The sequence below is a fragment of the Rhinolophus hipposideros genome (assembly GCF_964194185.1).
Source record: "Rhinolophus hipposideros genome assembly, chromosome: 21".
NCBI lineage: Eukaryota > Metazoa > Chordata > Mammalia > Chiroptera > Rhinolophidae > Rhinolophus > Rhinolophus hipposideros.
Genome location: NC_138067.1, coordinates 46142348 through 46214436, shown reverse-complemented (window position 1 = coordinate 46214436; position 72089 = coordinate 46142348). Strand labels below are relative to the sequence as shown.

General features: G+C 39.6%; 2 protein-coding genes across 3 annotated transcripts; one reads left to right on the top strand and one right to left on the bottom strand.

The window, feature by feature from the left end:
• Positions 1-3756: 3756 nt before the first annotated feature.
• Positions 3757-4074, bottom strand: LOC308489564 (short transmembrane mitochondrial protein 1). The gene has a single exon (XM_081030893.1). It carries the CDS (start codon positions 4033-4035, stop codon positions 3892-3894), a length of 144 nt encoding a protein of 47 aa, XP_080887019.1. The 5' UTR covers positions 4036-4074; the 3' UTR covers positions 3757-3891.
• A 35524-nt stretch (positions 4075-39598) lies between these two features.
• LOC308489563 (uncharacterized protein) lies at positions 39599-55705 on the top strand. Of its 2 annotated transcripts, none has more exons than XM_081030892.1 (6): positions 39599-39717; positions 42630-42845; positions 45592-45718; positions 46087-46182; positions 53500-53573; positions 53964-55705. In XM_081030892.1, the coding sequence occupies exons 2-6, from the start codon at positions 42831-42833 to the stop codon at positions 54906-54908; spliced, it is 1257 nt and encodes a 418-aa protein (XP_080887018.1). In that variant the 5' UTR covers positions 39599-39717; positions 42630-42830; the 3' UTR covers positions 54909-55705. The 2 variants fall into 2 exon arrangements, with proteins under 2 accessions (XP_080887018.1, XP_080887017.1); XM_081030891.1 differs by having other exon boundaries at positions 39620-39842.
• The last annotated feature ends 16384 nt before the right edge of the window (positions 55706-72089 follow it).

Here is a 72089-nt window from a genome sequence, read left to right as displayed (position 1 = left end):
CGATTCTTCAATTTATAATTTTTCTGTAGATAATGTTATGATTTTAAGAAAAAGACGTGGTCTGTGGATTCCTGTCCAAGCCCCTAGGGTGTGGGAGGGCTCTCCCACCATTCATATTGTTCTTCAGTTGCTTCAAAAATTGTTCATAGAACCAAAAGATTTATTGGATTGTTAATTGCTGCTATTATGGGAATAATTGCTGTAACCACTGTTGCTGCTATCTCTGGTGTTGCTCTTCACCAAACTGTTCAAACCACTGAATTTGTACAAAAGTGGCATGAAAATGCTAGTAAAACTTAGAATCAACAAGTTAAGATAGATCAGGAGATTAATGTTAGATTAACTGATTTAGAAACAACTGTTGTTTTTCTTGGTGATCAATTGGAAAATTTGCGTACTATGATTACTCTTAAATGTGATTGGAATGTTTCCACTTATTGTGTAACCCCATTTGCTTATAATCAAACACGCACCACTTGGAAAGAAGTTCGAGCTCACCTTTTACGACATATGCCTAATCTCACCGTAGATATTGTTCAGTTACAACAGGAAGTTGATCAAATGTCTAGTGCTAAGCTTCAGCTTTTACCAGAAGAAGATATCCTGTCTGCTGCTGCAGAGGGACTCTCCACCCTAAACACTGTTAAATGGATAAAAAATTTGGGTGGTGGTGGGTTTATTGGTGCTATTGTAATACTGATTGCTGTATTTTGTTTATTTTGTTTAGTCCTCGGATGCGGACAAGCCTCCCTCCGAAGGGCGTTAAATAAAGGAACAGCACGGTCTGTGTATCTCGCACTACAAAAACAAGGGGGTGGTGTAGTCACACAGCAACCTAGCAGTCTGTCTTCCCCAGTCTTTCCTTAGTGGAAGATGACCCTGCGAGATTGTCCCTCATTGGGATTGAATTTATGTTACCCTAAGTCTCCATGTTTGGTCCTTGTAAGCAGGGTCTGCAGTCAAAGACGAGTAAGTTTCCTCATGGGAGGAACGACTTAAGCCAGACGGGACCCCCCTAGGACTCCCATGAGCTAATGTAAAGTTAGGAGGTAGCTGTGCCTCTCCTCTTCTGAGAAGCTGCTGACCCATGCCTCAACTATTGTCCTTTACCCTCTGGTGTAATGGACCCATTAGAACAATAGCATCTCGCTCCTCCTGTTTGGCTCATGGGATAATCTTATCTTGTGAGACTTATTCCCCCAGGGATGGCATGCACCACACCTTGGTCATTTAGGGGATGTTATGCATCGGTTGCTTTGGTACGATTATGGGATTTGGAATGAATGATTATTGTACGGTGCAAGAGTTTCGCAGACCCTGCCCCGAATCAGGTGATTTCTATTGTAAAAAATCAATAAATACCCACGGTGACCCGATTTGGGGCTCCAGTCTCTTAAGGCTGTGAGTCCCTTGGTCCTCTGTGGTTTAACTGTATTTGAGTCTTTGTCTCTTTATTATAGTTTAACCCTCGCCGCCTCCCTCGCCTTCCCACGGCTTGTGTTGTGCACGTCGCAACACATTTGAAGCTAAATGAGTGAGTCAGGGCTTCAAAATCGTAATGATTGGGAATGAACTGGGAAGTTCACAGACTTCAGTGACAAAGGGTGTTTTATTTCATCATCTATTTAAAAAGAAATCCACCATAATGTCTGACAGTTGCAGATTCTTCAGATCATTTTTCTCACATCCATTTCTCGAGGGTAGTAGCATTTTCACCCTGTGGATTGTATCCTTTGACACATGGAAGTTTCTATGTTTGATGCAGGTAAGTTTCCAGCTTCACTCTTTTGCATGTAGATATCCAGTTTTCCCCACACCATTAGTTGAAGGGACTGAGCTTTCTCCATTGGGTAGTCTTGGTGTCCTTGTGGAAAATCATTTGGCATCTCTGCAAGGGCTTATTTCAGGGCATTCCCCCTTCTTTTTTTTTTTTTTGGACTAAGATCTACTATTTATTGGGCAAATTTGCAAAGCACTGTGCAACACATCACATACATTATGTCAATTATTTCTCATGGGAGCCCTGTGAGGTAGGCATTGCGTCCAGCTCTTAGACAATAAAGCAGTTTCAGAAAAATAAGCCGTGTGCCTATGATCACACCGCTAGGGAGACGCCAAACCGTAACATGATGCTAAGTTGTCCCACACACCAGGATGAACTGACGGGGACAAAACTTCTCTCCATGTGTGAGAGATCCACGCTTTCAAAGAGAAGCAGAATCACTTCATTTTATAATCACATATAGTATCAGTGTCATCGCTGTCTGAAAAAAGGTGTCTCTAAATAATTCTTCCAGTTTACTGATTCTGCTCAAGTCTTCAGAAATGGCATTCTCAGTGAAGCTGCCCAAGCTCTCTGAAACAAAACATGCAATGAAATGGGACTTCCCCTATAATTAGTGCAAATTACACTTTGGAAACTAGTTTACAGCAATACCTTGAAGAGATACATCCAATAACATTAAGTTCAAGGATATCACTATAACAGCAGAAGACAGGAAACATCAGGAACTCATTAAGTAAATTACGGTGTATTCATTCAGTAGAATCTTATGCAGCCAAAAAAGGAAAAAGTTTCCTTGCTCCTTACATACCTTTTTCCATTAAAAAAAAAAAAAAAGGCCAGGGCAAACTCTGTATAATTTGTTATCGTTTGTGTAAAAACGCTTTGCACATGTTTGTTTAGGCACAGAATCTTTCTCAAAAGTCTACGGTAAACTGCTGACAGTGCCCGCTTCCAGAAAGATGAACTCAGAGCTAGGGATAGGAGAGGCCCTTTGTTCTAAATCACTTTTGTATCTTGACCCATGGGACAAGTGATGTATTCAAACATTTTTGTTTAATTTTAGAAAATGGAATACTGATTATGCATTTGACAAATTACAGCGGTAATTTCTAATTGCAGAAGAAAAACAAAATATTTTCTTTGGAGAACCCCTATAAAGTTATAAGGTACGTTTTTTCAACATAAAAAGGCATAAAATTTCATTTATAGACAATTTGTCATTTACCCATCATGTAATGTCAAATGTACCTGTAATCCCTTAAAATAAGTATGATTCTTTTCAGGTAAAAGCCACATCGAATACTACAGTATTAAGGAAACACAAGCATACTAGACTCTGAATTCTACAATTCAGCGTCAAAGGCCATTATTTTACATATTTAATTCTCCAGCTCCTGATGGGGTTCTCAGAATACAGTTTCTCAGTTAATGAGTAGCAAATTGATTTGCTGTTTAAACTGGCAACTATGGAGTTATATATGTCAGTTATACTGACAACAGTGTAAAATAAAACGATAATTCACCAAAAACTGGCTTCTAGATTTTAATTTTAATTACCTTGAAACAACATAATTTAGTACCAAATGTTTAAACACCCATTATAATTGCTAAACTGAAATTATTTATATCTGATCAGCTATACAAAACTCATCGATTTGTCTTTTGAAAAAAGGCAGCAGGGGCCGGCCCGGTGGCGCAGGCGGTTAGAGCTCCATGCTCCTAACTCCGAAGGCTGCCGGTTCGATTCCCACATGGGCCAGTGGGCTCTCAACAACAAAAAAAAAAAAAAAAAAAAAAAAAAAAAAAAGGCAGCAGAAATCCCAAAGAATAAGGGAGAGACGGCTAATTAAAGGTCATGTTTACTAATCTAGCACCATAATTCCAGTCTTAGGACCTCTCAAGCGGCTGGAAGGAGGAAGGGAGCAGGAGAGGATGTTAGAAAAGTCAGGATAGTTCTTAACTTGTGGCCGCATTTGCGCTCTAAGGCAACGAAGGGTCTGAGACTGGAAAGAAACACAAAAGCTTTTGGTTTGGATGGTAAAGGAGGCCCTCGAGAAGAGCAGACTCAGTGTGCGGGCATCCTGGAGGAAGTGCTGGAGGTGGCCTCATGAACTAGGGGGTTTCTTCTTCGCATCCAAATCCTTTTTAATGTCTTCAAGTTTTTTAGCCAGGTTTGGTATGTCATAATTCTGAGCCAGATACATTCCAACCAGGTTGCCAAAAGTAAATCCAAGCAGGAACTGGAGCATGATGTCTGGCGAGGGAGCGAAGCGCGGTGGACGCTCCTTGGGCCGTTCCTACCCAGCCTCCCCCGGCGCGAGGGGCCGAACCGGCCGTCGGCTTCCGGGTCACGCCCCGCCCTCCTCGTCTCGGCCGGAAGCCGCTAGCGGCGTCCCGGCTCCCCCTGGCGGAGCCAGGGCATTCTCTTTTGTTCCATTGGTTTATGTATCTGGATTAATGCCATTGTCATACCAACCTGATGATGTTTGCTTTGTAATATGTTTTTCAACGGAAAACAGTGTAGCCTCCAACTTCTTCTGTTTCAACAGTGGGTAGGCTCTCCTGGATCCCTTTTCCTTGATTTTTTAAATGAATTCTAGTGTGTTTCTTTCTATTTCCTTTGGAATTAGAAATTCCAAAATTGCCTTTGGAATTTTAATAGGGATTCTATCGAATCTGTAGAACACTTTGGGTAGCATGGGTCTTTGGACAATATTCAGTATTGCAATCCATGAGTTAGGGATGTTTTTCTATTTATTTGTATCTTTGATTTATTAGCATTGTTCTGTAGTTTTCAGGTATAAGTTTTCAAAGTTCTTGGCTGCTTTTATTCCTACATATTTTATCCTTTCCAATGCTGTGGTAAGTAGGATTGTTTTCTGTTGCGACCTGCACAACACAAGCCATGGGAAGGCGAGGGAGGCGGTGAGTGTTAAACTATAATAAAGACACAAAGAGTCAAACACAGTTAAACCACAGAAGACCAAGGGACTCACAGCCTTAAGAGACAGGAGCTCCGAATCGGGTCACCGTGGGTATATATTGATTTTTTACAATAGAAATCACCTGATTAGGGGCAGGGTCTGCGAAACTCTTGCACTGTACAATAATCATTCATTCCAAATCCCATAATCGTCCCAAAGCAACCGATGCATACCATCCCCCAAATGACCAAGGTGCGGTGTATACAATCCCTGGGGGAACAAGTCTCACAAGATAAGATTATCCCATGAGCCAAACAGGAGGGGCGAGATGCTATTATTCTAATGGGTCCATTACACCTGAGGGTAAAGGACAATAGTTGAGGCATGGGTCAGCAGCTTCTCAGAAGAGGAGGGGCACAGCTACCTCTTAACTTTACATTAGCTCATGGGGGTCCTAGGGGGGTCCTGTCTGGCTTAAGTCGTTCCTCCCATGAGGAAACTTACTCGTCTTTGACTGCAGACCCTGCTTACAAGGACCAAACATGGAGACTTAGAGTAGCATAAACTCAACCCCAATGAGGTACAATCCCGCAGGGTCACCTTTCCCTAAGGAAAGATTGGAGGGGACAGAATGCTAGGTTGCTGTGTGACTACAGTTTTCTGAAGTTTCTTTTTTGAATGTTTATTGCCACATTCCTAAAATAGTTCCCTAGTTATAACATATGTGTGTGCATATGTATGCATGTGTGTTTATGGTTTTCTACATGTAAGATGTTTTTATCTGTGAAAGAATATAATTTTACTCCTTTTCAATCTGGATGACGTTTCTTTTGCTTGTCTAATTGCTCTGGCTAGGACTGCCAGTACTCTGATGAATAGTTGTGCTGAGAGTATGCATCCTTGCCTTTCTATTCCTATTAGAACTAAAGCTTTTGCCATTCACTATTGAGTATGCGGGTAGCTGTGTACTTTTCAAATATGGCTTTTATTATGCTGAGGTAGTTTACTCTTAATAACTTCTTAAAAGATGGCTGAATTTTGTCAAATGCCTTTTCTGCATCCTTTTAAAACGTGTTATTTTTACTTTCTTCATTATCATAATGTGGTGGGTTACATTGACTGACTTTTGTATATTGAAACATTCTTGCTTTACAGTGAGAAATTCCCCTTGGTCGTGATATCTAATTGTCTTAATGTGCTATTGAATTTGGTTTACTAGTATTTTGTCTTTGCATCAGTACTCATCAGGGATATTAGTCTGTAGTTTCCTTTATTCTTGTGCCTTTCCTGGGTTTACTATCAGCATCATGCAGACTTTATAGTATGAATTAGCAAGTCTTCATTCTTAAATTTTTTGTAATATTTTTTGCAGAACTCTTGTTATTTATTCTGTCAGTATATGGTAGAATTTTGCAGCAAAGCCATCTGTTCTGGGTTTGTTTCTTTTTTTTCTTGTATATTTGATTACTATGTGAATTTCTCTAGTTATAATTTTGTTCACATTTTTTATTTTTTCACAATTGGTTCTGGTATGTCTTTAGGAATTTACCCATTGCCTTCAAGGTTATGTAATTTTTTTTCATATAATACCATTCATAGCACTCTCTTAAAATCCTGTAAAAAAAATTTCTTTGACATCAGTTGCAATGATCCCTGTTTCGTTTCTTATTTGAGTTATTTGAATCTTGTCTTTTTTCCTTAGTGGTGGTAAAGGTTTATAAATTTGTTAATCTGTTCATAAACCAACTCGTAGTTTGTTGATTGTTTAGTATTGTTTTCTTTTTACTTTACCTGTGCTCTAATACAAGTATTCCTTTTTTCTTTTTTTATTAAATTTATTGGGGTGACAATTGTTAGTAAATTTACATAGATTTCAGGTATACAATTCTGTATTACATCGTCTATAAATCCCATTGTGTGTTCACCACCCAGAATCAGTTCTCCTTCCATCACCATATATTTGATCCCCCTTACCCTCATCTCCCACCCAAGTATTTCTTACTTCCTTCTGTCCTCCTACTAAACTTTGTTTTAGTTCCTCCCTCTCCACCTCTTTCTCCTCCCACTTCCCCTCCTTCTGCTCCTCTTCCGCCTCCTCCTTTTTTTGGAGGTGTGAAAGTTATTATGATATCAAGTCTTCTTTATAATGACAATACTACTTAGCTCCTCCCTGTGCTGCTATCACTGCATCCCATGGATTTTAGTCTGTTGCATTTTCATCCAGATTTTTTAAAAATGCTCGTGATTTATTTTAATTACTGGTTGTTTGAGAATGGCTGATTTGCTTTCTATGTTTTGTGGATGTTTCTGTTTTCTTTCTGCTGTTTGTTTCTAATTTCATTTTATTGTGGTTGGAGTAGATGCTTTTTTGATTGGAATTTGTGAAAAAAATTCATATTTGGTTTGTGGGTAACATTGTAGAGAATGTTCCATATGTACTTGACAAGAATGTGTTTTCTGCTGGTGTTGGGTGGAATGTTGTGTATGTCTGTTAAGAGTCCTTCTGTCCATGGTGTTACTCAAGTGTTCCATTTCCTTATTGATCTTGTGTTTGTTGTTGTATCCATACCTAAAGCTAAAATAGTCAAATCTCATAGGATTACTGTGAGATTTGCAGGTATCTATTTCTACCTGCATTTCTGTCAACATTTACCTCAGATATTTGGGAGCTCTAAAGTTGTATGCATATATACTTATAATTGTTATATGCTCCTGGTGAATGGCCGCTTTACCATTATAATGTCATTTGCCTCTTGTCAGTTTTTGTCTATACTCAGTTTTGTCTTTTAGAATTTAGCAACTCTAGCTGTCTTTAGGAACAGGTTCGCATGGAATATTTTCTTTCCTCCGTTTGCCATTAGCCAATATCTATTTAGGTTTGTGAGTTTAAAGTTCCAGCTCTTTGTTTCATTCAGTCTATTTTGTCCTCCTTTTCCCTCTTCTATTGGTCTTTGTTTAGGCAGGCTCTCTGGTCAGCCCCATTTGTCCACTGATTTCAGAGGAAATGAATCCACTCTTTTCTGCTAATCAAAATGTTTGATGAAATGGTTCTGCTTCATGACTGGTTTTGGTCCAATTTCATTTTTCTCGTGCTGTTTAATTATCTAAGAATTTTCTCAAGTACCCATTAATGTGATAATATGTAACACTGATGATTTTAAAAACCTCAAATCATTGTTTTATGAGTGGACTATACCAATAAACTATTTGGTTTTTGTTAATGCCTATATATCTAAATGTAAATGGATAAAATTCTATTTATATGTTTCAATAAGTATCTTACAGAACTTGGAGTTAAAGTAGTCTACATTCTTTTCACTTTGTGTGATGTTCTAGCCTATGATACCATCTTAAAAAATCAAAGTGTAATAGATACAGAAAACATTTTGATAGTTGCCAGCTGAGGAGGGAGGTTGGGGGGGGGGGTGAAAAGGGGAACGGATTAAGAAGTACAAATTGGTAGTTACAAACTAGTTATGGAGATGTAAATTATAGCATAAGGAATAGAGTCAATAATATTGTAATAACTATGTATGGTTTCAGATGGGTACTAAATTTATTGGAGTGATCTCCTCATAAGTTATATAAATGTCTAACCACTGAGTTGTACACCTGAAACTAATATAATATGTCAACTGTAATTGAAAAATAAAACAATTGTTAAAAAAAAGAAAAAAATCAGTGTAGAATTGATACATTTTTATTATCCCAATGATGCTGAAATACACATAAATAAAAATGAAAATGAAAAAAATCATTGAAAAATGTGTGAAGAGACAATGCCTCTCATTTCAGTTAATTGTTTGGTTTATACGTGTGTACATGAGTGCATGGATCTGCAAGTCATGATTTTTATAAAAGACGCCATCATTACATAAATAAGTTTTATATTGTTTAGTAGTTGAAAGTGTATCATAAACATATTCCATGATCTTAATTTTTTTCTACACTATTATGTTAGTGATTTAAATAAAAGTAAAAATAGTAGCATGTTTGCAGGTGCGCAGATATAATGACTTTTCATGCACTTCAATGTCGTTGAACATGTTTCAAGTGTTTTCAGTCAGAGAATGCTTTGTTAGTGTACTTTTAATGCTGTGTCTGTTACTTATCTGTTTGACTGTTTAGATTCAACTCTAAACCCCAGCACCTGAGTTCTGTTGTTTGCTGAATCAAATTGCAGATTTTGACCCGAGCTGAGTTTCTTAGACTTCCTGTGACAAGTTTTCTTCTCTATCAGATGGGAACAGGTTTGTGTGTAGCGATCCATTATGTTGATAACAAGTTAAACTATGTAAAGCATTTAGACTGATGCTTAGTGTATAGGATGTGTTCAAAAACTTTTACTTATTGCTGTTGTTATCCTCACCACAACTGAAGGGTCTGAATTTTTTTAAGGACACTCTGGAGTTTGTCACCCTTGAAGATACTACTCATGCTCTAGCTCATCTACACATTGAATATCACTCAGTGTGTAGAACAGTATCTGATACTTCTGTGTAGACTGCCCTCTTTTGAATTTTAATTGTATATTTCATGTATTGTTTGCAAAAATGAGAAACCTTCCCTGATATATGAGTTAGCAATAGCTATTAAGGGAAAGTATAATAAGCCAACATTATGGACACATAACTGGCTCAACAATATCATATGGAGATCTGTCAGAACACTCCAACTGAATCGATTTTACACCTCTCTTCATTCTGTGTGAGGATAAGAACTGTCACCATTCCCCATGGTGAAATGTGTTTTTCATTTCAGTGATGGTTGACATTGCAGGATGTGATCATAGAATTCTCTCAGGAGGATTGGGAATGCCTGGACTCAGCTCAGAGGGCTTGTACAGGGACGTGAAGTCGGAGAACTACAGAAACCTGCGCTCCCTGGGTGAGGGTGAGGTCTCTCCAGAAGTCAGGATCTGCCCTTGTGTATCTTCATGTTCCCTTGTGTGCTTCTTGGGAGCTCCTGCCTTGTGTGACTGAGATTGAAGCTCTCCGTGCTCAGACATGAAAAGTCTTCGTAACGTGGCATCAGGACTTTGAACTTGCCCTTTCTTCAGTTGATCTGTCCTCTTTATAATCTCTCTGGGTTGCTCCAGGGCTTAAGTGTCTATAAACCCCTGCAGCAAACTCAAAAATATGTAATACCTTATTTTCTATTCCTGCTTATTGATTCAGGAGTTCTTGGAACAGGGCTTGGTATCTGCATATGACACTGGTCCCTATGCACAGAAGTAGACAAGCAGTGGGTGATTTTGTGAAATACTTTTCTCAACCCATCTGTAATATCCTCATACCTTAGTTGACCAGAGATTGGGGATTCTGGAAAAAGTACAGTTCTTCTTCCTCCTTTCTTCTTCTATGCAGGAATTTCTGTTTCTGATCTGAATATTTTCTCCATTTTTGAGCAAGGGTAAGCAGCCTGGACTTTGGAGAGTGAATTGAAAATAGCAAAAGAAGCAAATCAATGGGAATGAATAAAAGGTGTGGACACAGGTAAGAGCTCAGAAAGGAGAGAGGAAGCTGCAGTATTCGTAGTGTTTGCAAAGTTCTCCCCAAGTGAGAGAGATCTATGGGTAAACAAATTTATTTCTTGGGAACCCTCAATGGAAATTTTTCTTCTCTCCAAATTCTGCTCTATCCCTCCACTTGTAAAATTTACCTTTCAACTTCCAGGGGTGCCGCAGTTCCAACAGAGACATAGAGGATTTATTGTGGTCACAGCACTGTTACGTGGCCCCTGCGAAGTCCCTGAGGAGCATTGAGCGGGTTGTCCCGCATCGTCTCTTTCCTACTTTGTCTCTTCACCACCCTCCCATCTGGGACCCATCAAAATGCTATCTGTATCTCTGAGCTTGTTTCTTTTTTGTTTATTCCACTCTCCATTTTTAAATATCTTTCATTTTTGCCTCATGTGCATAGTATAATTCCCAGAGTTAAAAATGGGACAGTCTTATGCTACTTGCTGACTTAGTTCTTCTTTCTTACTAGGTCAGGATTTTAGTTGCCCTCCGACAGTTATACTCCCACAGTTACAGCAGCACAAGCTCTGTCCCCACATGCCCGTTACTCACTGTCCTCCACTCTTGCCTTCCCTACTTTTGATCTTTCCTCCCATGCAACCTTAAACAAGAAGTTATATACTGTTTTTTCCTAGCATGTTAACTCTACTCACCAAACTCCACCACATACACCTTCACCAGTTCTTTGCCCACCTGCGCTCCTCATGCTGTAAAAAAATGCCACCCATTCTTCCCCAAAACAACTTTGTCAGGACATGACCTAAATCAGTATGTGCATGGATGACGACTCAGAAACCATTTCTAGGACACATGGCCATGCAACACTATTTTAGTGATACAGCTCAGCTCTCATATCTCCATGGAAGTATTTCTTTGTAAGCTACTGGTATTTGTTGTAAGCTTTTTTGCTCTACTGCTTGGGCAGGCAGTTGTGCTTCAGAACATGTCGTCTGAGTGTATACGTCCAAGTTCAAATCCTGTGTCTCTTACATTCTCTGTAAATAGAGGTTATATATTATTCATAAACCCTGTAAGTCCACTTCCTTGATTTGAAAATATTCATTGAAAGTTACCCCTTTGTGTGATGGCTCGGTGCGAGGTCGGAGGGATAGTGGATGGGGGGAGGGGAGTTCACAGTGTGAGGGATATAAATGATGAACGTCTAAGTATTACCTTGTCTTGTACACCTGAAACTAATAAATTAAAATAAAATAAAATTTAAAAAAAAAGAAAGTTACCCCTTTGCTTGCATCATATCATATGTTTTTATTTTGTAATTTGTTCTGTCACCTAATCAATTTTGAAAGCACAGACTCTATATTCCATATATCATGGGTCCCATGTACTAGATGACTAAAGGCCCCTTCATACATAGGGAATTGCTCTATGCATTGGCTGTTATATAACTGCAGCCATATAATCCTAAAGGTGAGTATTGCCTTCTTTCTCATATTAAGAAGAATATAATGTTATATTCTTTATGTTCTTTATAATGTTATGTATTTTGCTGACCTGATACGTCAGAAGTCAGTGATTTCAACATAGTTTCCATTTCTCATGTTGTGTGCTCTTTGTTAATAGAAGTTCATTTTTCATTCTTTAGGGGGTATCTTTAGAGTTCAACAGAGTGTAATTTTCTAGCATATTTCCCCAAAAATAAGAACTAGCCAGAGAATCAGCTATAATGCATCTTTTGGAGCAAAAATTAATATAAGACCTGGTATTGTATTGTATTATACCATAATATATCATATCATATCTTATCATATCATATCATATCATAACATATCATATCATATCATATCATATCATATCTTATAGTAAAATAAGACTGGGTCTTATATTAATTTTTGCTCCAAAAGACACATTAGAGCTGATTGTCTGGCTAGGTCTTATTTTCAGGGATACACAGTATAATATGGTTACTGGTTATTTACAGCTGTCTTCATCATGATTTCCTAGCATTTTTTTTCCTAGCATATTTTTTTAATTAACTTTTATTTTGATATAGAGATGATGATCTTTCAGCATGTGTTATGCAATATACCTGACATGAACCATGTGTTGCTATTGTAAAATGCCTCTTCTTTGTAGGTACATATAGTTTTGGAACAGATATTTAGAAGAGTATTTGATGTTTACAAAATGTTTTATTGACTTTTTAATATTCTCATTGCTATATTTGACGTACAATTTTAAACTGCACTTTATTTAGATTTTTTAGAGAATGTTGTTCTGGGTTATTTATCATTACAATGTATCGTCTCTTCTTCAGCATTCATTTATGTCCAATATACATGTAAAAAGTGTATAATATTCCTTTTACCTCAGTTATGAGATAGTAGTGTAGTTACTGCAAATTGATATGTGCTTTGGGGTGTTGGTGGGAAAATGTTCTTTCCTTGAAAGGTTAAGTTAGCACAGCATCAGTGTTTTTATCATAGGTGTTTGAAACTAGGCTACCTTAAAATTAATTTGAATTGTTTGTGACCACTCTCCTTAGTAAGAATCCCATTTCTATTATTAGAAGTTTAAAGGTCACATTTGAGAATTTTCAAAACTGCATTCTGTATAACTTTCTTTTTGGTGTAATATTAGTTTCAACATGAAATGTTGATTCAGAAACTGATTAATAAGAACTCTATGGTCTTTTTCTCTTATAGATATCTGTCCTGTATATGTGATCAAGACATTAAAACCAACAGAAACCAGTAATACAGAAGAAATCTTCCAAACAGTGATGTTTGGGAGACATTAACGCTACGTAATAATCAAAGATTTTTCCTTCAGTGAAATCCAGGAAAATATGTATTATTTTGCATGTCAGCAGAGAAATGATGAAACAAATTACCAAGGAATGTCTCTAACTCATAAAAACCATGTTACTGATAGAAGAGATCAACACAGTGGAAAGCATGCAGGAAATAAGCCTATTGAACATAGGCTCGGACTAAGCTTCCAGGCACATCTGGCTGATGTGGAGATATTTCATACTGAAGGGAAAAATTGAATGTAATGTAACTGAAAAGTCTATCAATAACACTTGCTTTGTTTCTCTACTTCAAGGAGTTCCTCCTAGTGCCCATGGTCACATTTCTGATGTAGATGGGAAGTATTTTAGGAATTTTCAATACTGAGAAAAGACCAGGAAGCACACAGGAAAAATTCTTACAAGTGTAATGAGTGTGGCAAAGCCTATGGCATGTGTTGAAGCCTAAATTACCATTTGGTAAGTGCATAGTGGAGAAAAATCTTACAAATGCAATGAGTGTGACCAAGCCTTTATTATGAATTCATACCTGACTAGACACCAGGTTATTCATAGTGAAGAGAAACTTTACAAATATAATGAGTGTGGCAAAGCCTTTAGGGTGTGTTTACACCTAACTAGACATGAGGTAATCCACGCTGGTAAGAGACTTTACAGATGGTGTGAGTGTGGCAAGTTTTCCTAAGGAAAATCATACGTGAAAACTTACTGGAGCATCCACACAGGAGCCAAACAATACAAATGCAATGAGCATAACTAGACATCAAGTAATCCATACTGGAGAGAAACCTGACAAACGAGTGTGGCAAAGCCTGTACTGTGTGTTCACACCTAAATAGACAGCAGGTAACCCATACTAGAGAGAACCCTTCCAAATGTAATGAGTGTGGCAAAGTCTTTACTCAGAAATCACACCTTACAGATCAGAGAATAATCCTGGAGAGAAACCTTACATATATAATGACTGTGGCAATGTTTTCAGTAAAAAATCACAGCTTGCAAGTCATCGGAGCATTCATACAGGACAGAAACCCTACAAATGTAATGAGGGTGGCAGAGCCTTCAGTGTGCACTCACATCTAACTAGACATCAGGTAATTCACAGTGGAGAGAATCCTTAAAAATGTAATGAGGGACAGCTGGTTAGTTCAGTTGGTTAGAGCATGAGCTCTTAACAAGGTTGCAGGTTTGATTCCCACACGGACCAGTGAGCTGTGCCTTCCATAACTAGATTGAAGACAACACTGCTACTGAGCGGCCGGTGGGCAGCCAGTTGGCTCAGTTGGTGCGTGCTTTTAGCACCAAGGTTGCTGGTTCTATTCCCACATAGGATAGTGGGCTGCGCCCCCTGCAACTAGATTGAAAATGGTGAGTTGACTTGGAGCTGAGCTGCACCCTCCACAACTAGACTGAAAAACAACTTGACTTGGAGCTGATGGGTCCTGGAAAAGCACACTGTTCCCCAATATTCCCCAATAAAAATTTTTTAAAAAATGTAATGAATAGTAACAAGTGTTGGAGAGGCTGTGGAGAAAAAGGAACTCTCATACACTGTTGGTGGGAATGCAGACTGGTGCAGCCGCTATGGAAGGCAGTGTGGAGGTTCCTCAAGAAATTACGAATAGAATTACCATATGACCCAGCAATCGCTCTCCTGGGTATCTACCCCAAAAATATAAAAGCATTTCTCTATAGAGACACGTGTACTCCAATGTTCATTGCAGCTTTGTTTATGGTGGCCAAGACATGGAAACAACCAAAATGTCCTTCGATAGATGAATGGATAAAGAAGTTGTGGTACATATACACAATGGAATACTATTCGGCGTTAAGGAAAGATGATATAGGAGCATTTGTGACAACATGGATGGATCTTGAGAGTATAATGCTAAGTGAAATAAGTCAGACAGAAAAAGCAGAGAACCCTATGATTTCACTGATATGTGGTATATAAACCAAAAAGAACAAGACAAACAAATGAGAAAGAAAAACTCATAGACACAGACAATAATTTAGTGGTTACCAGAGGGTAAGGGGGTGGGGGGTGGGTGATGAGGTTAAAGGGGATCAAATATATGGTGATGGAAGGAGAACTGACTCTGGGTGGTGAACACACAATGGGATTTATAGACGATGTAATACAGAACTGTACACCTGAAATCTATGTAAATTTACTAACAATTGTCACCCCAATAAATTTAATTTAAAAAAATGTAATAAGTGTGGCAGAGCCTTTACTGTGACTTCAAGCCTAACTTTTTATGACATACTCCATACTGACGAGAGACCTTACAAATGTACTGGATGTGGCCAGACTTTTAGGTATCACCTTAAACTCAGGATTCACTCAGTAGTTCATATATGCAAATATAATGAATATAGAAGAATTTAAAATTAGAGCTCACCTGGTACTAGATGTAAGAATGTACACTCTGGAGAGGAACTACACAAATTAATGTGTGGCAAAGTTTTTACCCAAAAATCAACAATTGGGAACCATTGAAGGGATACCTGACATGTACATTGAGTGTGGCAAAGCCATTACTTTGAGTTCAAGTATTATGTAACAACAGAGACCCCATTGTGAATAGAAATTATGTAAATGTATGTGACAGAGCCTATTTCCAGGTCTTACAATTCACTGGACATCAGAATGTACATCTTTGAGAGAAACCACACAAAAGTGATGTGTGCATTAATGCTTTTACCCAAAGATGAAAAGTGTGGGACATCAGATGATTCATACTGGAGAGCAACCTTACAAATGTAGATAATGCCATAGGCTTTCCACCAAATGTCTACATCTTTTGAGTAATGACAGAATTCACGCAGGAGAGAAATTGCACTAATATAGTGAACATGGAAATACTTCTAAGAAACCATGTCCTTAGGATTCATTCAAGATTTCATACTGGGGAAAATCCTTACAAATGTAATGAATGTAGTAAAATTTTTATCCAAGTCTCACAACTGACCACACACTCAAGAATCCATACTAGGAATAACTAAGTCTATGGTACTCTGAGTTTAACCCGACATTACATACTGCGGAAAAATCACTTAATCAAAGTATATTAAAACTCAGGACATGCCATATATCAGAAGATCGAGGGTGTGTACAAACACTCCATTATTTTTGGTTTGTAATATTTAGTTGAGTCTTCTGGAAAAGACTACATTACTATTTGTGAATTTTAACATGAAGTACATAGCCTTGGACTTAAGTCTTTTTTACAGGTCATTCATGATGATCTCTGGGAACCAATCAATACAATGAAAAGGCCTATTACATTAGGCATGATTCATTCATATCCATGTCCTTTGGAGAAATAGTGACACTTGTCATGTAAGGACTCATGCGGGGTCCCAGCTCCCACTCCCCACATAAGAACGCAGGATATGGTGAGGCCAGAAAGGAACACTCATGGAACCCATACATGGGGGAGTCATACCATTATGTTCTCAGTGGTGGCCAGGCAAGACACACGCAGATCCACAGGATCTGCAGTCCGCCATTCACCTTTTCCCTGCCTGCCAACCAGCCAACCAATCAGTGCAGCCTGGCAGTTACATCAACAGCCAATTGGATAACTGGTTACAGCTGATGGCCAACCAATCACAGTTGATGGTCATTCACGCCGGAGCCAGCACCTCCCCAAGAGAGGCTGAGAGCCTGGAAACTGTTCTATGGGACTCTGTCCCCACACACTGAATATCAGGGAACCAGAGGGTACGTAAAACTCTGTTGTCAGTCTTCATACTTACTAGGCTCAGGGTGCCCGTCTCTAGACAGGCCCCTGTAGGTCATAGGAAATCATGCTCTATCAGCTGACCATGAAACAGCAGGCCAGACAGTAAGGGGCTGGGCCTCTCATGGGAGGAGAGTGATAGGTTACTGGGAGGTGATTACATGGTAGAAATAATGCAGAAGAAATGGTGAGTTTTTCCATTGAACGGCAGTAATTTGTATATCAAGAGTAATGAAAGATCTGTCTTATTTGCAGTATAGAACAGTAATCTGAGAGAGGAGCTTAATCAAAAGAACCAGAATGGTTATGTATGTGTGTGTTACATTGAAGTGCTGGCATTACCTTTTGCCCATGTAATTGGGAATATATCTTACGGCTCATGTTTTAATGAATAAAGTTAACCATTTTTTCATAACCTTCAATGAATCATGTTATTTGTATGAACACTATTTTATCCCACCTCTGTAGGGTACTTCATAATAAACGAGCATGTAACCATTAGGCTCTGAAGATTGAAGGAATCAATAAAAATTTCCTACTGTGGGGGGATCAAGGAACAAACAATTTAGGAGTTATTTATTCATAATTTGCACTTGAGTTATTCTCTCCACACTCTGGCCCATGACATTTATGAGGCTATAATAAAAATATCATAGTGGTGCAATTGCAGACTGTGATCTCTAAAACCTGCCTGCCATTCATGAATATATGCCATAGGATTATATTTATGTCCTTATTTGTATCCAAATGCAACCATGTCATGCTTCTTGATTTACATGAAGTGAAAATAGAAATATGATAAGCCTGTTGAAAAATTAAGAAATCAAAGAACATTTCAGTAATAAGAATATAAGAATTCTTTGGAGGTTGGAGCACTCAGTGAAATAATATAGAACGATACACAATGGGAATCTTTGTGTGTATGTGTTGGGGGGGACTACAAATTTCATATATGCAGTACCAAAACATTTTTCTTGTCAGTTTGCACTCGAAACAGGGTGGAACCCTTTACAAAGTTTGGTTTTCATACTGAGACTGATGAAGCTATACACTGAAGTGTTAAGAGATTACTTTTTACATAAGAAAGCTTTCTGAAAGTACTGTCGGGCCCTTTGATGTCAGGCAAATCAGATTAAAAATTATAGGTCAATTTAATATGAGATTAAATGCTACAGAGATAAACTATGAACAAACCATCAGTGAGGATTACACTACAGTAAATTAGTTGCATTCAGATTAGTGTGATGTTTAGGACCATTAGTTTATCTCCACACACTCAGTCCACCTGTCAGGAATTATTTATTCCACCTCCCCCCATGTCTTTGCCACTGGACTAGTTCCTACCCCGCAGGACCTCCCCCCCACCTCTTTTTTTTTTCTCCCTCATCCATCTCTTTCCCTTAGAGACTGGCTTTTCCGCTGAAATGAGAGGAATCATCGATTCCTTCCTGCTGGCTGGACTGCATGCTCATGGTGGTGCCCTAGTTGGGGGAGAGGACAGTCAATCTGAAGCATGTTTGTGATTCTGACATCTCACAGGACTGCATTATCAATGTAACTAGTGACGAGATCCATATATTCTTCGTAAACTGAGAACATTTGAGAAAAACTTTGTTCCCTGTTGCCTTACAGCTGCCAAACCATTTGTTCCCTCGCGCTTATCCCATGACATCACAAGGAAGTGTCTCAGAAAACTGAGACCCGATGGAATGATATCGGTCATTCTCCCTTATCAGATGGTTTCAGAACACTGACTCCATCCCCTGGGCTTGTGCATCTGTGTGAAGGCACAGTACGTGTTGGAACACAATGGGGACTTTCGGGAAAAGTAGCAGTCAGGCACGTAACTCACAGACTGTGGAAAAAACAAGTTTTACTTCCTTGTATAATTACTAGTAAAAGCTATGCAGTGGCCCAATTCGGGGCTCAGTCCTTGAGACTTGAGTCCCTTGGCCCCGCTTGCACTCTACTCTTGCCTACTGTCTTTCTTTTTTCTTTTCTTTTTTTTTTTTTAAAATCTCCTCCCATTCGGTTTGTTGACTCTTTATTTTTTATTATTTTTATTATTTTTTTTATTGGGGAAGGGGAACAGGACTTTATTGGGGAACAGTGTGTACTGCCAGGACTTTTTTCCAAGTCAAGTTGTTTCAATCTTAGTTATGGAGGGTGCCGTTCAGCTTCAAGTTGTTATCCTTTCAGTCTTAGTTGTGGAGGGTGCAGCTCAGCTCCCGGTCCAGTTGCTGTTGGTAATTGCAGGGGGTGCAGCCCACCATCCCTTGTGGGAGTCAAACCGGCAACCTTGTGGTTGAGAGGACGCACTCCAACCAATTGAGTCAGCTCCAACCAACTGAGCCAGATCCAACCAACTGAGCCAGATCCAACCAACTGAGCCATCCGGGAGCTCAGTGGCAGCTCAGCTCAAAGTGCCATGTTCAATCTTAGTTGCAGGGGGTGGAGCCCACCATCCCTTGTGGGACTCAAGGAATTGAACTGGCAGTCTTGTGGTTGAGAGCCCACTGGCCCATGTGGGAATCGAACTGGTAGCCTTCGGCGTTAGGAGCATGGAGCTCCAACTGCCTGAGCCACCGGGCCAGCCCGCCTACTGTCTTTCTTAACCCTGCACCACCCTTCTTGAATCCCACAGCTCTTGTCATGCTGGATGCGACAGTTCCCATTGCCAATTCCCACCAATACTTAGAAGTTGGCCATGTGTGTCACCAGAGAGATTTGGATTGTCTGGTAGAGATTTCCTTTTCTGTGACCCTTGAAGGCACAAAAGGTTCACACTGAAGAAGGAGACAATGCTGAGTGTAAGGTGACACTTGATGGATAGCAATGTTGAACATATTTTTGTTTCCCTATTTTTCTCTCTGTATATCTGCTTCAGTGAAATATCTCTTCATGTTTTTGTGCATTTTCTAATTCAATTTTTTTAACTGTCATGGTTCTAGAATTTTTTATCTGTTCTACATATCAGTCCCTTGGCAGATAAATGGTATGTAGATATTTTCTGCTGTTCCGTAGCTCTTTTTCCCCGCATTCTCTTAATGTGGTTTCTCACAGACAAATGTTTTTAATTTTGTGGAGTCCAGTTTATCTCATTTCTGGAGAAAAGTCTCAGAATTCTTCACCAAGATCTGGATCTGAAAGATTTTATTCTGCTTTTCTTTTCCCCACTAAATCTCTTATTTAAACTTTTATAGTTTTACATTTAACGCTCTGATTAATTTTGAGCTAATATTTGTACAAGTGTGAAGTTTACATAGAGATTAGTTTTTTCCTAGTATGGATATTTCATTGGTTCAGCACAAGATTTTGAAATTTCTTCCTTCATTGACCTGCGTTGGTGCCTTCATCAAAACTCAATTGGAAGTAGTTGTCTGGAGCTGTATCTGTTTTTTCTGTTCTGTGCCATTGATTGATGTGTGTGTCTCTCCAATACCACCCATCCTTGATTACTCTTCCTACATTAGAAACCTTGAGGTCACGTGGAGTGATTCCAACCACTATTTTCAGTTTTTCACTCTTCCAATTCTTTTGCCTTTCCATATATTTTCCAATATTTTAGGAAAATATTGCTTGTGTCTACCAAAAAATTTTCATAGGAAATGCATAAATCTTGTATGTCAATTTGGGGTGATTTGATATCTTTTCTGCATTGTGCCTTCTAGTCAATGAATATGGCCTCTTTCTCTATTTAGGTCATCTCTAATGTCTCTCATTGTCATTACTTACTTTTCAGCATAAAAGTCCTATCTATGTTTTGTTAGATTTGTTACTGGAGAGTGAGCCCTCCTCGGTGTGGTGTCCAAGTTCTTGGTGTCTCGAGCAAAGAATTGAATCAGACACAGAAATAAAGTGGTGAAAGAGTAGTTTATTAGAAAAGGTAGTACACTCCAAAGAAATAGGAGTGGATCCAAGCAGTAAAAATGGCTCAAGGGCCATTATTAGAAGAGAAAGTACACTCCAAAGGGATTGGAGTGGGCCTGAATAGAAGAATGGGCTCAAAAGACTCAAAGGCTCAAAGGCTCAAGGTGGCATTATTAAGAGAAAAGGCTACACTCCAAAGGTTTTGGAGCAGGCCCTGAGCAAAGGCAAAGCTCAAGAGGTGCTGACTGGGAAGGACTTGAAGTTTTTATCCCTTTTTTTCTCTAGAATGGGCTGTTTGTTTCCGGAAGTGGGACCACTTGATTGACACCTGTGATGACAACAGGTTATTATCCATGTTTCCCCCAAAATAAGATCCGGTTTTATATTAATTTTTGCTCCAATGATGCATTAGGGCTTATGTTCAGGGGATGTCATCCTGAAAAATCATGCTAGGGCTTATTTTCCGGTTAGGTCTTATTTTCAGGAAAATAGGGTACCTCATCTTTTTTAAACTGAGCATGTTCCTTCCCAGAATTCAGTCTGTTATAATGATATTAATGAACTTCTGGGCATACTCATGATATTATAATGATGGTATAATGCGGCCCAGGTGAAATGAAGGTCATTGTGGCCTTTACTGTGCAGGTGTGAGTGACTGGTTTAATCTAATTGGGTGTTTTGTACCCATTTGTTTCCTCATAGGGGTCGATAATTACAGTGAGAAGGGAAAGTTTTGGACAGAGAGGGGAGGTCTTTCGAGCGGTCACATTCTGTGGGTGATGTTGGATGTGCGGGAATGCAGAGACTCGATACCTATCTCTAACTGCCTGCCTTGTTTTCCTCTTGAAAGACGTGATCCCCATAAAATCTCTATGGGAAGTTGAGGGAGAGGACGTCTTTTCTTCTGAATCTCCTTCCTGCTGGGCAGGGGCTGTAGAGCTGTCCCTGTCTGTTGGGGGATTCACGGAACTCTCGCCCTGTCTGACCTTAGATGAGAGAATGGGGTCTTGAGATTTGCCTGGAAGACCACGTTGGCTTTTTTTGTTGGGACTGGTAATCCTGCTGGGGTATCATCAGTATCCCCAAGGTCCCTGAATGAGGAAAAATACACTTTAATTAATAAATTTAAAAGTGTTGGCTTAAAGAGCAGAGCTCAAAGCTATTGATGCCAGGTGACTAAGTGATGAAAAATTCGTCTGCTCTATGACCACCACCTGTGGCCACTTAACTGGTTATTCAGGTGACAGTTAATCATCCAGGAGCTAGGTCTGGAACAGGTTGGAGAAAAACATTAGGCTTCAATGATTATAATCAACAAGTCTGAATCACAAGTATCAGGACAATTATCTAAAGCCAGGGGGTAGGAGATGTCTATGTTTCATCTATTGCCTATGATTAAGAAACTGATTTGAAAAATGATTATAACCAGGGGTTATAGAGTCAGAGCACTAGAGAAAAGAAAACTTAATAGTTTCTATAGTGAGAAGCTCTTTCGTTTGGACCATATCAGATTTACACATATTTTTCTATGTTTTCCTTCTAGAGCAATTATACGTGGTACTTTAAATTTCTGCTTTCATGTGTAAATTGGTAGTATGTAGAAATGCAATAAATTTTAGTATGTTGTTTTTAGATCCTGACACCTTGCAAATTTTACTTTTTCTAGAAATTTTTGTAGATTCCTTTGATTTTCTACATACACCATTTCATTAAATATCCTATTGCTACTGAAACAAATGACCACACAAATTAAACTGAATGGATTAAACCAACAAAATTTATTCTCTGACAGTTCTGGTGGCCAGAAGGGTAAAATGGATTCACAGCATGGTGCCTCTGAATACTGCAGGTCAGAATTTGTTTCCTTCCATTTCCCATATTCCAGGGGCCACTTATATCCTTTGCCTCAGGGTCCCCTTCTCCCATCCTCAGAGCCAGCAGGTTAGCATCTTAAAATCTCTTATCTCTGGCCTTCTGCTCCCATCAGATCACCAACCTCCACCCGATTGCAGGTCTCCCTGCATCCTTCTTAGGACCCCTGGGATTATTTACTGATCATCCGGGATAATCTCCCAAATCCCGATCTTAATTAGATCACATTTGCAAACTCCCTTTCCACACTGAAAGTAACACTCACATGTTATAGGTATGAGGACATGGCCATTCTTGAGGGCGGGTGCATTATTCAGCCCACCACCTCCAGAATCTCCTGCTAATGGGTACATTGTCATATCTCCCTTTCCTCTTTCTTCAGTCTTCTTCCTTGATTTCACTAGTGAGAAGTTTCTAATGCACATCATTGCTCTGTTCCCAATCTCTGGGAGAAAACATTCAGTCTTTCACCATTAAGTGTTATGTTTGCTGTAAGTTTGGTGAGTGTTCATTATCAAATTGAGGAAGTTTCCCTCTCCTCCTAGTTTTTTGGAAGTTTCTATAATAAATGGGTGTTGAATTTTGTCAAATGGTTTCTCTACATCCTGTATCACAGGATATGATTTCTCTTCTTCAGCTTGTTCACTTTGTGGATTACGTTAATCTGAATTGAAAACAGCTTTCTCTCCCTCAAATAAACCCTATCTGCTCATGGTGTACAAATCTGTCTGTGTTAATTCTATTGCTAATATTTTAAGAATTTTTGCACCTTCATGTGGAATTTAATTGCTTTTATCTCCCCCCCCCACCCCCAATGGCATTGTCTGTTTCAGTATGGTGATACTGGCCTCATCAGTTGAGTTGTGAAGTGTTCCTTGCTCTTTTATTTTTTGAAAGAAATTATGGAGACTTGCTGTTAATTCTTCTTTACGTGTTTGATGTCATTGTCTAGTGTCACTGTTGTGCTTTTAAATTAACATTTATTGAATGGAGCCCCGGGTGTCTGATGGTGAGCCAAGACTCAACAAAAGACCACCAGGGAAGGATTGTCTTCCTCACAGGTCTTGGAGAAGCTACAGGACACCCCTCAAGGAGCCACTTGCAGAGGTCAAAGCAGGGTGCAGACAGCTTGGGGAAGGACCTGAAGCACATGCTTTATTAGGGTCCATGGATGGGGTACTTTGGGGTTCTGGGGCTAAGGCTGGATTGGTCTATTCAAACCAAAAAGAGAAGGGTTTTGGTGAGGGAGGGGATTGGATTCTCATCTAAAAAGAAAAGGAGAAGGCTCTGGGAAGCATGGTAGATTGCTTATCATAGGGGTGGTTGGGAGTCATATCAGGAAATTATTTTTATTTGTGACTCTGGGCTGTTCTCTAGGACATGTGCTCAAGGGAGGGGCTGGTGTCAGTTCAAGATCCTTGCAGGCAGCTTGGCCACACAAAATGGATACCAAGGCAGCAATATTACGTAGTAGTTTCCCTCAACTCTCAAAAGTCACCATCTGTGCCTGCAGATTACTTTGGGTGGGGGGATTTTTAAATTTCAAATTCACTTTGTAATTCAATGTATTTATTCAAATTATGTATTTCACATTGTGATTTGTGGTAGCTTGTATGTTTAGAAAAATTGGTCCATTTTATCTAAGTTGTCAAGTACATGTGTATATAGAGTTTTTTAATAGTCCCTTGCTATCCTTTTCCTATAACTGCAACTTTGATTATTCTTGGATATTTTCCCTCTTTTCTAATGTAAACATTGAGTGCTATAAATTTCCCTCTCATTCTTGCTTTAGTTAGACTTCACAAATTTTGACTTGTGTTTTCATGTTCCTTCAATATGTGTATTTCCCTTGAATTCTTCCCTTTGACCCATGGATTATTGAAAGGTGTGTTGTTTAGTTTACAAGTGTTTGGAGATTTTCCTCTTAACTTTCTGATTTTGATTTGTACTTAGATTCCACTGTGAGCAGAAAACACACTGTATGATTTCCACTCTTCTGAATTTGTTGAAAGATATTTATGACCCAGGATATGATCTGTCTTGGCATATGTTCTTGAAGAAAATGTGTAATCTGCTATCTTTGAGTGGTGTTCTAAATATGTTGCTTACATACTATGACTTGATGGTGTTGTTGAATTCATCCATGTCCTGCCGATTTTCTGTCACTGTTCTATCAATTATTGAGAGAGATGAATTGAAGTCTCAAACTATTACTATGGATTAGTCTATTTCTCCTTTCAGTTCGATCAGTTGCTGCTTTATGTATTTTGCCACTCTATTCTTGGTGCATATGCACTTAGGATTGCTAAGTCATTTTGGTAGATTGACTCTTTTATCATTATGTAATTTCCCTCTTTTTCCTTGTTAATTTAATTTATCTGAAATCTATTTTACCTGATACTAATATACACAGTACTGCTTTCCTTTAATTGATGTTCACATGGTAAAACTTTTTCTATTTATTGACATAATGTGTCAGAAAATTCTTGTGTGTAGCTATCCTATGCAGTGTACAATGTGGAGCAGTGTCACTGGGCTATACCCACCAGATACCAGTAGCACCACCCCTGTTGTGACAAGAAAAAAATGTCTTCAGATATTTGGCAATATTTCCTCGGAGAGGGGTGACCACTCCTGGATATCACCTCCATCCACGTAGACATCAGAAAAGCGAAAGAAAACATGCCATGTTATTTTCAGCTGCATATGACACAATATGAGAAAGACCTGACATCAGAAATGAAAGAACTCATTTGCCAGTAAGATTTAAAGTGTATAACTAAAGGGTATAACTAACTGTGTCTCATCTCAGACTGATAGAACTTACCATTAAGAAATACTTGATGGTCAAGGGAATATTGAACTCAAAACCATAGCACAGTCTAAATGAAGGACATGATCCCAATGCCTTTGGAAGTAAGCTGCCAAATGATTAAAATGGCTCCTGTGAAATTACTCTCTTTGGACAAAGTGGTTTAATGAACAGAAACTACAAGTGTGGCTCTCTTAGGAAGGCCTAATAAGCATGAAGACCCTGGAATAAATCTACAGAGCTAAGCGTGCCCTGTAAAAATAGTGGATGTAGCTAATGGAAAATGGAGCTGTTGGTATCACAATGTACTATTTTTATTATTTTTATTTTTTATTGTTTCTCTTTTTATTAGTTTCAGGTGTACAAAACAACATAATGATTAGACATTTACACCCTTGTGATGAGGGTGTAAGTGATAACCTCCCTAATCTACTACCCATCTGATATTGTACATACCTATTACAATACCATTGACTATATTCCCTATGGTGTACTTTACATCCCATGAATACACACACACACACACACACACACACACACACAGCCAGAAAATGTATACACATTTTATACAGTCAAATTTAATACACTTGTAGTGAAAATTGTAATATTCAATATATACCAATAACAACAGATGAATACAAGTCACGTTTGACTTCTGCAATTACAAGAGGTGCTCAAAGTAGTTACCATTAGCATCCAGACACTTCTGATTATGGCAAACTACTGCTTGAGCAACATTGACCAAAAAGTCCACTTGCATACATTTTTTTGGCACCCAGAATATGTATTTTTAATTACAGTTGACATTCAATATTATTTTATATTAGTTTCAGGTGTATAGCGCAGTGGTTAGACATTTATATAATCTATGAAGTGATCCCTTGATAAGTCCAATATCCATCTAACACCCTACATAATCTTTACAACATTGATTGTATTCTCCATATTGTGTGCGTATTTCATATCCCCATGACTCATTTGTGACTATCAATGTGTACTTTCTGATCCCTTCACCTTCTCCCCATTCCACAACCCCTCTCTTACCTAGCAACCATCAGTTTTTCTCTCTGTATCTGTGAGTCTATTTCTGTTTTGTTTGCTTTTTTATTCTGTTCTTTAGATTCCACATGTAAGTGAGATCACATGGTATTTGTCTTTCTCTGTCTGACTTATTTCACTTAACATAATATTCTCTAAGTCCAACCAGGTTTGTCAATTTTACTTATCTTTTCAAGAATCCAAGTGGTAAGATTTCATTCATTTTTATGGCAGAGTAATATTCCACTGTATAAATGTACCACAATTTCTTTATCCAGTGATCTTTTTTTAAAAATGTTGATTGACCAAATGTCACTTTTTCTAGAGTGAATGATTTTATTTATTTATTTATTTATTTATTTATTTATTTAAGTTTTATTGGGGAACAGTGTGTTTCACCAGCGCCAATCAGCTCCAAGTCATTGTCCTTCAATCTAGTTGTGGAGGGTGCAGCTCAGCTCTAAGTCCAGTCGCCTTTTTTTTTCAATCTTAGTTGCAGAGGGCACAGCCCACCAACCCATGCAGGAATTGAAGTGACAACCTTGTTGTTGAGACCTTGCACTCTAACCAACTGAGCCCTCTGGCCGCCGCCTCCAGTGGACTATTGATGGGATTTTGCTTGTTTCCATATCTTGGCTATTGTGAATAGCACTGTGATAAACATAGGGGTGCACATATTTTTTCAAATTAGTATTTTGCATTCTTTCAGTAAATACCCAGGAGTGGAATTGCTGGGTCTTAAGGTAGTTCTATTTTTAATTCTTTTGAGGAATCTCCATACTGTTTTCCATAGTGGCTGCACCAATCCGCAAGCCCACCAACAGTGCACGAGGGTTCCCCTTTTCCCACATCCTCACCAGCACTTGTTGTTTGTTGAGTTATTGATGATAGCCATTCTGACAGGAGTGAGATGGTATCTCATTGTGGTTTTTATTTGCATTTCTCTGATGATTAGTGACATTGAGCATCATTTCATATGTCTGTTTGCCATCTGTATGTCCTCTTTGGAAAAATGTCTCTTCATGTCCTCTCCCCATTTTTCAATTGGATTGTTTGTGGGTAGGGGTCTTTTTGGGTGTTAATTTGTATGAGTTTTAAAATAAATTTTGGATGTTAACCCCTTATCAGATGTGTCATTGGCAAATATCTTCTCCCATTCAGTAGGATATCTTTTCATTTTGTTTATGGTTTTCTTTGCTGTGAAAAAAAGTTTAGTTGGCTGTAGTTCCATTTGTTTATTTTTTCCTTTGTTTCCCTTGCTTGAGAAGATATATCAGTAAAAATATTCCTAAGGTAATGTCTGAGAGTTTACTTCCTATATTTTCTTCTAGGAGCTTTATGGTTATGGGTCTTACATTTAAGTCTTAATCCGCTTTGAGTTTATTCTCATACATAGTGTTTAGAAGGTGGTCCAATTTCATTTTTTGCATGAATCTGTCCAGTTTTCCCAGCACCATTTATAAAATAGCCTGTCTTTTCCCCAATGTAAATGCCTGCTTTTTTTTTTTTTTTTTTTGTCATAGAGTAAATGACTATGTAGGCATGGATTTATTTCTGGGCTCTCTATTCTGTTCCGTTGATCTACGTGTCTGTTTTATTCTCATGCCATGCTGTTTAGATTACTATAGCCTTGTAGTATAATTTGATATCAGATAGCATAGTACTTCCGTCATTGTTCTTATTTCTCAGGATTACCATGGTTATTCAGGGTCTTTTATGGTTCCATATAATTTTAAGATTATTTGTTTTAGTTCTGTGAAAAATGCCATTGGTATTTTGATAGGGATTGCACTGACTCTATAGATTGTTTTGGATAATATGGACATTTTAACTATATTAATTCTTCCTATCCATGAGCGTAGTATATGTTTACACTTATTTGAATCTTCTTTTATTTCTTTCTTCAATGTCATAATTTTCTAAATATGGGTATTTTACATCCTTGATTACATTTATGTCTAAGTATTTTATTTTTTGATGCAATTGTAAATGGGGTTGTTTTCTTAATTTCTCTTCTGATAGTTCATTATTGATGTATAAAAATGCAAACAATTTAATTTGTTTTAGTGGAGTCTTTGGGGGGTTCTCTCTATATAGTATCATGTCATCTTCAAATAATGACAATTTTACTTCCTCCTTTCCAATTTGGATGCCTCATTTCTTTTTCTTGTCTCAGTGCTGTGGCTAGAACTTCGGGTACTACGTTGAGTAAAAGTGGTGAAACTGGGCATCCTTGCCTCGTTCCTGATCTTAAATGGAATGCTTTTGGCTTCCCCAATTGATATGATATTAGCTGTGGGTCTGTGATATATGACCTTTATTATATTGAGATATGGTGCCTCTATTCCCACTTTGCTGAAAGTGTTTATCATAAATGGATGCTGGGTTTTGTCAAACGCTTTTTCTGCATCCATTGATATGACCATATGATTTTTATTTTTTATTTTGTATATGTGCTCTATCATGTTAATTGATTTGCAGATATTGAACTAACCTTGCATACCAGGAATGAATCCCACTTTACCATGGTGAATGATCTTTTTAATGTATTGCTGAATTCGGTTTGCTAATATTTCGTGGAGAATTTTTGCATCTGTGTTCATTAGGGACATCAGCCTATAGTTTTCTTTTCTTGTAATGTTTTTGGTTTTGGAATCAGGGCAATGGTGGCCTTGTAAAATGTGCTTAGGAGTCCTCCCTCCTCATGGATTTTTTGGAATAGTTTGAGGAGAATAGGGGTTAATTGTTTTATGAGTATTTGGTAAAATTCACCTGTGAAGCCATCTGGTCCAGGACTTTTGTTTGTTGGGAGCTTGTTGATTACTGATTCAATACTGTTGGTAGTAATCAGTCTATTCAGATTTTCTGTTTTTTCTTGATTCAACCATGAAAAATTGTATGCTTCTAGGAATTGATCCATTTCTTCCAGATTGTCTAATTTGTTGGTGTATAGTTCCTTGTAGTATTTTCTTAATTTTTTTTTTTTTTGTATTTCTGTGATGTTGGTTGTCAGTTCTCCTCTTTTATTTCAGATTTTATTTATTTGGGTCCTCTCTCATTTTTTCTTGATGAGTCTGGTTAAAGGTTTGTCAATTTTATTATTTTTTAAAGATTTATTTATTGGGGAAGGTGAACAGGATTTTATTGGGGAACAGTGTGTACTTCCAGGATTTATTTCCAAGTCAAGTTGTTGTCCTTTCAATCTTAGTTGTGGAGGGGGCCATTCAGCTTCAAGTTGTTGTCCTTTCAGTCTTAGTTGTGGAGGGCGCAGCTCAGCTCCAAGTCCAGTTACCATTGCTAGTAACTGCCATCCCTTGCGGGAGTCCAAACAGCAACCTTGTGGTTGAGAGGACACGCTCCAACCAACTGAGCCATACAGGAGCTCAGTGGCAGCTCAGCTCAAGGTGCCATGTTCAATCTTATTTGCAGGGGTCGCTGCCCACCATCCCTTGCGGGACTCTAGGAGTTGAACCAGCAACCTTGTGGTTGAGAGCCCACTGGCCCATGTGGGAATCGAACCGGCAGCCTTCGGAGTTAGAAGCATGGAGCTCCAACCACCTGAGCCACTGGGCCAGCCCTGTCAATTTTATTTATCTTTGGGGGAAAAAAACAGGTCGGTTTCATTGATCTTTCATATTGTATTGTTTTTTAACTCTCTGTTTCATTTATTTCTTCTCTGATATTTATTATTTCCTTCCTTGTATTCACTTTGGGCTTATTTTGATGTTCTTTTTTTGTTAAAGTTAAAATGTATTGGGGTGACAACGGTTAGTAAAATTACATAGGTTTCAAGTGTACATATCTGTAATACATCATCTATATATCACATGTGTGTCACCACCCAGAGTCAGTTCTCCTTCTATCACCATATATTTGACTCTCTCTACCCTTTTCTACTATCCCTTCTTCCCGCTTACCCTCTGATAACCATTAAACAATTGTTTGTGACTATGAGTTTGTTTCTTTATTTGTTTGTGTTGTTCCTTTGCTGTGTTCAGTTTTATATCCCACATATCAGTGAAGCCATATGGTTCTTAACTTTTTCTGACATATTTCGCTTAGCATAATAATTTCAAGATCCATCTGTTGTCACAAATGGGTCTATTTCATCTTTTCTTATGTCAGAGTAGCATTCCATTGTGTATATATGTACCACATCTCCTTTATCCAATTATCTATTGAAGGATATTTTGGTTGTTTCCATGTCTTGACCACTGTAAATAAGGCTGCAATAAATATCAGAGCACATAAATCTTTACAGACAAATGTTTTCAGTTTTTTGGGGGGTATATACCCAGGAGAGGAATTGCTGGGTTATATGGTAATTCATTCTTAATTTTTTTGAGGGCCTCCACATTGCCTTCCATAGCAGCTACACCAATCTGCATTCCTACCAACAGTGTATGAGGGCTCCTTTTTCTCCACAGCTTCTCCAATACTTGTTATTTGTCTTGTTGAGAGCCATTCTAACAGATGTGAGGTGATATCTCATTGTGGTATTTATACGCATTTCTTTGATGATTAGTGATCTGTTTTTTTCTCCAGTTCCCTTAGGTGTAAAGATAGACTGTTGATTTGAGATTTTTCTTGTTTCTTGAGGTAGGCCTGCATTCCCTCTTAAGACTGTTTTTTTCTGTGTCCCATAGATTTTGGGTCATTGTGTTTTCATTTTCATTTGTTCAAGGTATCTTTTGATTTCTTCCCGATGTCATTGTTGACCCATTCATTATTTAGTAACATGTTATTTAGTCTCTCGCTCTGTCTCTCTTCCTCTCTCTCTCTCTCTCTCTTTCTCTCTCTCTCTCTCTCTCTCTCTCTCTCTCTCTCTCTCTCTCTCTCTCTCAGTTTTTTTCTTGTAATCAATTTGTAGCTTCATACCACTGTGGTCAGAGAAGATGCTTGATGTGATTTCAGTCTTCTGAAATTTTTTGAGACTTGTTTTGTAGCCTAACATGTGGTCTTTGTTGGAAAAATGTTCCAAATGCACTTGAAAATAATGTATATTCTGTTGCTTTGGGGTGAAATGCTCTAAAAATATCACTTAAATCCATCTGGTCTAGTGTATCTTTAAGGCTGTTGTTACTGTCTTGAGGATCTGTCCCTTGGTGTCAGATGTTAAAGTCCCCTAATATGATTGTGGTACTGTTGATCTCTCTGCCTTTATGTTGGTCAATATCAAATTTATATATTTAGGTGCTCCTATGTTGGGTGCATAGATGTTTACTCTTGTTGGATTGATTCCTATATTATTGTGTAATGTCCTTCTTTGTCTTTTATTATAGTCTTCATTTTAAAGTCTGTTTTGTCCAATACAAGTATTGCTACCCCAGCTTTTTTTGCATTTCCATTTGCGTGTAATATATTTTTCTATCCCTTTACTTTCAGTCTGTGTGTGTCTTTCGATCTGAGGGGATCTCTTGTAGACCACATATACATAGGTCTTGTTTTCTTATCCACTCAGCTACCCTGTCTTTTGATTGGAGCATTTAATCCATTTCCATTTAAAGTGATTATTGATAGGTACAAAGTTATTGTCATTTTATTATTCATATTTTTTTATTTTTGTTAGTTTGTTTCCTCCTTCTGCTTAAAGAAGTCCTTTTAACATGTCTTGTAATACTGGCTCAGTGGTAATGAATTCCTTTAGCTTTTTCTTATCTTGGAAGCTCTTTGTCTCTCCTTCAATTTTAAATGGTAGCCTTGCTGTGTAGAATAGTCTTGGTTGTAGGCTTTGTTTTTCAACACTTTGAATATTTCCTGTTACTCCCTTCTGTTCTGCAAAGTTTCTGTTGAGAAATCAGTTGACAGTTTTGTGGGAGCTCCTTTGTGAGCAACTAGTTGTCTTTCTCTTGTTACTTTCAGGATTCTCTCTTTGTCTTTAACCTTTGCCATTTTAACTATGATGTTTCTTGGTGTGGGCCTGTTGAGTTCATCTTGTTTGGGACCTCTGTGCTCCCTTGGCTTGTATGCCTATTTCCTTCACCAGGTTAGGGAAGTTTTCAGTCATTATTTCTTCAGTTTCTTGATCCTTTGTTCCCTCTCTTCTCCTTCTGGTACTCCTCTAACGCTAATGTTGTTATGTTTGGTATTGTCTCACAGGTCTCTTAAACTATCTTCATTGTTTTTTATTCTTTTTTGTTGTTGTTTTGATTGGGTGTTTTCTTTTTCTTTTTTTTTTTTTTTAAAGATTTTATTGGGGAAAGGGAACAGGACTTTATTGGGGAACAGTTAGTACTTCCAGGCCTTTTTTCCAAGTCAAGTTGTTGTCCTTTCAATCTTAGTTGTGGAGGGTGCAGCTCAGCTTCAAGTTGTTGTCAAGTTGTTCAGTCTTAGTTGTGGAGGGCGCAGCTCAGCTCCAGGTCCAGTTGCCGTTTTCTAGTTGCAGAGGGCGCAGCCCACCATCCCTTTATGGAGTCGAACCGGCAACCTAGTGGTTGAGAGGACGCATTCCAACCAACTGAGCCATCCGGGAGGCAGCTCAGCTCAAGATGCCGTGTTCAATCTTAGTTACAGGGGGCACTGCCCACCATCCCTTATCCCTCGCGGGACTCAAGGAATTGAACTGGCAACCTTGTATTTGAGAGCCCACTGGCCCATGTGGGAATCGAACCGGCAGCCTTTGGAGTTAGGAGCATGGAGCTTTAACTGCCTGAGCCACCGGGCCGGCCCTGATTGGGTGTTTTCAGTAGAACACCCAGTCTTATTCTATTCTATATTCTGATCTTATTCTATATCTTATTCTATATATTTTTTCTCTATATATATTTTTTCTTGCCATCTTTTTTTTTTAAATTTTCACTAAGTTCCTTAGGCATTCTTATAATTAGCATTTTAAACTCTGACTTTGGTAGGTTGGTTGCCTCTATTTTATTTAGTTGTATTTCTGGAGGTTTCTCCTATTCTTTTATTTAGGACATGTTCCTTCGTTTCCTCAGTCTGGCTGCCACTCTGTGTTTACATCTGTGAATTAGGTAGATCTCCTATGTCTCTCAGCCTTTGCTGGTAGGCCTTATGCAGTATATGTCTTGTGTAGTCCAATGGTGTAGTCTACCTGATATCCTGTGCGTATGTTTCAAGAGTGTCCCTTGAGTGTGTTGTGTGTGTTCTACCATTGTAATTGAGCTTCGATTGCTTTTTTTGTATCAGTGAGTGAGATTGACTCCCAGGCTGAATTACAGTCAGGATTGACTACATCCACAGTGCATGAGCTGCTGTGTGGAGGCTGAACCCTCAGAGGAGGCTTTGGTTCCTCAGGCTCTTGTACCTGTTGAGATTTCCCTTTGGGTATGCCGCTTGTGAGGCTAACCAGGTAGTGCTCTGGTGTGGTCTGAAGCTGGCCTCTGGGTGTGTTGTTTCCTGTGTCTCCTGGGAGAGGCTCCCATGCAGGCCAATTTCAGGCCTTTCTCTTACCAGCCCATGGCTACTGTAGGAGCCACAAAGCTATATGTGGTTGGCTGCTGCCTGTGGTTGAACCTGGAAGCGTGTGGGGGATGGCTTTGCTGTTAATCAAGGCTAGCTGCCACCAATAAGGCAGCTTAGCAAAAGGCAATCTAGGCCTATTGCTACCTGCCAGCTGCCCATAAGGCCCAGCCAATGAAAGAGGCTCTTTGGTGCACATGTCAAGCTAGTTGATCCAGTGTGGAGAGTGACCTCTTCAATGCAGCACTAGGTGGGCAGAGTGGAGTTCAAGGGAGTCAAGAGATGTGACCAGTGGTTTTTACAAAGTTAATGCTGATTCAGTTCTTATGCCAGTGCCTGGCCTATGACCAATTTGCACAGCACTCCGAGAACACCAGAGCCAGCCATAGCCTCAGGCTTGCAAATTCCCGAGAGCTGCCCCAGAGTGGCTGTGGCACAGTTTTTCGTTCACTCTCTACCACCAAAATCTCCCAGGGCCATCATGGATTGTCCACTGCTGTAACAGGCCTCCATGGCTTGTGGGGGAGGGCCAGCCACACACGTACCCAGAGTGCCCCTGGCAACTCTAGGTGGGCGGGTTGGTATTCCAGGGAGCTAAGGGGTGTTGTTGTTGGTTTCTACAAAGTCAATGCAGTCTTGGCTCCCTGCACCATTCTGGGCTTGTTACCATCCATCTCAGGCTGGCAGGTTCCCAAGAGCTGCCCAAGAGATGCTGCAGCAAAGGTCTTGGGTTATCAGCCACCAGCAAATGTTTCATGAGCTGTTGTAGTCCGTCTGACCACTTCATAAACCTCCACAGCCTGTGGGGTGAGGTGAGCCTCCCAGCAGTCCAGAGTTTCCCATGTGATGGAGCAGCAGCTGTACAGGGAATAGGGACTCAGTGCATCACCAAGGTGATGCACAAGCATGGATTAAACCATAGCAAAGTGGTCCCAGACTTGGCCCTTTGGGGGAGTGCTTAACACTGAAAAGATAGCACTTTCCTGTAGGCCACACATGTGCCCGTCTCCATACAGGGACAACATTGGCTCCCTCCAGCTCCCATGCTGAAGCCACACAACTCAATCCTTCCTCGCACATCCTTGGGTCTCCTCAGCTTCCACCCCTCCGCCAGAGACCAGGTGAGTGCCCACAAGTGAGTGAGTCTGTGTGCTGGCTCTACAGGAGAGAGTCTGTGTTTCCAGCAACCTTCCACCCCACTGGGAAGGGTAGACAGAGTCCTCGCTGATTTTCACTGCCAGATGCTGTTGGTACTCCACTTTCTGGCACAGTTCCCCTGGGGTGGGAATCCTGGCATGGGGCTGGGACCCATCTCTCTTCAGGGGGGACCTCTGTTACTGAGGTGTCCCTCCCCATATTCAAATACTATCTGTGGGTTTGGGTTCAGCCGGTTTATATCTCTGCCCCTCCTATCAGGCTTGAGGTGGCCTCTTCTTATATCCTTAGTTACAGAGGTTCTGTTCAACTAGTTTTCAGATGATTCTTGAAGTTGATTGTTCTATAATTTATTTGCAGTTTTGGTGTGATCCCGGGATGCACTAGGCACAGCATTTACTTAAGCTGCCGTCTTTCCTGGTTCTACAAAGTGCTATTTTTTAATGTCCTGTTGCTCTGTTGAATGTTGTACAAGCTTGTCCTATCAAAATGCTGACCTGATAGACTTAAAATAATCTTTGGAACTATAACTATTTATGAGAAGGATGTAGCTGGAGAAGGCTGCTTGTTTCACCTAGAAGACATCATTTCTAATCCTTTGTTAGATGTGACTAGGTGTCATCAGGAACAAGAAACAAAAGGACTGGATATCCATTCGCAGGAGAACTGGAGTCAAGAAAAGATTCTTCCTCTTTCCCATCCCCATGGACTAGGTCCCTAACTCCTTTGGGGAGGGTTTACTGAGGTGTTATTTCTGTGTTCCACCGTAATGTGTCATGTGACAGGGACTCCACTTAGGGCTCTGAATCAGAGAAATCTCACGACAATCTTATAAGACACTCATTTGTGAATGAAGTCATGTTCAGATAGAACTTTTTAACATTTCTTTTGGGACAGAAGTAAATGTATTTTTTTGTTAGCAAAGAAGGGACAGATTATTTCTGATGGAAGCTGCACTGACATATATTGTAACATTGTTTCCAATTATCATCCTCTTGTGAATATACACATCTCTGCTCTTTGATATTAACCTTGACCACTTAACCCAGGCCACCCTTCCTCCTTTAGGATGATTGTACTTCCTACCAACATCATGGCAAGCTTGGCTGTGAGTTTTTGTGACTTCCTTGGCCAATTTGGTGTGAGTAGTGGTGGCATATTTCAATTTTAAAGGGAAGTTTTATGTGTCTTTGTTTGCTTCTAACTCTGCCATTCTCTCCTCCAGTCCCAAATGAACTGAAATTTCCCAGATTCTAATTACGGGACCAAGCAAGAAGGGGACAATAAAAGACATAATAGGAGGAAGAAAGGTTTGTTGTTGTAGGCAAAAGAGAATTCAGGAATGTGTTACCATAGATAAACTTACAGAAAGCTGACTGGTATTCTTTCAATGACATTTTCTTTTTTCTGTACCCCACCTATTCTCCCAACATCAAGTTTACAGTTGGGAGAGGATTATCTCCAGTAATTGTACCCACCTATGAAATTTTGATTTCAAGAATTCCCTTTCTGGGGCGGCCATTAGCTCATTGGTTAGAACACCATGCTCTTAACAACAAGGTTGCCGGTTTGATCCCCACATGGGCCAGTGAGCTGCGCCCTCTACTAGATTGAAACAACTACTTGACTTGTAGCTGATGGGTCCTGGAAAAACACACTTAAAAAAAAAAAAGAATTCCCTTTCTATATCATTATGCTCATTTCTTTCATTTTTATATATTTTATTTCCTTTAGAATATCCATTTATTTTTAATATATCGAGGAACATATTGTCTTTCATTGTCTAACAGCCCTCAGTGGCCTTATGGTGTCAGTTACATTTTCACCTTGTTTATCAAATGTTTGTAAATGATCTCATGTACCTTGCCCATGTTCACCTGCTGCCTTCACCTAATAGCCTCAGGACCTGATGAGCTGTTTTCAACTCACAACCCTTTACAGGCAGGAAGTTCACAATGATGTACAGAAAACCAAAGCAAACAAACAAAATAAATAAAAGAACCGTTAGCTTATAGGTGTTTGGTTAAATTGCTATCTGTTTTTGATGGGTGCTATTTATAACTTCTGTCTTAGTGACAAATTATAAATGTTGATACAGTCTGTTCTCATTTATTCAGATTATATTTTACATGGCCAACAACATAGTTTGTCTTGGTATAGTACTATATGCATTTTTAAAGATTGTGTGTAATTCTCTTGGTCGGAAAGAAGACCTCAGTTTTTTACCTCCTGTGTCAGAAAAGATCCAGTTCTTCTCTACTGTGTGTTTCCTTCCTCTGTGTCCCCTTTACTCTCACAGTACTAGCACACTCACCCAGAACACTTCACTTCTGACACTCATGGTAAGCAAATGTGTGGAGGTTTTCTCCCACAGCAAGCAATTCTCTAGGACACCAGCTAGGTGTCCTATGTGTTAATGTAATTCTGACACTGTCAGTCTGGAGATATCATCATATGTCACAGGGTAAGGGCTGAGTCCCATAGGCTGCCCCTCCTGCTTTTAACACAGACCCAGCTGGTGCTCCAGGTCATTGGTTACCTGTGCTTCTGACCAACTAGGTATAGATTGGAGGTTTCAACTACCCCCTTTGGGTTCCATTAATTTGCTAGATTGGCTCACAGATTGCCAGTTTATTAAAGGATGTGATAATGCAGATGGGCAGTCAGATGAAGAGATACATAGGGCCAGCTCTCAGAGGGTCCTAAGCACAGGAGCTTCTGTCCCCATGGAATTGGAGTGCATCACCCTCCTGGTGTGGATGTGTTCACCCACCTGGAAGTCTGTGAACCCCCAACTATTAGGATTTTATGGCAGTTTCCTCACATAGGCATGATCAGCATGTAACTCCATTTCCAGCCCCTCTTCCTCTCTGGAGTGTAGGGGTGGGCCTGAAAATCCTATGCTTCTAATCATGATGTGGTCTTTCTGGTGACCAGTCCCCATCTAGGAGCCCACTAGACTCACCTCAATAGAACAAAACATGCCCTTAGTGTTGCATCACTTAGGAAATCTTCAGTTTTAGGAGCTCTGTGCCAGGAACCAGGGGCAGACGTGAATGTATATATTTTGTTATCTCATACAAATGAGATACAAATGTCAGTTAGGTCCATTTCATTGATTTATTAACAATTTAATTGTTAGTCTTCTATGTACTCATTTTCTTTCTAATTGTTCTATGTATTATTGAGAGAGAAGGCATGGGAATCTCTGAATATAAGAGTGGATTACATTTTTTCTCATTACAACCTGGTTGGCTTTTTCAGAGGTTTGGAAGTTCTGCTGCTCACTGCATGGTTCTTGATTGTTATGTCCTGGTGATGAGTTTATCCCTTCATGATTGTGAAATAGACTTCATTATCCCTGGCCATAGTATTTGTTCTCTAATCTACTTTGGTCTTAATTACTCAATTTTGAATAGTGCACACATAGTTTATCTTTTTTTCAAGATTTTCTTTTTCATCCCTTTTTTTCCCCTCTAATTTTTCTGTTGTTGTTTGGGTTTTTTCTTTGGTATTACCTTTAAAATTTTAAGATATCATTTAAATATATATTTTCCTGAGAGTGTTTATAGTTTATTAATTTTAACTTTCAACCATGATGGGGAACTAGAATTAGATTTTAATTCACCAGGTCAAACTTGTTCCTGTGCTTTTCAAATATTTGAAGTTTTCAACACTGACATCTTTAACAATCTAATAATTTGCATCTGTTTTATAGTGATATTACAGAGGGACATATGTCAAATTTTTGCATTGATTGAGGGAATTCTTTCTTTCTTCTTGTTAATGTGTTCATTTTCCTCCTTTGTAAATTTTACAAGCAACAACACTCCCATGAACAGATGAATTCTTGACTTTCACCTATAATTAGCTTTGCCTCAACTCTTCTGAGTTTGATGCAAATTCCACCAGCCATGTATTTATTTGCTAGTGAACATCGGAGTCCATGTTGAATTTGCTTTCCTGCCAATACGGCTGGTTGGCAATATTCCATAATACTACGTAATGTCCGTAACCTAATTTTGAAAGATCACAAAATCTATTACCAACATTGCATTTTATTAAAAATTACGTTCAGGCAAGAAATGCATGGAATGTTTTTATAAAAAGATTGTATTAAGCTTTCAGTTATGTCATGTTGAATCATAGAGATTAAAACTGAAGATACATATTACAAGTCTAATCAAGTTAAGAAATCTACCAAAATGGTTCCATAGTTTTCACAACTAGAAAGAATCCTTGTTGGTATTAAATCCAAGACTTCCAATAAAGATGGGAAAGTTTTGATCAGTTTTTCATGGATAACCAAATATATAGTTACACATGTAAGAAAAAAACTTTAAACTATAATGAACTCGGAAGGTCTTCATGCAGAATGCATCTTCACTAACAATCAGAAATTCATACTGCAGACCTTGAATATAATGAGTTGAGCTACATTTAACCAAGAGTCAAGAATTACTAAATATCAGTAAATATGCATCTAAGAAATCTTGGGGTATAATGGGTGTGGCCAAGTTCTTGTACAAAATTCAATCCTTCCAGGATCATGAGAATATTCGAAGGAAATCTTACAAATTTTATGAGAAATGATCCAGCCTTATAAAATATTAAGTAGGTTAAACGAATCACAATGGAAAGGCCCACGTGGGCCCCGCCCCACCCAGGAGGCCCCGCCCAGGTCTGGCCACTATTCCCGCCCCGCCCAAAGCCGGAAGCGCTTGGTCCAGGCCACGCGGGCGTCTCTATCTGCCCCGTACTCGCGGAGTTTCTTTCAACTGCGAATCACAGAAGGCTGGCGGTAGGTGTCGGTGATATTGGGTGTTTCTGGTTTAAAGCTGAGCGTCTCAGTCCACGGCCCCGCACACGTGACGCCTGGCGGTCACTGCGGACGGTGAAGTCCCCGCGCCAGCGCCCCCCACAGCGGTGAGTCCGGCGTCCTGGGGAGACGACCCGATCCCAGACCGCTTCGCGGCCGGGTGGAGGCTCCGCGGGGGTTTCCGGGTAAACTGAGGCCGTGCCCCTGTGGTCTCTCCGCCTTCGGGCCCTTAGACCCGCCTGCCGCGTTGTTTTCCTGCTTAAAACCCTCCGCCGGGCAGCCCTCCACGCGCGGTGCGAAGTCCTGGGAGGTGGACTCGGGGGATGGAGTCCAGCCGTTGGCGCCCCTCCCCCAGCCCCGCCACGCGGCCCCTGGAGCCCCGCCTCCGCCCGGGGCTGGGGTTCTGCAGGCCCTCGCCGCCGCCTACAAGCCCGCTCACCCCAGTGTAATGAGAGGCCCGAATCCCAGGTAGAGCACACGGTTCAGGGGGACGGGACTCAGGAGGGAAGGAGCACCGCGGGGTGTCACCAGGCCACCCCCTCACGCGGGGAGGGGCTTTGTGTGAGCGGTGCCTGAAGGGCCGGCCGGGAAGGCGGCAGAACGAGGCTGTGAGGGGGTCACGAGGAGGAGACAGAATGAGAGGAGGGCACAGGTGAGAGGGCAGGACGGTCAGTGCGGGGTCGGTGACGGGGAGGCAGAACAGAGGAGCTGGGAGGGCCTTGTAAAGCGACGGTAAGACTGAGCGAGTAACTCGGGGAAGTAGCCGGAGGAGAAGGAAAATGGAGAAATACAGAAGGGGGAGCTCCTGGGAGATGAAGGGAACCTAAAGGGAGGGGGGCCCCTGGTTAGCAGAGGTGGGGGCAACAAAGGACAAGGCACTTTAGAGGAGAGAGGGGTTAGGAGAAGAGTTGGGGGAGCCGAGAATAGGAACAGAAAGGGGTTGGAGGCTGACAGCACAGCAAGAAGCCTCACTGAGCTAAGCTGGGGGTGTCGGTGAGTCCCCGCACAGGGGTGTAACAGGACAGACAGTGTCACGGGAAGCGTTACGGGAGAAAGATGGGGAGCAAATAGAAAGATTAGGGAGAAAGAGCAACTAAAGGTGAAAGAGCTTTCCAGAGCTTCGCTAAACAAGTGCAGGGAATGGAACAGAGGGAAGGGGAGAAACCGGGAGGGGTGAGGGAGACAGGAGAGGACAGGAGGTCGAGAGAGACTTGCCGATCCAGACAGGAATACATAGTAGCAGAGGAAGAAGGGGTGCCTCTTCCTGGATGAGTGGTGAGGGGGTGGGATGTGGATGATGAAGTCGTGATATCTGACACGGGGCTTTATAATCGACTTAATTTTACATGTGCTGCATTTTCAGTCACACAGATGAGAATGAGAATTACGAGACTCCAGTTTCTAAGGCTTGTGCGTTTAATAATTATTTCATCACTGGATGGGTTCCATGCGTAAGCCTCATGCAGCCAGTGGGGAGAGACCTGTGTCAGTCAGTCATGAGTCCCTTCTCATTTCCTGGGATGGCATGAGGGACGTGACCTGGGACAAGAAATGACTGAAGCTGTCACTACATGATGCTTTTCAAGGAATATTAAAAGCATTGTGTCCTTTTTTCTTTTACATGGAATTTACTTTTTCCTTTCTACCTCTCCTACAATTGATTCACTGTTTTTGTAAAAAGCAAATTGAAATAAATATTAGTCTGCTGAATTTTTGCTTTTTTGTAAATAGTCATTAACTTCTGAAATAAGCTTTGATGACTTCTCATTACCAGCTCTTATTTTCTAAATATGAGATAGTCTTAGTTTTCTTTTAAACTTTGACCCTAGAAGTAATAACAGTAAAAAAAATCTCCAATCGATTTCTCTTCTAATAACATAGTGTCTAGTTTAGATGAGAAACCCTGCATTCTTTCTACTCTTTATCATAGTGAAACATCCATTGGTACTTGTTAATAATATTAGGCTACTTCAGTGTGCATTTGGTGAGGATGTTTGTGTTGAACCTAGTTTGGTGAGTTAGTGTGATATTCAGCAGCTTTTGTCTTCCTTTAAAATGTTTTTGTTAAATTAGTGAACTGGGAGCTACCAAGTAGCTGTCCTCTCAAGTCCTTCTTGTTCATTCTCTGAAAATGTAGAAGGATGGACCAGATGTAAATTCGGTTCCCACAGAGCCCATCTATGTATGGTGAAGTAATGTGATCTATGTATTTCCACAGCTAACCCTCTTTTACAAGTTTTCAGCGCCAAATGCATGTTCATCATTTTATAGCTCTTAGTTGATTCTCTGTGATTTCATGGAAAAGAAGAAGAAAATTCACCTGGGGAGCCAACCCTTCTAGAAGTTCCTGCCCCAATCCCTCACACTCCCCAGAGCTCCATCTGTGCAGTCTGGAATCTGTAGCCCAGTGTGACAGGAAACAGGTCTGGGTGGCAAGTCTGCACCCCAGGGAAACTTAGAGATGCCATTTCATTGACCCCCTGCAGACCTGCAGAACTGTAATTCCTTAGATTGGGCCCTGATCCCCAAGCACCTGCATGGTCATTGAAGCAAACTTCTAATTCCTCTTATGTCACATGGGAATTTTAAGGAATGATGTGACCTACGCCCTCCCCCTGGGAGTTGGACAAGTGGTCTGGGTGGAGCATCACTGTATTAGTGAGGTGTTCATGCGACTCTGAGGGGAGGCCAGGGATTAGCTGGGGTCTCCTGGACACAGTTCTGAGAGTTGAGAGCAGATTTTGGAAAGGGGAGGTAATGGGGTGCTGTGTTGGGTTTGTGGGGGCCAGGAGAGCATCCCACGTTCTCATTGCTGTAGGAATTTCTGGATGTCTGTGTGAGGGGAGGGCACCGGAAGACAGGAAAGAAAAACTCACAGTTCCGTCTTCACTTAGGAGCTCCTTGTCCCTGACTGTACTGTGACAAATTACAAGAGAGGACGACCTTATCAGCATTTCAAGGTCCTGCATGTCAGTTGGGAGGAAGCAAATGAAGGGCCTATGCCCACGCCCTTGAAGGCACATTCTCAAGATGCCCACGTGATTCCTCCACGGAACATCACCTGAGGAAACAGCCCAGAGCAGGAGGAGGACAAAATGACTGCTTTTCAGGTAAGTGTTCCATCCTGGGTCACCAGTTCTGTCCGCTTTTCCTCCTAAAATTCGTAGGTTTAGACCCTGCCACCTTTAATTCTCTACTCCTGAAGTTCTGCCTAGTGAGGTTCTTTTCAACTACTTACTTTTTCCTTTTCCTCTCATGAGAGTCAAGGTCAGCTCTGTAGAACATTCTGCCCTTTCTCCCAGAGCCTTCTCTGCCTTCTGTCCATTAAGGTTCCCTAAGGAGATGAGGAATTCTCACCGTGAATTACTGACCCTCAGGTACTGAAAACATCCCCTTTGTGACAAATCCACATGTCAGGGTGGTTGTGTCCAAGGTCCGTGTTAGGTGGGGTCAGATGCTCAGTGTCCTGAAGAATGGTCAGACAATTAAGTTTGCAAACTCTTCCTAGAACAAGTGCTACATACCTCATTGCTGAATATCAGTATGGTCACCTTCGAAATACTCCCCTTGGGAAGCTATGCACCAACACCAGTGCTTAGTCCACCCTTCAAAGCTATTTTGGAGCTGTTTTTCTGGAATGGCCATCAGAGCTGTTGTCGTATTACCCTTGATGTCCTGAATGTCATCAAAATGTCTTCCTTTCATTATTTCCTTTATGTTTAGGTAAAGAAAGAAGTCATTGGGGGCCAGATCAGGGAGGGTGTTCCAATACAGTTATTTGTTTACTGGCTAAAAACTCCCTCACAGACAGTGCCGTGTGAGCTGGTGCATTGTCGTGATGCAAGAGCCATGAATTATTGGCGAAAAGTTCAGGTCGTCTAACTTTTTCATGCAGTTTTTTCAGCACTTCCAAATAGTAAACTTGGTTAACTGTTTGTCCAGTTGGTACAAATTCATAATGAATAATCCCTCTCATACCAAAAACAATCTTAGCAACAGCATTGCAACAAGGTCGCAAAATTAATTGTCATTCCTCATATGTCCCGTGACTGCAGCGTCAGGGCTGTAGAACGGGAGAAAGAATGTGCACAAGGACCCAGAATGGCCTCAGTGCTCAGAATAGGCCGGAAAGTTCTGGGGGAAACAATGAGTAATTGGAAGAGACTTGCTCACTAGATTGGTAAGAAAGACTGTTTAAACGCTCTATTAGAGTTACAGAATGTGGGAGCTATATAAATGCATTGAAATTTGTAAAAAAACTAATGTTTTTATGATCAGATTCACATTATGATTTTTTATTTGTTCATTTGTGCCGGTAACATCACAGCAGTGATGGTGTGTCCTTCCATGTGCCTCGGTCAGCTGATACCCATTTGTTCCTTCCACCTGATTTTCACCTGGTTGAGGTCCTGTATTCACTATGAAGTTAACATTTTTATCTTTATCATTAATAAGGGTCTGGAGGGATTTACACAGAGATGTGCAAACCATCACATTTCATCTGGAAATTCCCTTTTCTTAGTTTCTCTGCTTTGGAAATTGCAGGCCCTCAGCTTTCTTTACTAGAGATAATTGCCTTTGGAGTGGAGGCTTTCATCAGTCAGGCCTTGTTCCTGTAAATTTTCATTGTATTCCACAGTCATGTCACAGACTTTCTCTACTTCATCATTTTTTGTGTTTTCAAGAAACTTTACAAGAATCATATTAAAGTGTTGAACTGTGGTAATTTGTAATGTATAGCTCAGCACAAATGACATGCAATTTTTTTCAAAACAAAAGCCCCTATAACTTATGTTATTGTGTGTTCTTCTCCCTATTGTGTTTATAAAATACAGAGTATCATCCACAAAAGCATTTATGAGATTTACAGAATTGAAAATAATTGAGATTTCAGTGCCGTGAAAATTTCTTTCTCTTGTCAGTTTTAATGTGCATACAGTTCCCATATGTCTGTGTGTCTTAACACTATTTGAGCTATTGTTTCTTCTTACTTGTTTAAGTTGTTTTTCTTCTTCTCAGTTACAGAAACTGCTATGAGTGTTCATGGGGATTGTCTATACATATTGCTCTGGACCTTTTTGGTAAATTCTAGAGACAGTTTGGAGTAAAACCCAAGCTCTACCATTCTACCAAATGCTTCACAAAATATTCCCATACAGGAGGAAGATTAAGATTTTTTCTTAGATTACTTATGTTCTTTATGAATCAATATATAAAATACAGTTAGAATGTTCTCTATGATATAGTAAGTTTTCAAAAAGAATTGTGTTGTTATGCTTCTAAGAGAAGTGTAAATTCCATAAAACTGTCAAGTCATGTATTAATTTTTCTGTTTCCTTCCTCAATAGCACACTGTGCTATTGAACAGTGTGACATATGGAACAGAGACATTGGTGTCACTAGTCAAAAGTGATTTTGTTAAATGTAGAAACTCAGGCCCCACCCCAGGACTCCTCCGTCAGAATCTGCATTTTTCCAATAATCCAGTTCCTTGTTGTCCACGTGAAAATTTGAGAAGTACTTTGCATTTCTAACTTGCCTTGTCATTTCCAGCCAAGAAATGTACACAATGTATCCTTTATGATACATATATAATACACAAAAATCCATATGCCTGTGTTGATGCCTAAAAATTTATCTTCCAGCAAAGGAAAGTCTGTACATTTGTTTGTGGATCATACGAGTATGTTATCCTCCTTTCTCAGAAAATATACTAAATATTATTACTGTCAGTGACCTTACTATTTAATTCCAGACACTCTTCTAGGTAAAAAACCAGTTCTCTTAACTGTTTTCATATTGAGTCATTTTATGACCTTGCGTGTGACCACGTGGTAAATGTGTCTTTTGTTTCAGGGACGGTTGACATTCAGGGATGTGGCCATAGATTTCTCTCAGGAGGAGTGGGAATGTCTGCACCCAGCTGAGCGGAAACTATACATGGACGTCATGCTGGAGAACTACAGGAACCTGTGCTCCCTGGGTGAGGGTGACTTCCTGCCAGAACTCCTACCCCACCGCAGGGTTGTGTTTCCTTCATCAGTGTCAGTACAGCATCTCCTGGGAGCTTCTGCTCTGTGTGGTGGAGTTTCAGATCCGGGCTCTGAGGAACAAACTGGGGGTTTGCACGTGTAGAAAAGAAGTCTTCACGATGCCCTTGAAGTGGCACTCAGGATCTGAAAACGTTCCATGTTGTCTGGTAAAGATGCTGTCAGAAAAGAGTGTTTTCGGGGCATCCTTTTCTAGAATATTCTAATTTTCTGCAATGTCCTTTCTTCTCAGCTGAGCACATACTGGATTGGAAATTGGAGAATTTCCATCAAAAATCATGTTCCTTTTTCTAATAAACAGATCTTGCTGTCTCTAAGCCAGACTTAGTCTCCTTTTTGGAGAGAATGAAGGAGGCCTGGGATGTGAAGCAAGAAAAGACAGTGTCCATCCATCCAGGTAGGTGGGAATGAAGGAGGCAGATGACACAGGTGAGAGGGCCAAAGGTCCCGGAGGAGCCAGATCTTAAGATGTGGTTTGGGAAGTTTCGCTTCAGTGGAAAGGATGTGAGAAGCCCAGGTTTCTGTCTGTTGCTGTCACAGAGGGACAGTTCTGTCCAACACGTCCTGTGCTCCTACATCCTCTAGGGACTGTCCTCCTGCTCAGTGATCTGGGTCCCATCGCAGTGCGGGCTGATGTCCTCCCCCTGGACTGTGGGGGCCCCCCCTGGTATGGCTATTGTTCCATTGCCTGGGGGGCCGGGGAAAATCTGTGCTCTCTGCTGAGGAATTCTCCCTGAAGCCATTTTTAAAGTTCTGTTCTTGGCTCATGTAAGGAGTTTGTGAAGGAAGTGGTGGAGGTCCTAGAATTTGGAGCAGAAATCCCAGGGGCGCTGGCGACAGATGTCGCATATTTTCTGCTTTATAATTTCTAATCCTAAGGAGGCTTCAAACATGACCCTGTAAAGTTCAGACCCAGTAATTTCATGTCAGTACCAGTCACCTCCCTAAAGTGAGAAACCGTAAACTTGTTTTCACTTCAAATGTCCTTTTGTATTGTATGAACTAACATTAGAAATTTCTAGTCTATATCCCCTGTTCCTCCATGTTAGAATAGTTTAACGTATCTGTTTATCTCACAGGATTCTTAAATGAATTAATGCCTTAGGGGAGTTTAGAACATTGTCCATCATAATAGGAAGGTCTCCATTATTCCCTGATTTCTTAATGACTGTCATGTTATAAGTCTGTCTTCTTCAGTGCAAAGCTTCCTGGGCCTGTATCTTGCATGTTTTCACTTTCTGATTAGATGGAGAAGTGCTGATACATGTACTAGAATGAACTCCTTTGGTAAGAAGTGAGGTTTAGAATTATTAGGTTCCCATTTCAGATAATGTGTGCTTCCTCAATTTCAGTTTACTTCAGGCAAAAAGTAATAAGGAGGTTTGTTATCTGCCTTCCTCAGCATGTCTCTCAGTAATGGTGTACTTTAATCTCATATTGATTTTTATGGATCACTTATCTTTGATATTTGACAACTTTTTTGTTGTTTATTTAGAAACGAAGGGGTTTTTGTTCTCTATATGATGCATTACAGCCTATATATTTACTGTAAGAATAGTAGCAATATATTAATAACGTAATAATTCCTCCAATGTCATTTCCATGCTTATTTATTAAAATTTTTCTTTAGAGCTGATTATGAATGCTTCTAATGCATTGTCTGTGAAGTTTTCTTGCCCTACAATACATACTCCAATGATTCAGAATGCTTGCTGTTTGTGTGACCACACTCACGGTGGAAACGGAGTTATACAGAAGGGTTCTCAATAGTACATGTGTGTAGTGTTAAGAATTCTGGAGATACATTTTCTCTTATTGTTATTTTGCAATTCCATAACAGTGAGTTTTCTATTTTATGGTAGTTTCCTCAAATTTTGTTACTTCCTTTTTTGGTTGTTACTCATATATTATGAATGTTAGTGACAGTTTTCAGCTCACACTTAAGACAATGTGAGGTTTGATTCACAAGGAATCCGGCATATGTCTGTTGTTATTAAAATTAGGTGCATGTTTGTGTGTATCATTGATATAATAATGTTGGATCTGCCGGCAGTTTCTGGGTGTGGGCTAGGATCCTATCTCATGAAGCCGAAGAATGAACACATGGACCAGGGATAGGCAAGAGATGTAAAGGAAGATAGTTTATTAGAGGCAGGAGAAGACGTTGCAGCTCCCGAGCAGGAGATGGTACCTGAAACTGGGAAGCCCAGTTACTGAGGCAAAAGCTCCTACTAAGGGGACTGAAGCCTTTTAATGGAATTCATCTATCAGGTTTGTCCTGTTTGCCATTCTGAAGGGATTAATGAACTAACCCATTCGTATCTATCAGATCTGCTCCTTTGTGCGGCCAGAAGGGATTTGAGATAATTATTAACCTCAAGGCATATTCTCATATCTTTTTCCTGGAGTGAAGGAGACATGCCAGAACCTGGAGTTTCAGGATATGGCAGCTTTTTGTTTATTCTACCAGGGACCCCCCCCCGCCCCCGCGCCCCTCCGGCTACCTAGCAATCATACTAACTAACCTGTCTCATCATCATTTTATCCTGGCTTTGTGCATGACTTATTTATTTATTTCCTTAGTTAATGGTCAGTCTTTTCTTATCCTGCGTAGTTAAGTAGTTGTGGTAATAGGCTTCATTTCACATCTATTTACTGGTGATTTTATGTTCTCTTTGTGAGAGAATCACTTTTTTGAATTCCAGATAATTTTTGACATGTTTTATAACTGTATCTCTTTTAGACATTATTTTTCATTTTCAATTTTCGTCAAAAATTTGACTAAAAAGTCTCCCACCTGTAACTATAGTCCAATCGTGTTAAGTATATTCACATTGTTGTACAACTGACCTCTGGAAATTTCCATCTTGGAAAATAGACTCAATACCCATTAAACAACCACTTCCTCATTTCCCTTCACCCCACGCCTTCCTTTTGTTCTGTGAGGAGGACTGCATTAGGGGACTCACAGAAGTGGACTCTTATAGTATCTGTGTCTTTGTGATTCATGAGCTTTACTGAAATGTCCTCAAGGTTTGTCTGCATTGTATCAGGTGAGAGCATCTGTTTCTATTTCAAGGCTGAATAACATTCTGTTGTATGTATATGCTACATTTTCTTCACCATTTCAGTGGCCATTTGGGTTGCTTCCACCTATTACAGGTTTTGTGAATAATGCTACAGTGTGCATGGGTGTGCACACAGCTCTTGCAGAGCCTCCTTTGAAGTCTCTTGGAAATGTACTCAGAAGTGGGAAGGCTGCATAGTAGTGGGATTCTATTTTTAGTTTTTTGGAAGACCTTCATATTGTTTCCACCAATGAATATTTCATCCAAGAGTGCATAAGGGTTCCAGTTTCTCCACATTTTTGCCAACACTTGATATTTTGTGTTTCTTTGATCATCCTAATTCTGTTGTCATCCTACAGTTGTCATCCTAATTGGTGTGCAGTGATACTGGTTTTTTTTTAAAATAGCGGATACAAACATGTATATTCTTGTGTGAACATAACGAATTACTGGAAAGATACATGGACCTGAGATCAGATATTTCAGAGAAGCTGAAGTCTGAGGATGACTTCTATGTTAATAGCAGTTTTAGGTCACAGCAAAATTGAGTAGACGTTACAGAGAATTCCCACATGCACAGCTTTCCCCCTCTATCACCCCCCCCAAGTGGTACATTTGTTACATAGATGAAGCAAAACTCACATGTCATTGTCACTCAGAGTTCATAGTCCACCTTGGGGTTTACTGTGGGGTTGTCTATTCTGTGGGTGTGGACACATTTATGATGACATGTGTCGTACAGTGTAGTTTCATGGCCCTGAATATTCTCTGTGCTCTGCCTGTTCATCTCTCCCTCCCGTAAACCATGACAATTAGTGATCTATTTACTGTATCCATCATTTTGCCTTTTCTAGAATGTCATAGCTGGAATCATACATTATGTGAACTTTTCAGATTGTTGTTTTTTTTCACTTAATGTATATCTAGGTTTCCTCCATGTCTTTTCATGGATTGAAAGCTTTTTTCTTTATAGCCCTGATAATAGTCCATTTTCTGTGTGTGCCACAGTCCACTCCTCCATTCACCTCTTGACAGACGTCTTGGTTGCTTCCTAGTTTTGGAAATTATGAATAAAGATGCTGTGGACACACACGTGAGGGCTATTGGGTGGATAAACGTTTTCAACTATTTGGTAACTACTAAGGAGCACAATTGCTGACCCATATGGTTAGTGTATGTGTATTTTTCAAAGAACTAGCAAACTGTACCCGAGACACTGCAGCATTTTGCATTCCCACCGGCAGTGAGTGAGAGTTCCTGCTGCTCCCCGTCCTCACCAGCACTTGGTGTTGTCCGTGTTCTGGGTTCTGGCCCCTCCTAACAGGTGTGTAGTGGTGTTTAATTTGCTGTGTGTTTCATTCTCGTTGTTTTCATGTGTATTTCCCTGGTGACATATGATGTGGAGCATCTTTTTATATATTATTTTGCCTTCTGTATACCTTGTCTAGTGTGGTGTCTGTTTAGGGCTTTGGCCCATTTTTTAATCAGGTTTGTAGTTTTCTCATCGATCAGTTTGAAGTCTTCATTATGTGTTTTGCATAGTAGACCTTTACAGGTATGTCTTTGCAAATATTCTTTCCCAGTCTGTGGCTTCTCATCTTGTACTCTTGATGAGGATGACTAGTTCATTTTTGCTGCGTAGTATTTGGTTTCAAACATGGGAGTTCAGAACTTAATATTACGATTGAAAAACTTGGTTAAGAATTTGCCTTGAAAAAATCTGAAGTATATGAAATTAAGTTTACTTTGTATTTAATAACATTTTCATTACAGTTCCAGATATGGGTTCATTCCTGGAATAAACACAATTGAGTCACATGTTTATGGGGAAGGTTTTACATATAAATTTTCTGACAATATTACATCAACTCTAATGAAATCTTTTAATTCATTCCTAATTGTACAGCACTATCAAATATGGCCTTTTTAAAAAAATTTTTTGTTATTTTGGTGTTTTTTGTATTATAAAGATAATATATGATTGTTACAAATATTGAAACAGTAGAAAGATATTAAAATTTTCATTGTGATTCAAAATGTGGTCAACCATTTAATTTGTTTATTTCTATTATTAAAGTATAGTTGATATGCAATATTATATTAGTTTCAGTTTATAACATGGTGATTCTTCATTTACATATCTTACGAAGTGATCACTATGCTGAGGCTAGTACTCATATGCCACCTGACAAAGGTATCACGATATAACATTTACTATATTCCCTCTGCTGCATAACATCTCATGTTTTACTCATTTCATAACTAGATGTTCATACCTCTCAACCCCCTTTTCACCTTTCCTTATGGCCCTCTCTTCTGGTAACTATCAGTAAATTGTATCTGTGAATCTTTTTCTGATTTGTTTTGTTTGTTCGCTTTTAGTTTTTGGATTCCACATATCAGTAAAATTGTACGCTATTAGTCTTTCTGTGTCTGGCTTATCTCACTCAGCATAGTAACCTCTAGGTCCTTCCATGATGCCACTGGAAGGATTTCCGTCTTTGATTTGACTGAATATCATTTCATTGTGTATATCTATCACATGTTTATCCACTGCTCTATTGATGGATACATAGATTGCTACCACTTCTTGTCTATTTTAAATAATGTTGCAGTGGATGTAGGGGTGCATATATCTTTTCAAATTATTTTTTTGGTATTTCTTGGATAAATGTCCAGAATTAGAATTGCTGTGTCATATGGTAGTTGTGTTTATAATGTTTTCATGAACCACCATACTGTTTTTGCTGCACAATTTTTATATAAATATAATTGTTACAGCTTCTCGGTGAATTCACCCTTTTATTATTACATAATATTCTTTATGTTGTGACGCTTTTTGACAGTATTTCTCTGATACTAGTAGGCCACCTATGTTTTTTTCAGTAACTGTCTGTATGGAATTCCTTTTTCCATTCTTTTAGTTACGAGGTCTGACAATTAAGTTTGTGAACTTGTTGCTAACCCTTTTTGATGTCAGAGGGATTATTCATGACTAATTTGTACCAACTGGACAAACAGTTAACCAAGTTTACTATTTGAAATGCATAAAAAAGTTAGATGACCTGAACTTTTCACCAACAATTCATAGTTCTGTATCACAACAATGCACCAGCTGACAGCCCTGTTTTCTGAGGGAGCTTTTAGCCAGTAAACAAATAACTGTATTGGAACACCCTCCCTACTCTCCTGATCTGGCTCCCAATGACTTCTTTCTTTACCTGAAGATAAAGGAAATATTGAAAGGGAGACGTTTTGATGACATTTAGGACATCAAGGGTAACACGACGACAGCTCTGATGGCCATTCCAGAAAAACAGTTCCGAAATTGCTTTGAAGGGTAGACTAGGCATTGGCATCGGTGCATAGCTTCCCCAGGGGAGTACTTTGAAAGTGACCCTAGTGATTCAGCAATGAGGTATGTAGCACTTTTTTTAGGATGAGATCGCTAACTTAACTCTGTCCTTTTATGTCTTCACATCTAAAATAAGTCTCTTGTAGACAGAAGGTGTTGGATTTTGGATTTTGAAGCCATTCAGCCAACTTATGTCTTTTAATTGGGGGAATTTCATCTGCTTTCATTTAAACTAATATATTACAAGGGGGGACTACTATAACCATTTTAGAATTGTTTTCTGCACTTTTTGTAGCTCCTTTGTCCCACTTTTCCCCTCTCTACTGTGTTCTATTTTGTTTCTATGATTTTTTTTTTTTTTGATAGTGACATGCTTCTGATCTTTTTCTCACTTGTTTTGGTGTGTCTGGTATAGCTATTTTATTGTGGTTATCATGGGGGTAACTTGAAACATTTTAAAGTTTTAAGAGTGTATTTTGAATTCTTGGCCAAGCTGTTAATAGCTCTGTTAATTTAGGGCCAGTATGTGGGGATTTAGTTTGTTCCTCTGATTGGACCATGTTTTTCTGTTTATGTGCCTTGTGATCTTTTGTTGAGATTTGTGAGAAGAGTAGCCACCATCGCAGGCTTTGTAGACTTGCTTTGTACAGGAGAACACAGATAACAGGAAGCTGTGCTTGAAATTCTGAGGGCTGTCAAACTAATTCTGGGGAAGTGTGTTCTCTGTGTTTTTTGTATGTTATTTTCCAGTTCAAAATGTTTTCTATTTCTTTTTAGAGGCAGTGGTATCTTCCTATTCTTGATGTTTGTCTTCAGTTCTGCAGTCTTTGTGGTGTTTGAACAATTACTCACCATTTTTCTTAGTGGCCACCACAATGCATTCACATTGCACTGCCATTCTCTTAGCACTTGATGTGATGCAGAAGATAAATGAGTCCCTCAGGCAGCTGCAATGAAAGGACACCATTGGACACACAGTATACTCAGCTAAGTCCCTCCTGAGAAGAAACTGGGAATTGGTGTTTTCTTGCAATATTGCCTTGGTGTGCCAGGGAGTGTTAGAGACTATTATCAGCAAAGATAAGCAACTTTCCTTTCCCTTTAAATGTGACTCTTGGGCATGCTGTTAACTGTGAACTCCCTTCTGAAATGATTAATACTCTCCATGGAGGAGCAAAATTTTTGTGCTAGCTCATACACCATCTTCCTAAGTCCTATGATAAGTATTACATTCATGCAGTAGAATTTATCTGACTGCAGGAAGAGTAATAATTTATTTGGTGCCTTGCAGTTATGCCTTCAGAAGACACCCAGGGCTTGTTGCCAACACCGGATATGGAAGATTCATTCCACAGAATGCTTCTGGTAAGATCTGGAAGGTGTGGCCTTGAGTATCTACCCTTATTGAACAAGTGGGAATGTGAGAGGGGTTGTGAAGGGCCAAGGGATATTATGAAGGACATAACCAAACTGGGACCATTACTCATAGTAAAATTTGCCAAAAAGATCAAAGATATAAGACGTCTTGGGAAAACCGTCACTTTAAGGCAGTTACTTTTGCAGAATAATCTGTTTCACTGAGAAAAAAATCCTTCCTTGTTCCAAATTCTCTAATTTTCATTATAGAAACTAATGGGAGGGTATGTATATAAGCGTTATGTTTCCATAGGTATCACTGTGTTATTGGGACAACTTTATGTGTTTAATGAAATTAGAGCCCTTACTAAATTCCTTTCTGTCTTCAATGATTACCAGAGTACGTGTAATGGAGAGAGGAGTTATCAATTCAATGACTCTTGCAAAAACTTTAGAGAAGGGTCAAATCCTAATAAGTATCAGACAACTCAGTATCCAGAGAACCATTGTACATATGGGAATGTCTTTGATCAAAGCTCAAATCTTATATATCAGAATCATCATATTGTAGAGAAGACAAAGAAATATAGTGAAAGTGACATATCTTTGAACCGATCTTTAAATCTTACTGAACATGAGAGTATTAATACTTGGGAGGAACCTTACAAATGTAATCACTGTGGGAGAGTCTTTATTCGATTACCCAGTCTAAACAGATGTAAGAAAATCCAAGCTGAAGAGAAGACTTACAAGTGTAGAGAATGTGGCAAAGCCTTTATTCGGCGTTCACATCTTACTAGACATGAGAGAATTCATACTACAGAGAAACCTTACAAATGTGAACAATGTGGCAAAGCCTTTACTCAGCGTGCACATCTTACTGTACATGGGAGAATCCATACAGGAGAGAAGCCTTACAAATGTGAACAGTGTGGTAAAGCCTTTAATGGGCGTTCACATCTTACTACACATAAGATAATCCATACTGGAGAGAAGCCTTACCAATGTAGAGAATGTGGTAAAGCCTTCTTTCGGAGTTCAAGTCTTACTCAACATCAGAGAATTCATACAGGAGAGAAGCCTTACAAATGTGGAGAATGTGGGAAAGCTTTTATTTACCGTTCACAGCTTACTACACATGTGAGAATTCATACTGGAGAGAGACCTTACAAATGTGAGCAATGTGGCAAAGCCTTTAACCGATGTTCACATCTTAGTCTTCATAAGAGAATTCATACTGGAGAGAAGCGTTACAAATGTACAGAATGTGGAAAAGCCTTTATTCACCGTTTACAGCTTACTCGACATGTGCGAATTCATAATGGACAGAAATATCGTAAGTGAAGAATTTGGAAAACACTATTGCAGGATCGAGAGCCTCCCTCAATATCAGAGAATACATACTGGAGGGAAATTCTCCATTTCTAATATGCGACGAAAGACCTGTGTCAAAAATATACACTTCAGAAAACCCCACAGAATTTTTGCTATAAAGTGACTTTAAAGATGTGAAAAAATGAAGGGAAGTGTTCATCAAAAATCAAATGTGGAATATCAGAGAATTGACATTAGAGAGTAGTACGTCAGGAACACTCTTTACAGCTTGCCTTAAATCAGAATACTTACAGTTAATAAGCAAAAGTTTAAAAACTTAGAAAACTTTCTTCTTAGTATGTTTCAACTTAAGAAGGGGAGGGATGTTGGACGGGTATTATTACTTTCAATGTATTTTTATATATTGACATTACTCAACGATTTTGTTTTTCAAAAGGAAATATTAATGTAAATCCTCTCTAAAGTCACTTGACACTGTATTTTGACACCTCGTGTGTGGTGAATAATGGCTTGATTGTGGCTGCCTCGAAAATCTGAGAGCCCTTGTATGTTGGAAGGGATTCACTCAGATCTCCTCCCTGGAAGGCTGAGGGCACTGTACTACACAATGTATGAAGAAATTTAAATGGAGGTGCTGTTTGATTGACTTAAACGTTGATGTAAGTCACCGTGAAGTAGGTGTTCGGGACATCGTTCTCTGCATTAATGTAAGACAGGAACATTCTGAATTTTAACTAGTTTTACCTGTTGTTCTTTAAGGAAAATAGGTGGCAGTTCATTAAAACCATGATGTATTTTTGTTTGTATTTTGCGTTGTTGAGTATTATTTGGTGGGATTGAAATAAAGAAGTCCTCAGAGGTACCTGAGAAAAGTACAGAAACTCATCCCTAAGTGCATAATTATTGTACATTCATGTTTCCTAAACAATGAGCCTCATTCTTCAAACCCATGGAAAACAGAGCTCTAAGATTACTATATCAGAACAACCAGAATGTTTCTTAAATGCTTGTATCTGTATTTTGTCCATGGATCTTACAGGATGTTTACTATGCTTTATTTAGACTATGTGGGAATTTTTATTTTTAATAAAAACGTGAATGATTTTTAATGTACTAACACTGATGTGTAATGAATGACTTGTTATCCTGCCACCTATGTTAACCTCTCTCACCTTAGTCACAGTGGTAATCAACAATTGCTATTTGGTGATGCTGTGGAATGAGAGCAGTAGGAATCCCTTTTCTTTGTGTTCTTAATCTGCAAATAATGTGAGGCTATTTTCCCCATAATTTATATATTATACTCTCTTCTCCTGATTGTAACTATTAGAGAATTATGATGGTTACAATAGTGCTGTAGAGAGTTTAGCTAAACTACCATATTGCTGCCTCAGAATCCATGTTGTGTCGCCAAGTTGCCTTGAAGTGACACTGGCCCCTCCCACTAGTGCATACACTATTGTGCAGACAACAGGTCACAGACTCAGAAGTGAATGTAAGTTCCCGTTATTACTTCTCCAGCAGCCCTTGTGAGCAAGTGTCCCCCGCCTCTGAGGGACTTCAGTTTGTATGCCCCCTGGATAGATCCCTGCAGAGCTTACCAAAACCCTGCTGTTTTTCGTTTCAATTGACCAATCTGGGCTTACCTTGAGAACCCCAAATCACTTCTCCCATGAACCCTAATAAAGGCATGTGCCTGGGTCCTGCCCTTCTCTGGTGCATCCTGCCTCGGCCTCCCCATGTGGCCCTTCCAGGCGTGCTGTGTCCTTCAGGACCTGTGAGGATAAGAAATTGGTCTATTTTAGTTTCCCTGTCATTTTTGTTGAACTGCATGCTCAGCATCCAATGAAGGAGCTCTGCTTAACAAATGCTAATTTATCAGTCACAGGAAATATAATTAGAAGCTGTACTTTGGTTTAAGGGGTGGTAATAGTCTGCTCAACATGGGTTTGCAAGGCGGCATGTGCGTGCACCCCACATTCCCCATTGGTACCAGAATTTGTGGACATCTGTGGGAAAGGAGGGCATATGACGACAGGATAGACCTCTCAGGTCTCCATATAGGAGCTCATTGTGAGGACAGGGAAGGGGGCCTCTGCATTTTCCTGCCTGTGGATGTAATGATAGATGAATGGGCTCTGCTGGTGCTTTCAACACATATTCTCAAGGTGCAGGCATGACCCCCCACATCACTATGTGATGATAAAGAAGAGATACAAATGGCACGTTCTTGGTTAAGTATCATATCTCAGTTCAGGGGCTCTTATGTTTTCCCATTACTGTCATGTATTTAGAAGTTGCAAACCTTTACTTCTGATATTCCTAGGTAACCAATACGTTTTCAGCTAGTTTTTTCCCCTCTTGTTTTTCTGATAGTCAAAGTCAGTTGTTACATTACATATTTCCTATGTCACAGAGCTTCTGTCGACTTCTCCATCCTGACTTCCTACATCTTCAACTACTGACCTGCAACTATTAAAAGTGTTCCCTTTGTGACAGGCTAACATAGGAATGTGTTGATAGCTAAGATTTCCATTGGCTTTGGGGTTGGGTCCTGGGATATCAGTGGTGTTGCGTCCTGCGCAACATGGGCAGTGAATATGCAAGAAGGGGCTGTTTGGGTTAAGTTTTTAAGAAAGAAACAGAGACTTAATGCAGTTAAATCTCTCAGAAGGCCAGGGGTCTCTCAGTCACAGAGGACTGGAGCCCAGAATAAAGCCGACTAGAGGCTTTTATTGATAAGTATGCAAGGGCGTAACAGTATTTTTTGGCACGGTCTGTGAGACTAACTTATCACGTTATAGAAACATCCCAAGCCAATGATTTTATCCTTCAAACAGCCGAAGCACAAGGTACCATGATGTCTTACCTAAGGTCTGTACCTTCTCAGGGTCAAGTCTCTCATATTGTAACATCTCCGTAGAGATAAGTAGAGAGAACTGATCTTTGTTGTCCTCATGACTTCTCTCACAAACAGGTGACAGCGAAAAGCCAGAGCCGGCAACAGACTTTCCCAGGCAGGGGAAAGGGAGGCAAAGCCCCTTCCCATATTTTTATAAGGCAGCTCATTGGGGGTCCCCACTTGGTTCCACCTGGCTAAGGTTGTATCTCCCCTGAGATATCTTACCCGTCTTTGGCTGCAAACCATCTTTTGGGGACCAGACAGAGAGACATAAGGTGTAAACACAAGGATGGAACAGAGTCCCAGAAAGGCACAGTCTCACAGACTCTTCTCTCCTTAAGGAAAGACATGGAGGGACAGTTGGCTAGGCTGTTGTGCAACTACAAAGGGGGACAGTGCATTTTTAGGTCCCATCTGGATGCTCCCTCAGCTCTGCTGGAGACCAGGTTTCAGAAAACTCACAAGTAGGAGGGAAAGAAAGTCTTGCTGTCTGGAATGCTAAAGAAAGACTTTCTATTCAAAATAAACTAAAAGTTAGCAGATGGGAGCTACCTGTGGATTGAAATGTGTATCGAGTAGGTGTTTCCATGTGATTAGAATTATATCATAATTCACTTTTCCCCAATGATAACAGGATAGATGATGTGTTCGTCTATGTGCATCAGGCAGCCCACACGAGTTTGTCCCCTCACAGCTGATTTTATCTTAATCCACTTGATTCAGGTCCTGTATGCCCCATTCTTCCTCTATAATGGTAACAGTTTTCCTATTTTCACTAATAAGTTTTGGGGGATTTACTGAGTGTTGTGTATAAAGAATGACTCTGGAAGCTATTTTGAGTTTGTGTTTGCTTTGGAAAATGAAATTTCTGACCATTGTTTATTACAGATACTGTTTTTACAACTGGACGTTCTAAATCAGGCCTCAGTCCATTACATTTTCATTTTGTTCTAAAGTCCTGTCAGACATACTCTTCTCCATGATGTCATGGTAGTATCAGAAGAAAATAGAATCAATGTTCACATGTCTTAAAATTCTAAGCTATAACTCCTCACAATAATAATTAAAAATTTTTTGGGCTGCGGTTACCTCAGTTGGATACAGCGCATGCTCTTAACAAGAAGGTTGCTAGTTTGATTCTCGCACGAGATGGTGGTCTCAGCCCCCTGCAACTAGATTAAAAAAAGAAAAACAGCGACTGGACTTGGAGCTGAGCTGTGGCCTCCACAACTAGACTGAAGGACAACAACTTGAATTCGAGCTGATGGATCCTGGAAAAACACACTGTTCCCCAATATTCGCCAATAAAAAAATTTTTTTCACTGAAGTACACACTCATAAATAATAGTTTTCATGAGTTTATGTCATTGGACATGTCCATTGTATTTTTTTAAATTAAAGGTTATTGGGGCGACGATGGTTAGTAAAGTTAAATATGTAGGTTTCAGGTATACAATTGTATAATACATTATATATCACATTGTCAGTTCTCCTTGCATCACCATATATTTGATCCCCTTTACTCTCAGCTACCACCCCCGTCCCCCATTACCCTCTGGTAACCACTAAACTATTGTCTGTGTCTATGATTTTTGTTTCTTTCTTCATTTGTCTTGTTCCTTTGTTGTTTTCAGTTTTATATCTTACATATCAGTGAAATCATATGGTTCTCGACTTTTTCTGTCTGACTTATTTCGCTCAGCATAATAATCTCAAGATCCATCAATGTTGTCACAATGTCACTATTTCATCTTATGGCGGAATAGTTTTCCATTGTGTATATATACCACAACTTCTTTATCCAATCTGCATTCCCACCAACAATTTATGAGGGTTCCTTTTTCTCCACAGCTTCTTCAACACTTATTTGTCTTGTTGATGATAGCCATTCTAACTGGTGTAGGGTGGTATCTCATTATGCATTCTATTTGCATTTCTCTGATGATTAGTGATGTTGAGCATCTTTTCATATGTCTATTGGCCATCTGTATGTTCTCTTTGGAGAAATGTCTCTTTAGGTTCTCTGCCCATTTTTAAATTGTGTTGTTTGCTTTTTTGTTGTTAACAGAGTTGTGTGCGTTCCATATATATTTTGGATAGCCCCTTATCGGAGGCGTTGTTTTAAAAAATCTCACATTTTGTTGGTTGCCTCTTTATTTTGTCAATGGTTTCTTTACTGTGTAGAAGCTTTTTAGTTTGATATTGTCCCACTCATTTATGTTAGCTTTTACTTCCCTTGCCTTTGAAATAAATTCATAAAATCCTCTTTGAACCTAAGGTCCATATTTAGTACCTCTGTTTTCTTCTATGCAGTTTATTGTCTGAGGTCTTATGTTTAGGTCTTTGATCGATTTTGGGTTAATTTTGGTACACAGTGACAGCCATCTAGTTCCATTCTTTTGCAAGTGGCTTTCCAATTCTCCCAGCACCATTTATTGAAGAGGCTGTCTTTTCTCCATTGTATGTTTTTGCTGTTTTGTCAAAAATTACCTGTTTATGTGGATTTCTTTCTGTGTTTTGAATTCTATTCCATTGGTCTATGTGTTTCTTCTGCCAATACTATGATATTTTCATTATTGTTCCTCTGTAGTACATGCTGAAGTCAGGGAGTGTGCTACCTCCAGCATTGTTCTTTTTTCTTAGAATGGGTTTGGCTATTTAGGGTCCTTTGTGATTCCAGACATTTCTGATGATTTTTTTGTCTTATTTGTTTAAAAAATGTCTTTGAGATTTTGATGGGGATTGCATTAAATTCATATATCGCTTTGGGTAATATGGCCATTTTAACTATGTTGATTCTTCCTATGCGTGAACACGGAATGTCTTTGCATTTATTTTTGTGTTCTTCAATTTCTTTTAAAAATGTCATAGTTTTCAGTGTATAGCTCTTTCACATCTTTGGTTAAGTTTATTCCTAGGTATTTTATTCTTTTTGTTGCAATTGCAGCAGGAATCTTTTTTCTTTTTCTGAGATTTCATTGTTAGTATATAGGAATGCAATGGATTTTTGTACATTGTTTTTGTATCCTACAACTTTACTGTATTCATTGATTGTTTCTAATAGCTTTTTGGTGGAGTCTTTAGAGTTTTCTATATATAGCATCATGTCATCTGCAAAAAGTGACAATTTAACTTCTTCATTCCCAATTCAGATGCCTTTTATTTCTTTCTCTTGCCTGACTGCTTTGTCTAGGGCTTCCAATATTATGGTGAAGAGCAGAGGTGATAGGGGACAGCCCTGTCGTGTTCCTGAATGGAGAGGGAAGACCTTCAGTTTTTCACCATTATTACTATATTAGCTGAGGGTTTCTCATATTTGGCCTCTATTATGTTAAGGTATTTTTCTTCTATACCCACTTTATTAAGTATTTTAATCATGAATCGATGTTGTATCTTGACAAATGCTTTTTCTGCATCAATTGATAGAATCATATGATTATTGTCCTTTATTTTGTTTATGTGGTGTATCACATTGATCAATTTGCATATGTTGAACCATCCTTGTGCCCTTGGGATGAACCCCACTTGGTCATGATGTATAATCTTTTTAATGCATTGTTGTATTCGATCTGCTAGAATTTTGTTTGGGATATTTGCATCTGTATTCATCAGAGATATTGGTCTGTAATTTTCTTTTGTGTGTGTTATCCTTACCAAGTTTTGGTATTCGGGTAATGTTGGCCTCATAAGATGAGTTAGGGAGTATTGTTTCTTCAATTTTTTGGAAGAGTTTCAGTAGGGAAGGTATTAGATCCTCTTTGAATGTTTGGTAGAATTCACTAATGAAGCCATGTTGTCCTGGACTTTTGCTTTCAAGTAGGTTTCAGATGACTAATTCAATTTCCTTACTGTTGATCAGTCTATTTAGATTTTACACTTCTTTGTGATTCAGCATAAGAAAGCTATATTGGGCCAGCCCGGTGGCTCAGGCAGTTGGAGCTCCATGCTCCTAACACCAAAAGTTGCCGGTTCAATTCCCACATGGGCCAGTGGGCTCTCAACCATAAGGTTGCCAGTTCGACTCCTCGACTCCCACAACGGATGGTGGGTTCAACCCTCTGCAACTAAGATTGAACAATGCACCTTGAGCTGAGATCCTGGATGGCTCAGTTGGTTGGAGTGCATCCTCTCAACCTCAAGGTTGCCAGTTTGACTCCTGAAAGGGATGGTGGGCTGCGCCCCCAGCAACTAACAATGGCAACTGGACCTGGAGCTGAGCTGCGCCCTCCACAACTAAGACTGAAAGGACAACAACTTGACTTGGAAAAAAATCCTGGAAGTACACACTTCCCCAATAAAGTCCTGTTCCCCTTCCCCAATAAAATCTTTTTTTTTAAAAAAAAAAAAAAAAGGCTATATGTTTCTAAGAACTTGTCCATTTCTTCTAGGTTATTGACTTTGGTGGCATGTACTCCTTCATAGTATTCTTTGATTATCCTTTGTATTTCTGTGGCATCCGTGGTAACTTCTCCTTTTTCATTTCTGATTTTGGTTATTTGTGTCATTTCTCTTTTTATCTTAGTGTGTCTAGCCAAAGGTTTGTCAATTTTATTAATCTTTTCAAAGAACCTGCTCTTTGTTGCATTAATTTTTTTCTATTGTCTATTCTCTATTTCATTTAGTTCTGTTTTGATTTTTATTATTTCCTCCCTTCTGCTGACTTTGGGTTTCATTTCTTCTTTTTCTAGTTCTTTAAGTTGTAACCTGAGGTTGTTTATCTGGGGTTTTTCTTCTTAATTAAGATAGGCCTGTAATGATATAAATTTCTCTCTTATTACTGCTTTCACTGCATCCCAAAAATTTTGGTAGGATGTATTTTCATTGTCATTTCTTTCTATGTATCTTCTGATCTCTTACTTCTTCTTTGACCCACTTGTTTTTTAAAAGTATGTTTATAAGTATCTTTACTTATTTGTGGGTTTTTTTGCTTTCTTTTTGCAGTTGAGATCCATTTTCAAGACCTTGTGATCAAACAATATGCTTGGTATGATTTCAGTCTTATTAAATTTTTCTGTGGCTAGTTTTATGTCCTAATATATGGTCATAATATATGGTCCTAATATATGGTCTATCCTGCAACCAGGTGGCTCAGGTGGTTGGCACGCTCCGTGCTCCTAACTCCAAAGGCTGCCAATTCGATTCCCACATGGGACAGTGGGCTCTCAACCGCAAGGTTGCCAGTTCAACTCGTCGAGTCCCACAAGGGATGGTGGGCTCTGCCCCCTGCAACTAAGATTGAACTAACATTGAACACAGCACCTTGAGCTGAGCTGCCAACTGAGCTCCCAGATGGCTCAGTTGGTTGGAGTGCGTCTTCTCAACCACAAGGTTGCTGGTTCAACTCCCGCAAGGGATGGTGGGCTGCGCCCCCTGCAACTAGTAATGGCAACTGGACTTGGAGCTGAGCTGTGCCCTCCACAACTAAGACTGAAAGGACAACAACTTGAAGCTGAATGGCACCCTCCACAACTAAGATTGAAAGGACAACAGCTTGATTTGGAAAAAAGTCCTGGAAGTACACACTGTTCCCCAATAAAGTCCAGTAAAAAATATATATATGTATATATATGTGTGTGTGTGTATATATATATGGTCTATCCTTGAGAATGTTCCATATACACTAGAAAATAATGTGTAGTCTGATGTTCAAGGAGGAAGTTCTCTATAAATGTCAATTATGTCCATGTCATCTAATGTGTCATTTAGTGCTGATATTTATTTTCTGTTTGGATGATCTATCCATAGCTGTCAATGATGTATTTAGGTTACCCTACTATAATTGTGTTTTGGTCAATATCTCTCTTTAGTTCTGTTAGTAGTTGCTTGGTATCTTTCGGTGCTCCCTGATTGGAGGCATATATATTGATGACTGTTATCTCTTCTTGTTGTACAGTCCCCTTTATCGTTATGAATGTCCATCTTTGTCTCTTGTTACCTTTTTTATTGTGAAGTCTGTTTCATTTTACGTAAGTATGGCTATACCTGCTTGTTTCTGAATAGCATTTGCTTGGAGTGTCAATTTCCACCCTTTCACTTTGAGTCTATATTTGTCCTTGTAGCTGAGATGTGTCTCTTGGAGGCAGCATATGGTTGGGTTTAGTTTTTTGATCCAGTCTGCTACTCTGTGCCTTTTTATTGGTGATTTTAGTCCATTCACATTTAGGGTGATTAGTGATATATGAGGATTTCCTATCATTTTCTTTTGTTTTCTGGTAGTACAGTGTCTCCATTGTTTTTCTGCCTTTTTGTTATTGTCTTGTTATTTCAGAGTGGTGGTAGTCTGTGATTTTTCTCTCTGTTTCTTCCTTTTTTATGTTATATATTTCAGTTCTGAATTGTTTTAGTGGTTATCATTAACTGTATGTAAAAGAAAGTTTCATATTTAGAGTATTCCCTTTTCTTCAGTATGCTTCATTTCTCCATTCCCCTTTGCCAGTTCAGACCTTTATTCTCTCCCCTTTTATGTTTTTGTTGCCACAAATTATCCCTGTTTGTGCTGTGAGTTGATTTCTGAGTTGCAGTAGCAAGTTTTCTTTTTTAAAATTTTTTCTGGGCCGGCCCGGTGGCGCAGGCGGTTAGAGCTCCATGCTCCTAACTCCGAAGGCTGCCGGTTCGATTCCCACATGGGCCAGTGGGCTCTCAAAAAAAAAAAAAAAAAAAAAAATTTTTCTTTTTTATCCTATATGTTATGTTCAAGTGTATAGTGTCTTATTTGTTGTAGGGTTTGACATTTCCTGCTTCCATCTGTCTGTTCATAATATTACTCATGGTATTGTGTTCCTTTGCTCTTTTGTTTCATGTTGAATAGCCTCTTTCAGTATTTCTTGTAATGCAGGTCGTATGTTAGAAAATTTCCTCAGCTTCTGTATGTCTGGAAAGGTCTTTATTCCTCCTTCATATCTAAAGGATATCTTTGCTGGATATATTATTCATGGCTCATAATTTCTCTCTTTCAATAGTTTGAATATTTGATTGCACTCCTTCCTGGTTTATAGTTTCCGCTCTAAAATGTGATGATAATCTAATGGGCTTTCCTTTGTAGGTGCCGTTTTCTTTTCCCTGTCTGCCTTGAGGACTCTTTCTTTGTCATTAATTTTTCACAGTTTCATTATAATGTGCCTTGGAGAAGGCCTGCTGCGATTGAGGTAATTGGGTGTTCTATTTGCTTCTTGGATTTGAGGATCCAGTTCTTTCTAGAAGTTTTCTCATCGAATACTTGTTTGAATATACTCTCTGTTCCCGTCTCTCTTTCTTCTCCTTCTGGTATGCCTATTATTCTTATATTGTTCTTTCTGATGGAGTCAGAGAGTTCCTGTAGAGTTCTTTGATTTCTTTTCTTTTAAGTCTCAAGTCTGTTTCTTTTTTCATCCGTGTCCTTTCCAGATTTCTATCTTGGATGTCAGTGATTCTTTTCTCCATCTGGTCAACTCTACTACCTAAGCTGGCTATTTCATTCTTCATTTCTTTTATTGAGTTCTTAATCTCCAGAAATTCTATTTGGTTCTTTTTTAAAATTTCAGTCTCTTTGGTAAAATGTTCATTTTGTTTTTGATTGTGTTTCAGAGTTCATTGACTTGCCTGTCTGTTTTTTCTTGCATCTCATTCTTGCATGAGTGTTTTTCAGAACTGCAATCTTGAATTCTCTTTCATTTAAGTCACATATTTCCACATCTGGACGTTCATTTTCTGGAGACTTCATTTTCTTTCTGAGCTGTCTTGTTACCTGGGTTATTCATGACAGTTAATGAATTATTATTTTTCTTCCTGGGCATCAACAGGAGTGGGTTCTGCAACAGGTTGATAGGAAGAGGCTTTTGTTTTGCTTTCCAGTAGGTTTTGGTGGAATATTTTATTTTCTCTCCCACTGCTGCCTTTTATTCTCTCTCTTGCTTTAGCATTATATTTTATCTTACATTGTTCCAGCTTCTCACACAGTGGGGGGAGGGCAGAATTTCCCTGGAAGGTGGGCTTCTGCTCTGTGAGCAGATCTCCTGGGTCTCAGGGCACTGCCTCTGTGGGGGTTGTGGACAGCTGAAGTCCCAAAGCTTTTCCTCCAACCAGATTCAGAGCCTGTGTGTTTCTATGGCTCTGTTTACCCCTGCAGGAATCTAACCAGTTAGGTGTGGGTGGGGGCAGGGTGGGTTGGGAGAGGTGGCTCTGCCTTGTACAGTTATCTTGCCCCTACAGTACCTTCCTTTTTGTTGGAATTAGTTGCGTGGTGAATCTGGCTGAGAGGCTGCAATACTCAGAGATGTAAGTATTCTGTTCTTTTGATCTGACACTGCTACCGATCCACTTCAAGCACTGGGAGAGTGTGGGGGTAAGGCAAGCTCTCGGAGGGTGAGGAGGGTGTCGTCCAAGCTCTATCCTTATGTCTTCTGTCCTCTCTGCTTGGCAGTGAGGGTTTAAACTACTGTTCTCATCCTTCTTCTCTCAGTCTTTGGTCTGAGGTCTCTGCTGTGAGTTTTGGGTTCAGCCATGTTATATGCTGATCTCTGAGACCGGAATGTGGGCTGTAGGGGATCTCTTCCCTCTCACACAACTGGGGTAGTTCCAGAATGCAGAGACCTCTGAGTTCCGGTCTGCCCCGGAAGCCCCGGCAGCCCCAGGCCTGCGTCTCTGCACTTCCTCCTTTCCTCTTCCCCCGCTCACTCAATTTGCCCACCTTTAGATGATTCCAATTGAGAGTACCTTAATCTGGCCTGTATACCACGCAGGAAGTCCTGTGTGGAATTATAGCTGTTCAATTTGTTGTAAAATTCCAGGGCAGATTTCAAGAGGAATTGATCACAACACCATTTCTGTGATGTAATCCCATGTTCATAGTATTTCTAAAAGACAAAAAACTTTTTCTGCAAATAGATGTATTATGCAATTGAAAATATTTAATTTCAGTGACTAAAATTTTTCCACTGTGTCACTTTTATCATGTACGTAGTTACTTTTTAAAGATATGGATGTGTGCTTAAAATGAATTAGGTTGGTGCAAAAGTAATGGCGGTTTAACAGGTTAAAAGTAATTGCAGGAACCACAATTACTTTCCACCAACCTAATAAAAGTTATTAGATCAATTCAGTTTTGGCACCTTCTTGTTTCCATTACTTCTCAGTTACAAAATCTACTTGTTTAGGATTTTCTCTGTATATTGGCCCTGGATGTGTCTTCCTTTTAGATAAATTCTAGGTCAGAGAAACTAGGTAAAATCCCAGGTTCTACCATTTCCTGGATATTGGACAAATATTCTTACAAAAGAAAATATTGTTCTCATAGATTAGTTTTTTTGTAGTTTTATGCATTAATTTATGAAAAACTGATAGAACAATATGTAGTATATTAAATGTCCAAAAATGATTGTTCAACCTTTTTGCTATTATGTAAGGACCTGTAATTGTTGTGACAGCCTCAGTTCAAAGTCATCTATGAATTCGTCCCATCACGTTTTACATCTTTGATATACAAAATTTGGCAATGGGACCTGAGGCATTAGCATGGGTGGCTAGCCTGTTAGAAATGCAGAAACCTAAGCCCTACATCACAACTACTAGATTGGAACCTGCATTGTAATAAGATCTTGTGTTCATTGCTGTGTACATTATAATTTGAGAAATACACTTCAAACTTACCACAAGTTGCCTGTGTGGGACACATACTCTCAAAAATATATGTTCCTGTGTTGATGCTTTAATTACATATTATATCTTTCCCAAAGTGTATTATCTATAGTGGATTTTAACATCGATGTCTTTCGCTTTCTTCAGTTAGAGAAAATATTAGAGAATTTTACCATGTTTAAAATAATCTAATTTTATATTTCAGATCACTCACCAGAGTCAGAACTACTTTTCTTAACTCTGTGTTTTCATCTTTGGTCAAGTTTTGAACTGTATTCATAGCCACTTGGTAAATGTGTTATTTTCTGCAGGGACTGTGATGCTGAGGGATGTGGCCTTAGAATTCTCTCAGGAAGAGTAGGAATGCCTGGGCTTCTGAGCGGGATTTATACATGGATGTGATGTTGGAGAACTCCAGGAACCTGGTCTCCCTGCATGAGGAGAGGTTCCTTCCAGAACTCCTACCCCACCTGCGGGGTTCAGTTTCTTTCATTTGTACAACATTCCTTGGGAGATTCTGCTTTGCCTGACTGAATCTGTGATCCTCTTTGAAGGAAGTTATTTGGGGGTTTATTGGTGTAAAATCTTCATGATGTTTCATCTTGACCTTCACCTACCACTTTACATTAAGGATAATCATAGAAATTTATTGTCATAAAGTATTGTTGCCTGCATCTTAAACCCCAATTTCCACCCCTTATTTTTGATTCCATATTAGTTCTTTGGTGGGGAGTTCAGATCTATAAATTGAATATGCTTACTAAGCCTCATAAAGGGGCTGTCACGAAACTGGGGAAATAATTTTCTATATCCTTCTGCAATGTCCTCTCTTCTCTACTGAGCACAATACTGGGTGGAAATTGGAGAGTCCCCAGCAAGAGTCACGTTCCATTTTTTTCTAATAAACAGGTGTCTCAAATTCAGGCTTTGTCACATTTTTGGTGCAGAGATAAAGCCCTAAAAGGAAAGATATTGTACACACTAGCCTTCTATCCAGGTAGGTGGGAATAAACAAAGCAGATGACAGGTGAGAGGTCCAAAGGTCAAGTAAGAAGCCCACGTTAAAGTGAGTTTTGGGAAGATCTGCCTCAATGAAAATCATTTTGAGAAGCCCAGGATTCTTTTCTCTTGTTGTCACACAGGAACGTATCCTGTCCCACTCTGATCCTGCTCTTACATCCTCCTTCTGCTCCAGGGACCTTCCAACACGTTCCCAGTGTGAACCAAAGGCCTCCCCATGGCCAGTGAGGGATTTCATGGTCTTTCCATAGCTCACTGTCTTTCCATTAGGGGCCTGAGAATGTCTGTGCACATCTGGAGTTCTTTTGGTGACCTTGCCTACTAGAGATACCTACAAATCTGCTACAACCAAGGGAATGTGGGATACAGTGACTCCTATCCAATCCTATGCAGAGCAGGACCCTTCCCCCACCCATGGAAGCTTCCCCTGTTATCAGTCCACAGAAGTGTCCCTGGGGTCCTCCCCGTGTTTAACCCTGGCCTCATGATAGAATATGCTGGGCCACTTCATGATGATACCATCGATGCTGGACCCTGCCACAGACTGACAATCTCTGGGGTGGGACACAGGAGGTGGTAGCTGTAAAACCACGCAGGGGATGCCATGAGGAACTCAAGGCTGAGAACGACTTTGCTAACCATAGCTCATCAAACTTTCATTCGCTTAAAATTATATTCTCCCATTTGGTAGACTATATTTTCATCATGTGATAGTGTCTTTTAATGCACAAAGCATTAATTCAGATGAAAACCAGTTCATCTTCATGTTTCTCGCAATTGTTTTTGGTGTTATACCTAAAAACCCATTGACAAATCCAAGGTCATGAAAATTTAACCTGTTTTCATGTAAGAGTTTTATAGTTTTACCTCTTACATCAAGCTCTTACATAGCTCCAATGTCTTGCCTCAATTATGACCATTTTTATGTCAAACACCTGCTGATTCAAAGTCCCTAAATGAACAGGGTTTTTGTGAGATGGATGTGTAGTGAATAAGGAATGTTTACTGCTGGGAAATCAGATTCATTATGCATTTTAGACCTAATTATGGAGTGACATCAGAAGAATGTGGCATGACAGGTCCCCTTGATTTCTCCCATGAAGTTACAAGTTGAATATGTATAATTCAACAAAGATTCCCTGTGCAACACACAAACACATCTGAGAGAACCAAGTGTTGAAACATCTGAAGGTGGGCGAATCGTGCAAATGGGAGGAAGAGATGGGTGCTGTGGATGCAGCCCGGTCTTCACTGTGGTTCTTGGGCGAGAGGAGGAATCAGGCTGCAGAGGCGCTCTTTGTAGCCCTGATCATTTTTGCCTGAGTGATCAGCATTTAATAATGTCTGAACCCAGTAATCAGGGCAGAGCTTTAATACAGAAGTGTGAAGCTGTATTCTAGCAGCTCTCGTTGCCAGGCAGAAAACAAAGCCAGGAGGTCTGGCTGCCTCCCCCTACCCTCCCGGAGCCAGCAGCGGGCCCCAGAAGAAACTAGTGGTGAGTGCCATGTTAACAAGCAAACATCTACAGCCCTGAGAACTGGAGAGACAGTTTCTGAGGGGCAGATCAGCATTGCAGGTAATCCCAGTGATGGGTGGAGATAGATTGGTAAGGTAGCTATCATCTGGCAGTCACCATAACTGGGAGAAGAACAAATCCTCAAACACACCAGAGGCCCCTCCCGGCCCACCTTCCCCTACCCTTCATGGTTAATCCCAGTGCAAACATCTGGTACACCTCAGGTAACGCAGTACTGTTTCTGGCTGCAGGGTCAGCAAAGGGATTTCAGGAACTGAAAACACCATCACCCACCACATTCTCCCATAGGGTTGATACCTTCATACTGAGGCAACCTTTGTCACAGAGGACAGGCCCACCTCCCCAGGGAATGCAAGATATTTTGTGCCACACAGCAGAGATCCAAGAAGACAGATGAGTGCAAGACAAAAATAAAACCTTGTGCTCCCACGCCACATACTGGAAAATGAAAGAACTCTTATCAACCTGCTGCAGATGTCACTCCCATAGATGTCAAGGAAGAGAAATCCATCAAATACCATAAACAACCAAGGTAACAAGGCAGCTCAGAAAGAAAATGAAAAATCTCCAGAAAATAAAGACACGGATATATATGACTTAAATGACAGAATTTATGATTGCAGGTATGAAAAAATGAGATGCAAGAAAACAGATGCAGTTCAATGAACTCAGATAAAAAAATCAACGAAGAAAGGGAATACTGTACCAAAGAGATTAAAATTTAAAAGAAGAACCAAATAGAAATTCTGGAGCTGAAGAACTCAATAAAGTAGATGAAAAATGAAACAGCCAGCTTATGAAACAGCTGACCAGATGGAGGAAAGACTTAGTGATTTTGAACACGAAAGACTAGAGATGATGCAGAGGAAGATGAGGGGAGGGGGAGGGGGAGAGGGGGGGAGAGAGGGGGAGATGGAGAGGGGGCGGGGGAGGGGAGAGGGAGAGAGAGGGGGAGAGGGCAAGGGGGAGGCGGAGGGGGAGAGAAACAGAGAGAGAGAGAGAGAGAGAGAGAGAGCTCTACAAGAACTATCTGGCTGTATCAGAAAAAGCAATGTAAGAATAACGGGTATACCAGAAGGAGAAGAGAGGGAAAAGGGTACAGAGGGCCTGTTCAAACAAATAGTCAGTGAGAACTTCCCAAACCTATGGATAGAACTGGATCTTCAAGTCCAAGAAGAAAAGAGGAGAGCCAATTATCTCAATTCAAAAATGCATTCTCCAAGGCACACTATATTTAACCTGTAAAAATTAATGACAAAATTTTCAAGTCAGCCAAGGAAAAGGAGATGGTAACCTGTAAAGGAATTCCCAGCCGATTATCATCAGATTTTTCGGCAGAAACTCTACAACGTCAGAGACAGTAGAATCAAATATGCAAACTATTAACAGAAAAATTACTGGCCAAGAATAATGTACCCAGCAAAGCTGTACTCATACATGAATAAGTAATAAGAACTTTCCAGATATACAAAAGCTGAAGGAATTTTCTACCACAAGGCCTGCATTATAGGAAGTACTGAAGTGGGTTATTCTACCTTAAACCAAGAGATGAAAGGATGCAAAATTATGAGTAAGATGAGTAACAGAATCAGAAAATGGCAACCACTCTTCAGAATAGGGCACTGTACACTTAAATATAACATAAAGGTAAAAAAAGTAGAAACATTTTTAAAAAGACTAAAAAACAATAGCGATTACAACATCAAAATGAATTCACAGCATACATAGGGATAATTTGTGACAACAAGACCATAAAAGAGGAAAGGTTAAATGTCTGAATTTGCAGAAGGGAATGGAGATAAGATACATGCAGAAAACAAATGACTATATATAGATACCTATATCTATCTACATAAATAGATATAAAATATCTATATAGATATATTGATATAGATGTAGATATGAAACTTTCCTTTACATAAACTTAATGGTAACCATGCAAATAAAACATGCAGAACTGAAATAACATTTAAAAAGGAAACGTAGAGGGAAAAAAATCATAGAATAAGACCAAACTAAAAATAATGGAGATATTAATAGAAATGGCTCCGGTGAGGTGGGCTTCTTGAGTTCTCCCCTGGAAGTTACCTCAAATTGAACATCTATAACTCATCAATGG

Bases quoted from the DNA above. Each gene is read 5' to 3' on its own strand.
- LOC308489563 (XM_081030892.1), top strand. The intron at 46,183-53,499 runs GTAGGTGGGAAT...GGTGCCTTGCAG, and splicing joins GACAGTGTCCATCCATCCAG to TTATGCCTTCAGAAGACACC. The intron at 53,574-53,963 runs GTAAGATCTGGA...AATGATTACCAG, and splicing joins CATTCCACAGAATGCTTCTG to AGTACGTGTAATGGAGAGAG.
- LOC308489564 (XM_081030893.1), bottom strand. From the start codon at position 4,035: ATGCTCCAGTTCCTGCTTGGATTTACTTTTGGCAACCTGGTTGGAATG.